Source organism: Drosophila miranda (assembly GCF_003369915.1).
Source record: "Drosophila miranda strain MSH22 chromosome Y unlocalized genomic scaffold, D.miranda_PacBio2.1 Contig_Y2_pilon, whole genome shotgun sequence".
Classification (NCBI taxonomy): domain Eukaryota; kingdom Metazoa; phylum Arthropoda; class Insecta; order Diptera; family Drosophilidae; genus Drosophila; species Drosophila miranda.
The window spans coordinates 33,516,809-33,588,192 of NW_022881614.1; the positions used below are offsets into that span (position 1 = coordinate 33,516,809).

A 71,384-nucleotide genomic window follows, 5' to 3' on the forward strand; every position below is an offset into this window, starting at 1 on the left:
CCGGAGGAGAGCCATACTGACTAAGTATCGGGTATAAATGTAGAGTTGCGGTGTCCGCAGCAACTCACAACGTTCCCTCTCGTTCTTATCTAATATCTCACAGTCACTCCGCGTTTTTATATTGAAGGATTTATTCCATTAATTAATTGTCCTTCGGGTTTCGGCACGACGCAACACTTTTATTATTCGGTGCTTTTTATACAACGTCGCCCCACGTTGGGCGCCAATTAAATAACTGCGGTACCGGATTGCGTTTTTAAAAAGTTGTTATTTAACTTCTAAGTTTACAGATATAGATTTAAGTTGAGGGTCACAAAGGATTCCGGACAAAGGGTTTGCGCGATCTTAGTTTTTAGTTCGACTTTTCGGTGTCGCTTCTGGATCAAGACTGACTTGATCTTTTTGATCTTTGCATCGTCGATCCCTTTCGGGAATAGTTTTTCTATAAACATCTCAATTGATTTCGCCATCCCGAGTATTGGATTTCGTCATCCAAAGAGAGAACTGTAAAATGCTCAAAGTGCAGGATCTGCAGAAAGCCGGGTGTGAGATTGTTTATGAGAAGCCGGGTGTGGGCAAACATTGGTTTTCCATTTAGGCGAGTGTCAAAGATTGGGATTGTGGCGGGAGCCATTGAGATTGTACATCTTAGAAATCAATTAGGCGGAGGACCAAGATTGAAATTGACCTAATGTTATAAGGGGACTTAAAATATTAACATTATCAAAAGAAAATTGTTTATCATTCGTTTGTATATAATCAACTAATTCAAAATCGCTATATCTATGATGCGATATGTATTTTAGAATTGTACCCTTATCATTTATGTGGGTTATATTATTTATTATAATCGAACCTAACAAAGTAGTATTGTCTACGTTATTTTTGCCTGAAACTAATATGGCACCATCCTGAATGATGTCTATTTCTTTGTTTTTTTTCCTTTTTTTTTAGTGCAGTTGGCTTTAAAGCCATTAAGTAAATTGGTGAAACAGGTCTTCTTTAAATTTATTTGTGCGTAATTGTTAAAAGTTTCAGTTTTAAAATTATTCATTAAATAGTATTTCTCCTTACATTCACAAACTTTTTCACTTATAACTAACATTCCATCATTTTGTGAGATGGCTCTTGCATGGTAAAACTTGCAAATATCTTTAATTTGAGGATATTTTATATAAATGATTATTAAATCTGCATTTCGAATTATTTTAACCGTTGCAATGTCCAGTAGATCAGACAGTTCAACAGGATGTTTTTCATGCTTATAAATGTCCTCTATTTCATTTTTATTTAAAATTTTGTATTGAAAATGTTTACTTTTAAGAGGGTTATGGTATCAACTAAATTTAGTAGGTCAAAAAATATTAATTTTAAACGATGCTTTCTCAGTATCGTTTCTTCATTGAAGATGACATTTTTTAATGAATTTGATAGCAATTCAATTTCTTTGAAAAATTAGGAATTTATTATAAATGGTTTATTATTATTTTCAGTTAATTCATTTACTTTATTTTGTATTTTCAAAAAGTCGTCATGATCAGGGCTGCCTGCTATCCATTTCCAAATGGTACCTTATTCATTAATTCCCCTTTCATTCCGTTTTGGAACTAATTATGAAATCATTAATTTTAATAGACTTAAGTCCATTGATATTTCCCACTCATCGTCTGAATTAATTGATTTGTTGACATATTTGGATTCTATATCAATTATCTCTCTATAAAAACTCAAATTAGTAATATGGAAAGGTTCGGCGTATGTTTCATAAGTGTAAACGTCTCTGTAGTCTTTGAGCAATAGATAGCCACTATGCGTATAGTCAATTACTTCCGAAGTCGTCAATATAACAAAAGTCAGTATAAATATATTCGCATATATTTTCTGGAAAAAATGGAAAGCATTTCCTTAATATTTAATGTTATCTTTATGTATAATTCTGTTTCTATTGTTGATTATAATTTTATTCGGTCGATTTTCCTTAACTACCTGCTTTTTGTATCGGGATTGAAGTTTATTTCTTTCCCCGAATTTATTTTCATAAACTGCTTCTCCTATTTTATATTCTTTTTCTCTTCTATCTTTGTTATGTAGCTTAAGCATTTTGGTCTGAGCTTCCTTAAGTAATATTGGATTATTTTTGTGCTCTATTTTGTTATACAATATGTCATATGGCATTTGATTGGTCGTTGAATGTGTCGTCAGGTTATATTTCAGTGCCGCCCTTATTATTATTTCCGAATAATCTGTTAGATTTAGTTCATCCTTGATGCACCGCGCTATTTCTGTTAGTGTGGAATGTACCCTTTCTACCTGAACATTTGAGGTGCTGTTTCTGGGATCAGCATAATAAATATTTAAGTTACTTCTTTGTATGAATGATCTAAATTGTGCTGAAGTAAAGCTTGGTTCGTTGTCAGTCATTAATGATGTTGCTAACGGAAAGTGTTGCAAAATGTCCATTACCTTATTTTCAATGTTTAATTTACTTTGGATTTCCTTGACCACCAGTATTTGGAATAAGAATTTATACAAGTTATAAATGTTAGGTTTTGGGCATAGTATATGTCTAAGTGTAATTGATCTCCTTCTTTTGCTGGAATGGGAGCTTCCCCAATTGGAATTTTTACAGGGTGTCTGTGATATTTGTTTTTGTTACAGATCTCACAATTTTTTATATATTCTTTTAATTTTTTGTGTAGGTTTGGCCAATAATACAACTTAGTTATTTGTTTGTAATTTTCGTCTAGTCCTCTATGGGCTCTGCAATGTGTTTCTTCTATAATTATAGCATTATCTTCTGAATTTACTACATCTTGGAGGAACTTTCTCGTGAAGAGAAATTTATTTATGAAGTTTTCCTTTAGCTTATTTTGGATAAAGTATAAATCTTCTAAAGTGCAGTGTATTCCTGTGGTTAAGTTAGGCTGAATAAATTATTTTAAAATGATTAGCAGATTGTCAACCGTATCAAATTCAATAATATGTCGGGTATTTTCATAAACTCTTACTAACTCATGAACTGTGAATCTCCCTTGCGATAATAGTAGCTGCTGTTTAAATTGGTTTAAAGGCTTGCTAGTCTCTTGAATGATGTTTTCAAAACTACTTTCTGCTGAATGCTGAGTATTTATGTCTGATTCTGATTCTGTCTGGTCGACATCACTATCTGTCATATGATTTATTTGAATCCGAGATAAAGCGTCCGCTACTACGTTAGTTGAGCTGGGTTTATAAATGATTTTTGGTGTGAAACTTTCTATGAAGTAATACCAACGTTTCATTTCAACATTTGGATTTTTTTGCGACATTGCAAAGGACAAAGGTTGGTGATCTGTATGTATTTCAATTACACTCACTCCGTATAAATAATTTCGCAAATTTTTTAATGCCCATACAATAGCTAATAATTCTTTTTTATTAGTAGCATATAATTGCTCGGTTTTACTTAAAGTTTTAGAAATAAATGTTATGGGATTCCCATCTTGTGACAAAACTGCACCTATTGCTATGTCCGATGCATCTGTGGTTAATGTGAATTTTTTATTGTAATCTGGTTGTACTAATTCAATATGTGCTATTAAACTGTCCTTTAAATTATTAAATGCTCCAATTGCTGGTTCATCCAGCTGTATTAATGTTTTCGGGGATGCCCTTCGTGAAACTTTCCCATTTACTCCACTCAGATATTTTGTTAATGGTTTGGCAGTTGTGGCATAATTTCGGACAAATTTTCTGTAATACCCTGTTAGTCCTAAGAAGCTACGTAGCTCTCTGATATTTTTAGGAATTGTATAGTTTTGTATTGTGGAGATTTTGTCTGGATCTGTTTTAATGATATTATGGGAAACAATGTATCCCAGAAATTTGGTTTCCAATTGAAAGAATTTAGACTTCTCTAGGGAAATTTTCATATTAGCATTTTGCAAAATCTGTATTATATGAATAAGATCTTTATAATGTTTTTCTATAGTTTTTGAAAATATTATTATATCGTCCATATAGACGTGACAAGTTTTCCCAACTTGTTCTCTAAGTATATCGTCCATTGCCCTTTGGAAAATTCTGGGAGCGTTCGTCAATCCCATAGGCATTCTTAGAAATTCATATTTACCGTTATTTATGAGAAAAGATGTTTTTTCAATATCTGATTCCCTCATTAAAATCTGATAGAAACCTGACTCTAAATCAATGGCCGAGAAATACTTTGCCTTACCTAAATTGGCAAGGATTACTGAAGGATATTGCATAAGGTATATATCCGGTATGGTGTTTTCATTAAGTTTCTTAAAGTCTATTACTAATCTATGTTTAGGAGTTCCGTCCTCATTTACTCCCTTCTTTGGTACTACTATTACCGGTATTACTATTATAATTACTAGGTCTGATTATACCTTCATCTAACATTTTACTTATTTCGTTATTAACGAAATCGTTAACCGAATAAGCGTATGGATACTGTTTGCCATATACCGGTCTATCATGTTCAGTGTTAATCTCTCCTTTTATATCCGTTCTGAACGGTAACTGTAAATCTATATTGGCATGGTCTTCTTCGATGATAGATACAATTTTCTCTCTGAGATTTTCTAAATTGTCTTCTTTGTAGGTTATTGTGTTATACAATTTCATTTTTTTCAATTCAGAATTTGCATAATTTTGTATGTCGGATATTTCTACGACGGCGCGTTCAGGATTTTTGCATCCCAAACTTTTAAATTGTTCATTGTCGGATAATTCAACGACGGCGTGTTCAGGATTCTTTAATCCCAAACTATTCAAATTTTTAGTGTCGGATAATTCAACGACGGAGTGCTCAGGATATTTTAATCCCAAACTATTAAAACTTTGGATGTCGGATAATTCTCTTCCTCTTATTAAATTATTAATCCTTACACACCTTTCTATTAATTAGTAACTGTAGTGGTATTTGTATTTTGATTGCATGCTTAGTTTCTTAGTAAGTTTAGTACTAATTTTCCTCGAATGTTAGTCTAATAGATATCTTTCTTGCATGTTCGCGTTTGGTTCGGCTACGCACCGCGAGTCATGCGGCAGTGCCACTCGGTCGGTTGGGCGGGAGGAGGGCTGCGTTCCGCACGTAACAGCCTTCTGCTGGTATCACACGGGCCACTTGACGGTGCAGTAACTGTATCGCCTCTTGAATTCAACGACGGCGGGTTCAGGATATTTGAATCCCAAACTATTGACGGATAATTCATCGTCGGCGTGCTCAGGATTTTTTGATCCCAAGCTTTATAAACTTCCTTCTACCTTTACTGAATAACTTTTCATTTCTTTTTCTTCTTCAAAATATTTTTATACCCGATACTCAAAATGAGTATTGGGGTATATTAGATTTGTGGTAAAAGTGGATGTGTGTAACGTCCAGAAGGAATCGTTTCCGACCCCATAAAGTATATATATTCTTGATCAGCATCAATAGCCGAGTCGATTGAGCCCTGTCTGTCTGTCCGTCCGTCCGTCCGTCCGTCCGTCCGTCTGTCCGTCCGTCCGTCCGTCCGTCCGTCCGTCCGACGGTCCGTCCGTCCGTCCGTCCGTCCGTCCGTCCGTCCCCTTCAGCGCCTATTGCTCAAAGACTATAAGAGCTAGAGCAACGATGTTTTGGATCCAGACATCTGTGAAATGTCACTGCTACAAAAATATTTCAAAACTTTGCCCCGCCCACTTCCGCCCCCACAAAGGACGAAAATCTGTGGCATCCACATTTTTAAGGATACGATAAAACCAAAAATTCAGAATCGTAGAAGAAGACTATATGTTCTAGAGTGTAAAATCTCAACCAGATCGTATAATTATTATAGCCAGAATCAAGAAAACAATTTCATTCTTTCTCGCTCTGTCTCTCTCTAACACACAGGTTTCATGGTCGGCTTTGCCAATTGCAAAATATGAGTTCAAGGATCTCAGAACCTATAAGAGCCAGAGCAACCAAATTTGGTATGCACACTCCCGTGATATCTGACCTTGACCGTTTCGTGTCCAAATTTCGCCACACCCCGTTCCGCCCCCGCAAAGGACGAAAATCTGGGGCATCCACAAATCTCAGAGACTATTAAGGCTAGAGTAACCAAATTTGGTATCCGCACTCCTGTTAGATCTCACTATAAAACGTATATCTCAGAATTTCGCCCCACCCCCTTCCGCCCACACAAAGAACGAAAATCTGTTGCATCCACAATATTGCAGATTCGAGACAACTAAAAACGCAGAATCATAGATAACAACCATATCTATCAGATTGCTGAACGTGTATCAGATCAGATAATTTTTATAGCCAATAGGAACAAATCAATTTGCAGTGGCCACGCAGCGCCCGACGTCACGCTCAGACTGATTTTCTGTCTCTCTCGCACGCACTCTTTGTCGTGTGGTTCAATATTAGCGGCGTCTGCCGCAGGAGAGCCATACTGACTTAGTATCGGGTATAACTGTAGAGTTGCGGTGTACGCAGCAACTCACAACGTTCCCCCTCGTTCCTTCTATAAAGGTTAATTTGTTTAAAGAAAGAACCTCATCATATATTATTTTCTCTTCATTGTCTTTATAGCTTAAAGTCCCCTTTCCTGTATCAATAACAGCTCCGATTTTCTTTAATAGGTTAAATCCTATTAGTAAATATGCCCCCATTCCATCTATTTCGTAAAACACTTGTTTTGTGTTAAAAATAGTTATATTATGGAAATATTTAATTACCGAAAACCCATTTACTGTAGCAACTTTCTTATAAATTGATAATTCTTTTTATACCCGATACTCAAAATGAGTATTGGGGTATATTAGATTTGTGGTAAAAGTGGATGTGTGTAACGTCCAGAAGGAATCGTTTCCGACCCCATAAAGTATATATATTCTTGATCAGCATCAATAGCCGAGTCGATTGAGCACTGTCTGTCTGTCCGTCTGTCCGTCCGTCCGTCCGTCCGTCCGTCCGTCCGTCCCCTTCAGCGCCTAGTGCTCAAAGACTATAAGAGCTAGAGCAACGATGTTTTGGATCCAGACTTCTGTGATATGTCACTGCTACAAAAATATTTCAAAACTTCGCCCCGCCCACTTCCGCCCCCACAAAGGACGAAAATCTGTGGCATCCACATTTTTAAAGATACGATAAAACCAAAAATGCAGAATCGGTGAGGATGACCATATCTTCTACAGTGCAAAATCTGAACCAGATCGTATAATGATTATAGCCAGAATCAAGAAAACAATTTCATTCTTTCTCGCTCTGTCTCTCTCTAACACACAGGTTTCATGGTCGGTTTTGTCAATTGCAAAATATGAGTTCAAGGATCTCAGAACCTATAAGAGCCAGAGCAACCAAATTTGGTATCCACACTCCTGTGATATCGGACCTTGACCGTTTCGTGTCCAAATTTCGCCACACCCCCTTCCACCCCCGCAAAGGACGAAAATCTGGGGCATCCACAAATCTCAGAGACTATTAAGGCTAGAGTAACCAAATTTGGTATCCGCACTTCTGTTAGATCTCACTATAAAACGTATATCTCAGAATTTCGCCCCACCCTTTTCCGCCCCCACAAAAGACGAAAATCTGTTGCATCCACAATATTGCACATTCGAAAAAACTAAAAACGCAGAATCATAGATAATGACCATATCTATCAGACTGCTGAATCTGGATCAGATCGGATCATTTTTGTAGCCAAAAGCAAGAAATCAATTTTCAGTGGCTACGCAGCGCCCGACGTCACGCTCAGACTGATTTTCTGTCTCTCTCGCACGCACTCTTTGTCGTGTGGTTCAATACTAGCGGCGTCTGCCGCAGGAGAGCCATACTGATTTAGTATCGGGTATAACTGTAGAGTTGCGGTGTCCGCAGCAACTCACAACGTTCCACCTCGTTTATTTTCGTAAATTCCCTTTTTTATATAACAGGAAGTTGCTCCCGTATCTATCAAAACTTTTAATTCTTTGTTTATTTTTATACCCGATACTCAAAATGAGTATTGGGGTATATTAGATTTGTGGTAAAAGTGGATGTGTGTAACGTCCAGAAGAAATCGTTTCCGACCCCATAAAGTATATATATTCTTGATCAGCATCAATAGCCGAGTCGATTGAGCCCTGTCTGTCTGTCCGTCTGTCCGTCCGTCCGTCCGTCCGTCCGTCCCCTTCAGCGCCTAGTGCTCAAGGACTATAAGAGCTAGAGCAACGATGTTTTGGATCCAGACTTCTGTGATATGTCACTGCTACAAAAATATTTCTAAACTTCGCCCCGCCTACTTCCGCCCCCACAAAGAACGAAAATCTGTGGCATCCACATTTTTAAAGATACGATAAAACCAAAAACGCAGAATCGGTGAGGATGACCATATCTTCTACAGTGCTAAATCTGAACCAGATCGTATAATGATTATAGCCAGAATCAAGAAAACAATTTCATTCTATCTCGCTCTGTCTCTCTCTAACACACAGGTTTCATGGTCGGTTTTGTCAATTGCAAAATATGAGTTCAAGGATCTCAGAACCTATAAGAGCCAGAGCAACCAAATTTGGTATCCACACTCCTGTGATATCGAACATTGACCGTTTGGTGTCCAAATTTCGCCACACCCCCTTCCGCCCCCGCAAAGGACGAAAATCTGGGGCATCCACAAATCTCAGAGACTATTAAGGCTAGAGTAACCAAATTTGGTATCCGCACTTCTGTTAGATCTCACTATAAACCGTATATCTCAGAATTTCGCCCCACCCCCTTCCGCCCCCACAAAGAACGAAAATCTGTTGCATCCACAATATTGCAGATTTGAGAAAACTAAAAGCGCAGAATCATAGATAATGACTATATCTATCAGATTGCTGAATCTGGATCAGATCGGATCATTTTTGTAGCCAAAAGCAAGAAATCAATTTTCAGTGGCTACGCAGCGCCCGACGTCACGCTCAGACTGATTTTCTGTCTCTCTCGCACGCACTCCTTGTCGTGTGGTTCAATATTAGCGGCGTCTGCCGCAGGAGAGCCATACTGACTTTGTATCGGGTATAACTGTAGAGTTGCGGTGTCCGCAGCAACTCACAACGTTCCACCTCGTTTTATCTACTCTTTTTAAATAGGGCAGACCTACTTCGGGGGCTGATCTAAAAAATGGTCCTTTTTTTTTTTTTTTTTTTTTCTTTTTTAAGTGTAATTTAGCATATAAACTTAGACTAATAAGGGTGGGGAGAAACTAGCATCTAGTCAGATTGATCCTGCAAGGACTTGCAGGGCTTTAAACAAGTGTGTGCAGGGAGAGGTAGCCTATGGAGTGGAGAAGCATGTATGACGTCTAGTATCGCTGCGGAAGGATCTCGCTCTTGATACCCCGGAGCGCGTGCTTTTTCTTTCGGTGCGTGGACAAGTTGCATGATTGCTTGAAGGAGGCACTGCATAGCTCGCAATTGAAGCGCCGCTCTTTGCTGTGCACTACACGGTGCAGCTCCATGCGCGACTTGTACTTAAACTTCAGGCCGCACGTCTCGTAGTCGCAGATGTACCAACGCTCCCCGTCGTCCGAGGAGACAGCGCTCCCGGCGCTGGCCGTGGTACTGTTCGAGTCCTTGGGCAGCTCATGGGTGGAAAGCAGCGCCGCTGCCATAGCTGTTGAGGGGCCCACTGACATGCTGAGTGTGGAGAGACCACTTCCCGTCAGTACCCCCGCCTGCTGCTGCATGACCGAATGACTGCCAGTCACATTTCAATGTTATTTATTCGCATTGCTTTATTAGTCGGTTGTTCCGACGTTTCATTTGGTTTTCGTTTCTGCGCTGGATTTGCGTTAGATTGATTATTTGGTACTACGTTTTCTCTAAATTGCTGAGCTTGGTTATAATTATTATTATTTCTCCGATAATAACCATTAGTATTCTCCCGATAATATCTATTATTATTATTATTATTTTTATATCCCCTGTATTGAGTGCTGTTCTGTCGGTTCTGGATTTGTATTGATTCGTCTACATCCATTGGTTCTGTGGCCTGATTTTGTTGTCTATTACCCAAGAAATAGGGTTGTCCCCATGACATGTTATTCCTCTGAAAATCCCTTTTTTGGTCGAATGGTGAACTATTAGTCCTTGGTTGAATCTTATTGTATTGTAATTATTATTCCCTGAATTTCTGGGGCCACTGAATTGGTAGGCAAATTGGGCCCGTATGTTATTTGATTGCAATTCCTGTACCTTTGCCAAGGCATTCGGTAAATCTGGGGGATTCAATGAGAATAGGATTTCTGCAATACCGCCGTTTAGGCCAGTGACAAAAATGCGTAAGGCATTATACCCGATACTCAAAATGAGTATTGGGGTATATTAGATTTGTGGTGAAAATGGATGTGTGTAACGTCCAGAAGGAATCGTTTCCGACCCCATAAAGTATATATATTCTTGATCAGCATCAATAGCCGAGTCGATTGAGCCCTGTCTGTCTGTCCGTCTGTCCGTCCGTCCGTCTGTCCGTCTGTCCGTCCATATTAGCGCCTAGTGCTCAAAGACTATAAGAGCTAGAGCAACGATGTTTTGGATCCAGACTTCTGTGATATGTCACTGCTACAAAAATATTTCAAAACATCGCCCCGCCCACTTCCGCCCCCACAAAGGACGAAAATCTGTGGCATCCGCAGAATCGTAGAGAATGACCATATCTTTTAGACTGCAGAATCTGAATTGGATCGTATTATTATTATAGCCAGCATCAAGAAAACAATTTCATTTTTCTCGCCCTGTCTCTCATTAACACACACGTAGCATAGGTGGCTTTGCTTAGAGTAAAACATTAGCGCCTAGATCTCAGAGACTATAAAAGCTAGACCAACCAAATTTGGTACCCACACTCCTAACAAATCGGACCGAGACGAGTTTGTTTCAAAATTTCGCCACAACCCCTTACGCCCCCGCAAAGGACGAAAATCTGGGGATATTCACAAATCTCAGAGTCTATTAACGCTAGGGTAACCAAATTTGGTATCTGCACTCCTGTTAGATCTCACTATAAAACGTGCATCTCAAAATTTCGCCCCACCCCCTTCCGCCCACACAAAGAACGAAAATCTGTTGCATCCACAATATTGCAGATTCGAGACAACTAAAAACGCAGAATCATAGATAACAACCATATCTATCAGATTGCTGAACGTGTATCAGATCAGATAATTTTTATAGCCAATAGGAACAAATCAATTTGCAGTGGCTACGCAGCGCCCGACGTCACGCTCAGACTGATTTTCTGTCTCTCTCGCACGCACTCTTTGTCGTGTCGTTTAATATTAGCGGCGTCTGCCGGAGGAGAGCCATACTGACTAAGTATCGGGTATAAATGTAGAGTTGCGGTGTCCGCAGCAACTCACAACGTTCCCTCTCGTTCTTATCTAATATCTCACAGTCACTCCGCGTTTTTATATTGAAGGATTTATTCCATTAATTAATTGTCCTTCGGGTTTCGGCACGACGCAACACTTTTATTATTCGGTGCTTTTTATACAACGTCGCCCCACGTTGGGCGCCAATTAAATAACTGCGGTACCGGATTGCGTTTTTAAAAAGTTTTTATTTAACTTCTAAGTTTACAGATATAGATTTAAGTTGAGGGTCACAAAGGATTCCGGACAAAGGGTTTGCGCGATCTTAGTTTTTAGTTCGACTTTTCGGTGTCGCTTCTGGATCAAGACTGACTTGATCTTTTTGATCTTTGCATCGTCGATCCCTTTCGGGAATAGTTTTTCTATAAACATCTCAATTGATTTCGCCATCACAAATATTGGATTTCGTCATCCAAAGAGAGAACTGTAAAATGCTCAAAGTGCAGGATCTGCAGAAAGCCGGGTGTGAGATTGTTTATGAGAAGCCGGGTGTGGGCAAACATTGGTTTTCCATTTAGGCGAGTGTCAAAGATTGGGATTGTGGCGGGAGCCATTGAGATTGTACATCTTTGAAATCAATTAGGCGGAGGCCCAAGATTGAAATTGTTTTCGTTTTAGGAAGCCAAAGATTGTTTACAACTCGTATAAGAGCTCAATAGAATTGGGTACGTTAACTTGCACGTGTGTGTGTAATTCTTGGACTGTGGGTGAACAATCCGAACGATCATTCACGTTTCTAAAGGGCCTGGGCTCCCATAGGGCATCGGAATAACATGGTTATGCCTGCGTTTGACAGACCTCTCGCTGCAATTAGCCAGTGTGTGCGAGTGTGTGCCTGCAACATTAGTGGTTTGCCGTTTTTATACCCGATACTCAAAATGAGTATTGGGGTATATTAGATTTGTGGTAAAAGTGGATGTGTGTAACGTCCAGAAGGAATCGTTTCCGACCCAATAAAGTATATATATTCTTGATCAGCATCAATAGCCGAGTCGATTGAGCCCTGTCTGTCTGTCCGTCTGTCCATCCGTCCGTCCGTCCGTCTGTCCGTCTGTCCGTCCCTATTAGCGCCTAGTGCTCAAAGACTATAAGAGCTAGAGCAACGATGTTTTGGATCCAGACTTCTGTGATATGTCACTGCTACAAAAATATTTCAAAACTTTGCCCCGCCCACTTCCGCCCCCACAAAGGGCGAAAATCTGTGGCATCCACAAATCTCAGAGACTATTAAGCTAGAGTAACCAAATTTGGTATCCGCACTTCTGATAGATCTCACTATAAAACGTATATCTGAGAATTTCGCCCCACCCCCTTCCGTCCATACAAAGGACGAAAATCTGTTGCATCCACAATATTGCACATTCGAGAAAACTAAAAACGCAGAGTCATAGATAATGACCATATCTATCAGATTGCTGAATCTGGATCAGATCAGATCATTTTTATAGCCAAAAGGAACAAATCAATTTGCACTGGCTACGCAGCGCCCGACGTCACGCTCAGACTGATTTTCTGTCTCTCTCGCACGCACTCTTTGTCGTGTCGTTCAATATTCGCGGCGTCTGCCGGAGGAGAGCCATACTGACTAAGTATCGGGTATAACTGTAGAGTTGCGGTCTCCGCAGCAACTCACAACGTTCCCCCTCGTTTACATATACAGATGACCGAATGGAGGAACGATGGACGGGGGAGGGCGGCTGCCACTTGCAGCTGTTTCTATTTCCGCTGGTCGGCCACAGACATGCAACAACCCCATTTCCTCTCTGCATAATGCCCAGAGAGGAGGAGTACAGAGATATATAGAGAGAGAGAGAGAGGGGCAGCTCACTGTGCCTCAAAGTATGCCACACAATTGCACAATAATGCCCCATTATAATTGCAAGCACACAAACATATGTACATACATATATACTGAAACACAATCGCTCAGGCATACACACAGAGCTGGAGTTACATGGGTACATTTGCATCTGCACCAATCAGCCACATTTTGCAATCTGCATTTTTCTTTATGCTTCGTTGTAATTAAATAATAATCAATTAGGCAAATATTTGCTTTCAACAAGCTTGCGAAATGGAAACTCAATCCATATTCAGCATAAATGAGGCTGGGACCAGGCAAACAAATGGTTAAAATGGTCATCTCCGGGCTCAAAGGCATAGGTCAAGTAGGGTAGCCGGAAATCGGAAAGCCCGAATCGATAACCTATCAGTTAAATATTTAAAATTATGAGTGTAATTTCTGCTGTCGAGAGATTAGGAGCCAAGAACCCCTATAAAAGCAGCGGCTGGTGCAGATGCCCCATATTAGTTGATTGATCAACATGCAGCTGTTTGTTTTCCTTGCTTTGGCTGTGGCCGTGGCCAGCGCCGTGCCTACCGAGGTGGCCAACAAGCCCGTTCCCGTGAGGGACATGCCAAGTGCGGCGAAGATCCAGGGTCGGATCACCAACGGCTATCCGGCATACGAGGGCAAGGTGCCGTATATCGTGGGCCTGAGCTTCAACGACAACTACTGGTGCGGTGGCTCCATCATTGGCCACAACTGGATCCTCACCGCCGCCCACTGCACGAGAGAGGCCAACCACGTGCTGATCTACTACGGCGCCAGCTTCCGTCACGAGGCCCAGTTCACCCACTGGGTGAGCCGCGATGACATGATCTCGCATCCCGACTTCAACGACCATCTGAACAACGACATCGGCCTGATCCGCACTCCTCACGTTGACTTCTGGTCGCTAGTGAACCGCGTGGAGCTGCCCAGCTACAACGATCGCTACAACAGCTTCGCCGGCTGGTGGGCATGACAATGACAGCGGCATGTCCAACTACCTGAACTGCGTCGACGTCCAGCTTATGGACAACAACGACTGCCGCAACGTCTACGGCGATAGCTACATCACCGACAACACCATCTGCATCCAGACCCAAGGCGCCCACTCCACCTGCAACGGCGACTCCGGCGGTCCGCTGGTCCTCCACGAGGGCAACCGCATCGTGGGCATCACCTCCTTCGGCCACTGGAACGGCTGCACGGCCGGCGAGCCCGCAGGCTTTACCCGCGTCACCGGCTACCTCGACTGGATCCGCGACCACACTGGCATTTCCTACTAGTCGCATACGACTCGCATACGAGTAACTGCAATAAATCAATGAGTATCAGCAATAATAGCCCTACTCTTCCTGTTTCGATTGATTAAAACTCACTTAAATCGCATCCAAAGGGGCAGCGATAACAGGGCCGCAAAATGCAGGCGATAAGAGAAGTATTGGGGTCTGATAATGAAATTCAAAAACTATGGGGACTCTTCAATGAATGAAAAGGGAAAACACAAGATAAGACTGATGGAAGATTATAGACCAAACGATGGTAGAATCGTTTCCAGAATGCCCCATCCATTCGATGAAATAATCGAACAAAATCAGTACGAAGGAAAGGCGAGTGGCCTGAAAATTGCCAAAATACTCGCAGCGAAAATGAAAAACAAAGCAACGGAAAGTGCTCAAACCATTTACTTGAGAAATGAGTTTTTAGAGCAACCTCCAGGCCAATGAAATAGACCAAGTCGAGGGGGAAAAGCCATAGAAGGAAAAGTCGTTGTCTGGCGGCGGAGGAAGAGCGTGCGAGCACGAGCGTGGCAATTCGTACAGCCATTGGCACAGCGAGTAATTTCTCAATCTGTGCCCTGCCGCGCAGGCCTCCACTCCTCCAATCCCCTCCATCGAGATGGTTCCGTTGTTTCATTTTCCCCGGTCGCGTCTTGCCTGTGTCCTACTTAATTGCATGTCCTAAAGAGAGGGGGGAAGGTGGGTGGGGTTCTTAAAAGGAGGTTCTTTACCCGTTGAGTATTTATAAGCTCCGGCATGAAGATGCTTTGCACCTCCATTATTTCTGCTCTAATATTTCAATAAATCAGTCGACTGGGAGGTACGTCTCCCATCTAAGGAACCCAAAGATTGTATGATAGCCATGGATCTATGATCTCAGTTCAATATCTATGCATCGCCTTCCATTTCTTTATTCGAATCCTGAAGGTTAAGATTAAACCTAAGAAAAGTATTATCCTTATGGCGCCGCCACCTGGAGGCCGAGACCATTGATTTTCTCATCGATCCAGGCGCGTAGATAGGGCACATTCGCATACACTGACGGAATATCCGCCTCGGCGCACTCAATGCCCCAGGAGACGATGCCGGCCAGCTGGTAGCGGTCGGTCTGGCCGGGCAGAAGAGCGGCGATCCGCCGTCGCCCTTGCATGTGTCCTTGCCCTCGATGCCGCCGGCACAGAGGAACCTCGGGCGCAGCCGGAAGCGCTGCTCCAGGCGGGTATTCCGCAGCATAGCCTGGCACTCGTCGTGATCCACTATCGGCAGGTCGAAGCGCTTCAGCGTCCGCTCCAGCTTGTCGCTGTTGGGGTCCTTGGCTCCCCAGCCCGTGGCAAAGCAGGTGGCCGATAGCAGATCGTCTATGACCTGCGGCGACTCTGGGGGCGGCAGGCAGAGGGGCAGGATGTGGGGGCCAGTTGGACGGGCTCGTCAAGGACCAGTATGGCAATGTCGTTGAAAAGTGCCTCCGGATCGAACTTCGGATGCAAGATAATCTGCTTGAAGCGCCGTCCTTGATGCTCGTACGGCTCGTCGATACTGTTCAGATCCCAGTCGCCCGCCCGGGCCATCAAAGTGTCCACCGGTCTCGTTCACGATGTTGTGGGAGCTGGTGATGACCAGCTGGGGGTGGATGAGCGTGCCCCCGAACAGGTACTGCTGGCGACCGGTGAAAATGGCCACCATCCAGGGGAACTGGCCGAAGATGGACACGTCCTCCGTGTAGTTGTACTTGTCCTTGTCGGGGATGAGGCCCTGGGGGTTGCTCCAGCCGCAGTTGTTTTACTTGAATCCGTTCAGTTGATGCAGGGACCGACTGCACTGTCCAACGCCGATCCTGGGATTGATGATGCTCCGTCCGTCGTCGATGATGATATTGTCGCGGCACAGTTTCCGCGGCACGCACTCCATGTTCATGCCGCAGCTCTCGTTCGCTTCCGGTTCCAGCACGTTGCCGTTCTTGTCCCTGATCGAAGAACCCGCTGGCCTCTTGTTCGTCCTCTGCTGACGCTCTACCCGATCGACCAGCGAGGCATTCCAGCTCTCCAGCTGGGCGCGTTCGCAGCACACCCTCCCCGTGCCGCAGAAGCGGGAAATGCGCGGTCCAATCCTCTTTCGCCCAGAGTCGTCCGTCCCCGTAGAGTGGGTCACTGTGGTGCAGAGCTCGTCATCCCGGCACATCGGCGACGGCATGTCCTGGGCGTTCACCATGACAAGAGATGCAATGGCCAATGCCATCCACAGCAAGCGGCATCTGCTCGTTGCGCCTGTGGCTGTGTGTGCGGTTGTGCCGCTCATCTTGGCAGGGCTGCAAGAGTAACAGGTCGAAACAGAATAACGATTACACACAACGATTACAGATACCACAGACGAGGCTGCAGCAGGGGTTATCAGCAATCAATCACTTCATGAAAACGATTATAATGGATTATCAAGCGCACACAGACAGCAAGTCGCACTATTGGGAGTTCTATAATCAAAACAAACCTGCACTATATGTATCTCTTTTTCTTTGTTTGTTAATAGAATTTTGAAAAGGGAGCCCAACAGTCGGTATTCAAATAGAATTCGTTGGAACTGATTTATCTCCACAACTTGAACGAACATTACTATATAGTATATATCCAGCAATCGATGCACTTATGGCTAAGTAAACACTTTTGCATACTTACATATATCTCAATGTATATGTATGTATGTATGGGAGTATATAGAGATAGATCTGCCGCGGATCTCAAAGTAGAACTCGTTGCTGGTCGCACGCAAAAAGTCGACTGAAATATTTGAGTAAAACGTTAGACACTTTATAGAACCGGCATGGAATGACGAGTATTCTGAGAAAGCGAGAGAGAAAGAGAGACAGAGATCGTAGATAAGCTGCTGGGTGATTAAGAGAACGATCAGAAGTTCAGATGAGAGCTCCACTTTGTCTGAATCAGTTTGTTGAGCCGTCGATTGTTCCGTCCCAACATTCAGTTGTACTCGCGCCGTGCCCTCAAAACGATCTCAACTGGAGCGTAATTGCGCATCGAACTGATTGAAATTGGATTACAAAAATATAATAAGGTGTGTAAGTGGGAAATACGGATTCGTCGTAGTCTGTGACTGTATTGGGGACTCCTCTCCTCCTCTTGATTGCTTGGCTGCTTGGCTGCAAGCCAACTTGGGGCACCACATGGTGTATAAGCAACGCAGTTTGAAGTGAATGAAATATCTGCGACTGGTTTTTCCCCACTACAGACAGCCTCTCTTTTTCTCCCTCTCGCCCTGTACAGCATATCGCGATGTGTGCCGAGCGATTGGTACTGCTGCTCTCTTTGTTATCACTGCTCCGATCTGGAGATATGCATCGCCAAAAAGCTCTGCGACCAGACGGATGACTCCGGCCGGGGCCTGCTCGGTACTAGCATTCTGTACCGCAGCTGTGGCCGTGAATTGGTTTGCTGCGAGAAGGAGCAGCTGGAGAATTTTTACGCCGAGGAGGCTGAGGTCGAGTACCGCAGCCAGCGAAAGGGAAATCCATGGGTGGGGACAACGGCAGCAACCTCAACCAAACCAGAAACAACCACAACAGAGATCGCTGTGGCAGACCCCAGTGAGCCGGAGGACTACAAATGCTGTGGCGAGCAACGGCTGTGCGTGCCCCGGCACTTGTGCACCACTGGGTCCGTGAACATGGACGGCCGCTACGTGATCACGGCGCGCATCAACGAGGCGAGCAACTTCGGCTGTCGTTCGGTGGAGATATGCTGTCCCGAGAACGAGCAGGTGAGAGATGCGAAGGCACTGGGGTTACGAGAATAAAGTACAGCCCATTTCCAGATAGAGGAGGGCCAGAGTCGCATGCAGCAAAACATGAAGGACTTCGAGTACAGGGGCTGCGGGTACAGCAATTCCAAGGGTCTCTACTACCAGCTGGAAGGCTACAACGACGGCGAGTCCACCTTTGCCGAGTTCCCCTGGATGGTGGCTCTGATGGACATGGAGGGCAACTATATCTGCGGCGGCACTCCGATCCATCTCCAGATGGTGCTGACCAGCGCCCATAATGTGGCCAACTACAGCGAGGACTCGCTGCTGGCGCCCGCGCCGGCGACTGGGACCTGAACAGCCAGCGGGAGCCACATCCCTACCAGATGCGTCGTATTGGACAGCTGTACCGCCACGAGGCGTTCAACAAGCTGACCCATAGCCACAACATGGCTCTGCTGGTCCTGGAGCGGCCGTTCCAGCTGGTCCCCAACATCCAGCCCATCTGCCTGCCGCCCGCGGAGACGACGCAGGTGCAGGAGGACATGCGGCGGGCCCACTGCCTGGCCACCGGCTGGGGCCAAAGCAACAGCTCGGCCAAGACCATTAAGCACCTCTTGAAGCGCATCGAGCTGCCGGTGGTGGAGCACGAGAACTGCCAGCGTCTGCTGCGTCGCACGATCCTGGGCCGACGCTTCCGTCTCCATGACAGCTTCCTCTGTGCCGGCGGCTTCGAGGGCAAGGACACCTGCACGGGTGACGGCGGTTCGCCGCTCTTCTGCTCGATGCCTGGCCATACGGATCGCTTCCAGCTGGCCAGCATCGTCTCCTGGGGCATTGAGTGCGCCGAGAAGGACATTCCGGCGGCCTACACGAACGTGGCCTACCTGAGGGACTGGATCAACCAAATGGTAGTCCAAGCGGGCTTCTCACTGAGCGACCTCGTCTAGTGCTAGCCTTTCGAGTGTCAACCAATTTTATATACGTAATAAAGTGTAAGCAGCAGGGGCAGGGGATAACAGCAACTTTCCTCTACTCGTATTTGCAAGGAACACAATTCATTGTATAATTTTCAATGGCTTCGCTGAAACAAGCCAGAGAGTGGTTTTCCAGGCACTGGCTGACGGCGCAACCAGTCCTTCAATCCCTCAGACCATTTTGATCCTCCCCCGCCTGGCCAGAGTCGTTGTCGGGGGGCATTTAAGCCGAATTGACTGGCTGCAGTGGAAAAAGGAAAACGGGAAATGGAAATTTATGGCGGAACAGGTGAAGGTTCTCCGTGCCATTCCACTTAACCCATTTAATGCACGATTTATGTGCAGCTTAAGCCGACGATTCCAACTCCAAAGCGAGGGTTTCTGAGTGGCTTAAGCTGAAACTCGGAAGCGAGCGAGATTCACTTACTTGCCGTCTTTCCAACCGCCCGTGCCATTCATTTGAAATGCAGAAACCTAATTTGCGATTCGCTTTTTCTTCGACTAGTAAGCAAATTTAATCGCAGTAAACAAACAGCCCTAAAAAGGAACTTCTCATAATGATAATTAATCCCTCAGGAACACAGCTCAGTCGAGGAATAGAATGCTGAGACAAGAAAAACCTGGAAAATGCTCACAAAACCATTCACGTTTCGCACTTTTTAAGGCATGCTTCCGAATGCTACGGGAAATTTACACTAGGCCAAGCATAAATGCAGATATCACTAGCTAACTGACTCACTGACTGGTTGACTGATTGCTCATACGCACCGTTGACTGCCAGTGCCACTACTCCTGCTGTTCCTTCCTCTGCTGGTGCACTGTCAAGCTATCTGTTGGATTTCAATAACCATGCCTGGTATTTCGACTCTTACATGGCGTTTTTTGTTGGATTTTCTGTGCCAGCCAAAACATTTTATGGCGCTACAATTCAAAATTTGTGCAGCCCCAGTCACATGAATCAGACTTGTCCGTACATGAATCTCTTTGATCCTAAAAATACGACGACGAACCCAAAAATGCAATTATTGTCCATATTTTTCCTTCGTGCATGAAAACCATTTGATAATTTGTTGAAAAGAAATTGTATTATCTAAACATTTTGACCAGGCCAAAATATTTCGCTCCCCTTCCCACCCGTGTGTGCAATAATTAAGAATTCAATTTAAACTTTTGAAACTTTAGGCGTATGTAAGTCAGGTACGCATGCGACAAGCGAGGGGCCAGGGCGAGGCATCGCATCAGGTGGCTCAGTGCTGCGGCTTTGTCTGTGACGGTATAAAGTCAAAAAGCCGCAACATCATTACGCTTTCGCATTTGCATGCTGCTGGCATGCCACAAACTTCGGCTCGCACACACCCCAGCAAAAACAAGGAAGAAGAACGGCTATGTTCAGCCTTCCGACTACTGAATACCCCATAATCAAAAACAGTGTCTGGAAAACAATGCACACTCCACACTCCACAAAGAATACCAGTCGAAAAAGGCAATTCCTTAAACTATTACGAGTGTCTGCCAATGTTTTCGCACCTTTTTACTTTGGAACAAATAGGTAGGTACGTAAATACATTTATGGACAGTACAGCACACCCATGGACGTGTACGGGGTATTAAAAGAGTGAGCCCACATGCCGCACGACCAGCAATAAAATGCATTTGTGCAGAGGCGCCCCAGATGCTGCTGTTGCTGTTGGTGGCACTTCCAAAGGGTCTCAGTAGTTTTAAGGGGGAATTCATTTAATTAGCGGCACAATGGAAAGACTCAGACATTTAAATTTAATCACAAAAATATTTGCACTGGAATATAAACAATATAAACAAATTTGGTTTGGATTTTGAGCTCTAGTGCGGTTTTCCTTTACAGGGGTTTCGTTCAAAGTTTTCCAGACCATGTGCTGCGAGTACTTATGAATTATAAAATAATATTAATTGATTCCAAAAGCCAGAATTATTTGCTGGACACACAGCTATGTTTGCGTAGGTCCTCCTTCATTTCAATATATTTTTGGTAATAACCGGTAGAGTCCTTTAGAACGGTTAATAGTTGTGCAATTATCTTTGGCAATTTGCAATTAGTGAGTTAGTGATTTTCGACACGCGGACGAAGAATCGATCGGACATCCTTGGTAAAGCGCAAGGCGTCCAGGAATGGCAGCAGCTTCAGCAGCTCCGTGTCGTTGGGATCGTAGATGAACGACTTGATCGGGATGGCGTTGGTACGCATTGGGCGTGTTGTCGATGATGAGCGTTCTGCTCAGGTCCCGATTGACAAGAGTGAGATCCTTGCTAACAATGGAGGTGTTGGAGCGGCAGTGCTGTCGGTAGAAGCGCCGCTGCAGTATGCCCCGTCCGGCGTCCAGCAAGTCCACCACGACTCCACGACTGCGGCGTACGACTCCACACTGGCCGTATAGATGGCCAGGTCATACCATTGGGCCACATGATCGAGGAACTTGTCGACATGGGGCCGCTTGAAGACACTGAACAGAATCGGCTCTATGCCATCGATCTTCAGATGGATCTGGTAATCGGGAACTGCGTAGGCCGGCACTTGGCTGCCGCCCACGTTCTCCTTGGTCTCCGGATCAATGTAGCACGAGTGAAGCAGTGTCTCGTCCAGGTCCAGTATCAACGTCTTTCGCGGCACACGTTCATGTTGAATGGCGCACATGCTCGACGGAGCCACCTCCTTGTAGATAATGTATCGATCCGGTCGAATGAACTCAAGGGTCCTGGCCGCCAAAAAGGCCAGCAAACCAACATCGATGGCGTTGGGGCCACAGACGGCTCCACAGACGGGTCCACAGACGAGTCCACGTCTAAGGCTGAAGCCGAAGAACTCTGTAGATTGATGTTTTTAGCCAAGACTGACGATATTGGCGGCACCAGACTGACCATTATAGCGAATAGGAATTGCCCCCAAATCATTAACTTATTATCTTCCAAGCGGTACCAAAATTTGTTGACTTTTGACTCCTATTTACACATTGTTTATTGGATTCATTGACATTTGAATTTAATTTTTGCTGCTCAGAAAACTGAATGAAATCGTTCTATAAAGTCCTATGTTCTATGAGGAAAAGAACGTAGATCCTCGTAGGCCATGGCTATCTATTTTCGATGAATGTCAGTTGGAGCATTGTTTTATGTTCGAGCACACTTCCCTGAGCGGAGCTGAGGGCACACTTGCACACTTTTTACAATGGCAGAGTCGCAAGATGTGGAGCACAATGTAATGGACGAGGAGTTCGACGAGTTCTGGGACAAGGTCAGCTGCTACGTGGTGGCAAACTTTCCCTACGACGAGAGATGCGACTTTGTGTTGAATGCCACGGATTGCATTACCGAAACCATATTCGTGCCCTACATGCGGATGCTGGCATGCGACCTGAAGTGCAGGAACCAGTTCCAGGAGATAGTCTACCTCACGATGTTCGTGGCATTCTGCCTGCAGCTGCTGATGTGCCTGACCCACGTGGTGGACATGTAGTAAGTGCCCTCCCGCTCCCACTCCCACTCCCACTTGCAGTTTGAGTTGCAATGAATGTACCCGATACCTGATCGATATCCGAAACTCGTCTCCCTTTAGCTACAGTCCAGCCCTGAAGGTCGTCTCCCACATGCTGCATATGAACGAGCATTTGGCGGGCGTAACCCTACTGCCGTTTGGCAACACCTCTCCGGATCTGGCAGCCAATCTGGCGGCCATCAAGGAGGAGGTGCCAGTGTTTGCCAACTCTCTGGGAATGGCTCTGTTTGTCTCGATGTTCACAGGGGCATGATCTGCTATATAAGTCCCTTCAAGATGAATACGCACGGCACTGTACGCGACATACTGTTCTTTATTTTGGGAGTGACCCTGCTGGAATATGTAATGGCTTCCCACGGAGAAGTAGACATGAACGAATGCTTTGGTAGGCCTCACAACATTATCTGATTCGCTCACTATCCGATGTCTGTCTCTTTTCCGGCAGTGTTGGTTCTGGTGTACATATCCTACATTGTAGTGAACATTCTGGACGTGTATCTAATGCGGAAAGCCATGATCAGTGTGTGCTGAAGGCGGTGCAAGTTCATGGCAGATTCGGCGTAAATCCCTCTATTCTATTTGTAGTACTGGAACGCCAAATAGGGCTTCGGGACCAGCAACAGACTGTGGAGATCAGAAAGAAACTGGGAAGACTGGAAGAGCAATACGCAGAATATGCCGAGGACGCGATGGTGGAGATATTGGAGAGACCCGGCACTAGGGTCTCGGTTGTCAATCCCGTACACGATAAATTCACCTACACAACAAAGCGCGCCTCGCGGGTTCGCCAAAGCGAGAACCCACTGGCCACACGGAGTGTATTTTATAACCTTACGACTAGCAGGAACAGCGGACTCTGGAGGGATTTCGCTACGACCCTCAATCCCATCGATATCGATGAATGGCGGGAGTCCAGCTGCCGTTGCTACGGAACAGAATACTTTACAGAGTTCATCCTTTCTCTTAGACGTCCTCCTGGGCACGGGTGCTGTTATGTACTTCAAATTAAATATTGACATGAAGGTCACCATAGAGGAGCAGGCCGGAGAGTATGGCTCCAACGCTGGACTTTTTTGCGCGCCGCTCCATGGGAATATTCTCAATAATGATATACCTTCTATTCCTATTATTTGCATTCCTTATTCATCAGAACACCATTCACTCGTTTGCCAGCGATCCAACGGTTAAGCCTTCGCTTGAGTTGGATTGATAGGAAAGGAATATCTATGGAAATTCAATCGGATGTACGTATTTAATTATATAAGACATCACTCAAAGACCAAAACGAAGTGAATAAATGAAACACAGCTCTGTTTGTATCCCTTTTATGTCAATTGCTTTTCAGACTGTCGCTGGCAGCCTGCCACATCGAGATACAGTATGTAGAACTTAAGAGTACGTATCCTTTTGGCAATGGAAACCAAATAAATATCATAACGAAGCAACTCCAGTGGGGCCTCAAGTGAGGACAGTTCAATGTATAACTAAAAGGTTTCCTGTCGAGTGGAGGAGGTCCTTGCAAATCCTTGCACAGCGACTGCCGGAAGCAGGCAAGCACTCCTTGCAAAAGAATAAAATGGCAACGGATGTTGCCTGACGTTGCGTTCTCTCAGCCCCTCTGCTGTGAGGGGAGGGAAGCCTTACCCTTGCTCACACTGGTTTTTCCAAAAATCTTCTAGTTTTTATGCTTCTTCCATTGAAGGGAAGTAGTAGTTACAGCAGACTTTGAAACTCTTCAACACTAAAGCATTCGTACGGGGGCTTCAGGTCTTAGACATCCTCGAAGGCGGAGCCAATGCAAGAGAAATACATTTCAATACCTCATCCACACACGAAAGGTCACAAGCCGATTCCTGGCAGGCGATTCCTGGCAGCCACACAACAAACACACGGACAGGGGGACACCGCAATGACCACCAAGAACAGCCACAACCAGAGCCAGAGCCGGAGCCTATGTAAGTAGAGGAGTGGCAGTGCCCCAGTTTCAGGGCCACAGTCGCACTGATATTAATTAGGGATTGCATAATGTACAGTTGTACAGTTGTAAGTGTAACTGCTGCTGCTGTTCCTGACACCGCGCTGCACTGGCCAACTTCCGGCAGTGCAACCTGGCGTATACGCAACGAGCCAGCCGGCTAATTGAGTTATAATGCTAAGCGGCAATTTATGGCGAGAAGCAGGAGCACCAGCAGCAGCCAGGACCGACCGTCTTCAGACATAAATCACCACGCAATACAGCGCCGGGAAGGCCGCCCCCCTGGCTTATTTAATATATCCCAATATAATATATGTTTCTGTCCAATATTCCCCTCCCTGTCTTTCGGACTGCAAAGTTTCTCGGCGGAAATGGCAAACAGCAAACTGAAAGTTGTGAGATATTTTCAGTATTTCCTTGGTAGATTTTCGCGTTTATTAAGAAAAAAGAGGAAGTTGCCCTCGCTACCAGAACGAAGCCACGCCACCGCCACTACCACCGCCATACCCCGACCCGCCCATATCCCTTGTAATTTTTATACAACTTGTTATGAATAGTTTGTCGTGGCAAGGGTCCTGCCAGAAAGTTGGTTCGAAAACTTTGCAAGTCTCCCAAAATCCCGAAACCACGGGAACCATTTGATCCAATTGGAGTCAATGATTGCGCTGGAAAAATAACCAAGCTCTGTCCACCAAATTCCTTCTGCAGTTCAGTATGTGGTATATAATCGGATGTATATTGTAATACAGGCTTAAAATATGAATGCTAATATTGGCGGAACTTTGTGAGACGCGGCAAGGGCCGAAGATCTACTTCATCTAATAAATATTCAAGCAACATATCAATGGAGTATGGGATATTTCGATGAATGATTTTCATTATTTCAAAATCGTACCCACACGTGTGCTCAGGCCACCAGAAATTTATGATAGACGCCGACAAAAGTCCCATTTAGATAAGGAACCACCAATCATTCATTCGTTAGGTGATAAGTTGTATCTACCATCTACCGAGATACCTAAGCAAAACATTCGAGTTGAAACTGGATCAGCTGATCGAGCGAGGAGGAAGCGGCAGCCAACTTCTGTAAGGACTCTTCAAGCCATTTGCATCGGTGGTCCAATCTGAATGGCTCCGTGGAACTCCCAACGGTCTGATCCATCCAAATAAATTTTGGCTCATGCATAAGCAAGCAGCTGCCAATTGGAATGCGATTTCGCACTTGTGCATTAAATATTTGATGACTTTCACACCGAATCACCGAAAGCGTGGAGAGAATGGGAAATGCAAAACAATTTAGTAAAAAGCAAAATGCATCAAATCTCATGGACGTCGAAGCTGGGCCCGGACCCGGGCTGGGACTGAGATTGCGATTGGGGGACACTCGGAAAGACTGGAGTGGCGAAAAGAGAAACCAAAGCTGTTGCAAAAACATGTCCCATTAAGTGCACGGATAGAGGGAGCCGCCAGATAGACAGGCAGATGGACAGGCGGCAGACAGGAACTCTGCGGGTCTTGAGTGCTTTTATTGCTGCCGGAACTCTGTGTTGCATTTGCCTTTGAAGCTGACACTGATGTTGATACTGATGCTGATGCTGAAGCTGATGCTGGAGATGGTTTCCGCATCGTTTTTTGTCGCTCTACGAGTACGAGATTGTGCCTCCCCTTCTTGGTTATGCAATTGTACTTAAATGTAATGGTTGTGCTTCAGCTGCAGCCGGAATAAGAGCCGGAATCAAGTGAAATTTACATGTAAGAGTCAATATTAATGGTGCCCCAACTAGTGGTCCAGATATGAACTGTGAAAGAAAGTTCCCCTCAGTAAGACGCTGGAACTGGTTTGACCTACTTGTGGCCCTTGGTCTGTCTCTGTCTCTATCTCTAGCTCCATCTTTGCATCCACACTGTCGCACAAATCGCACCCTTAACCGCTGACAGCACACCAACCCCGGCCCACTTTAACCCTAATTAACGCGACGCTTTCGTCGTCGGTGCACTCAGTTTTCCTTCATTATGTAGGGCGCTTTTTTCTGAAATAGAGATGATGCTGGCGCTGATTGCTGGTTGCTGGTGCTCAAGTCTCAGGACAGAACTTGGCAGTTGTTGCTCCACTGAATTTCAATGGACCGTCAGTTCTTGTGGTTTGCATTTCACTGGGGGCTTAATTATGATACTTCATTAGTTTAATTAGTCTGTGTGTCGATTCAGTCTTGTTATACTGAAGGCGGAAGCACATCTATATACATATGTACATAGCTAGGTACAATGAATGAAGAAGGACGCCTAAGTACGAATACTTCGTTACATTGGATTGAAGAACTGGTCCCTTGAGAACTCGTGCACAATGTCCATCTCCACGCCAGTACAATAAATAATGAATATTACAAATATCAGCCACATAAAGATGCCTGCCGATCGGCGGGCGTTGAAATTGAAGATCATGCACCACCACAATGTGGCCCAGATGGTGATCATGAGGAATATGTAGCAGTTTTCGCCGTGCTCGCCATACAGCCAGAATGCAGCACCAGCCGTGCGAACTTTTGTATTAAAGGCAAAGTGAATGGCCATGGTAACCACAAGAGCTGGGGGCAAAGAAGAGGTATGTTATTTTGAGACCATACGAAATCCTGCCCATTTACCAAACACGGGGCCGCCTATAATGGCCGCAAAGGCCATTTTCTCGTAGCCCTGCAGGGCCAGGTTGGAGTTGGCTATTATGTCCGCCATCGCATAGGACACTGCCCCAAAGGGGATTGCCATGAAGTTGCCGGATAGATTGAAGACAATGTCCACAATGGAAGTTAGCATCTCTATTTCGCTGGACCACACCCAGATGACAACGACTGAGCTGCTAAAACTGAATATGATGAACACCTACGGGGCAAAGAAGGGAGAGAGTGAGGAGGAGCATTTGCAGATCTTTAGAAATGGATGTCTTACAATGTGATAGAAGGGCGGCACATCTGTGCGACTGTGAATGAGGACAGCAGTGGCCAGAGGCAGTGTCACACAGGGAGTCCACATGGAGATGTCCAAATTGGGGACTATGTACCAAGCGTAGTACTTACTGGTGGCCGAAGCTAGAGGAAAGAGGACGAGGAATGGCGATTAAGATGATATTATGGACCCCTGTGGAATACCGACAATGCACCAGGGTGATCATGAGGAAAGGGTTCGTGATGATCTGCGTACAGTTGAGCAGCTTGCTCCAGCCGTGCTTGTCCTTCTCAAAGTCCACAACGGGGATAAATAAAATGAGGAAAAAGTTGAGTGGGCTTTTGACGATCAGAAGAATGCGCTGACACCAGCCAGCCAACTTCCAGTCCTCCTTGTCAATGGGATTGAGAGACTCAAAGAACTCGGTGAGTAGAAAAAGGTTCTTCGGATTTCCCACATTATAGAAGATAGTTCGGTTGGCTATATAGTCAACAACTGTGTTGAAGAAGAATACCTTCTCGACTGATTCAGTCATTTCTCGATTGATCTGTTTAGTGTCATTGATATTTAATTCGTCATCCCGTTCCAGCTCATTCAATAAGCGCGTTTTCTCAGCGACTACGCGTGCGTTGCCAGGTGAAGTTTGCAATTGGTTAACTTCCCTTCAAAGTTCTACGATGATCAAATAGAAAGATGGGAATGTTGGTCACGATTTCTACATATGTTCAGGCCTTACTCCTTATGGTGTAGCGCAGCAGCAACAGATCCAGTATATTGATAATCAGATAGGAAAAATAAATGCCCATCAACACTAATCCAAGCCATAGGAAATGGTTATTTTCCAGTAGAATATTGAATATGCAACGGAATGAACATACCAATAGACTCTGTGGCGGTCACGTTGCCCTCACTGAATATTATGGAACGGAGCATTATCAGACTGAGGAGCAGGAACAGAAGATCCCGGACGGTGCTGGGGCCATTCATCTTGAAAGGCTTCAAAAAGCAGACCATACCCCCACTGAGCAGTATTATGGCGAGGGAATTTCCCACAGTTATCGTGAATATCGGTGCGTCGGCCCGAATGGGCATTAGATTGGCTATCAGATCGGGACATGTATTGCCAAAGGCCAAAAGTGTAACGCCCCCCAGGTACTCATTCATGTGCAGCTTCATGGAAATTATCTTCATGGTAGGCGCGAAGCTGCGGAATTGGATTGGGTAGCAGCCAGCACTGAGAGGAGAGCACCATATCATTCCCCACTTACAACACGTCAATGGTTAGAGTCATGAGAAAGAGAAAGGCAATCACAACCAGGCAAAACAGCACCATCACCCCGATCTCCGTTATCATATCGGATATATGGAACGCAGAGTACATCATCTTGAAGTAGTTGAACATATTGATGATGTTCTGACAGTCCAGCACTTGTTGGGACATCATGCAGCGTCTATCATATGGCAGTTTCATCACAGTCATGCAGCTCATCTGCTTCGACGCGGGAAATGCTAATGATGCCTAGGAAGCCTTAGAGGATTCAACATGACTTACGTTCTTGAGATAGGCATAGAACTCATGGTCCAAGAATGTCCAGTTCAATTTATCATCTTGATCAGTCATTATGCGGGTAGGGATTCGTTCGGGATTTGATGTAAGCACCAATATTACAACTATTTTTTTTAAAGTACAAAGCTTTGAAGGAAATCGAAGAAACACCTATATTCATATTCGTAGAGTCTTTCAACCAAAATAGACATATTTCCCTGGAGGAAAATAGCAGAAACCAGAAATAGCACTGTGAAGCCAGCCAAGATGTCGACCCCGGCGATTTGATAGGGAGCCATCGTATAAATCAATATCACAGAATTGTTTACTCCTAGGTGCTTCCCCAAATCATAACCCATAATATGAATGGGAGAAAAGTGGCATTGTAAATCAGTTTTATATGCCTCGATAAGGCCCCCGTTCCAGTGGATCGGTTTGGTATAAAAGCACCGCAGCGGCGAAGGACTTCTTCATCAGAACCATTACAGTCTATAGTCGTGGTGTCCAAAGTTGCTCTTCTTCTCGCCGTGCTGGTGTGCAGCCAGTACACGGCGCAAGGCGTCTACGACGTCTCCAAGGCGGAGTGGGGCGGCCGTGCACCCAGATGGACTGTAGCCTTGGGCAACTATCTCGGCTACGCCATCATCCATCACACGGCCGGCTCCTACTGCGAGACACGCGCCGCGTGCAGAGCTGTCCTGCGCAGCGTCCAGAACTACCACATGGACTCCCTGGGCTGGCCCGACATCGGCTACAACTTTCTCATTGGCGGCGATGGCAGTGTGTACGAGGGCCGTGGCTGGAACCGCATGGGTGCCCATGCCGCCGAGTGGAACCTCTACAGCATTGGCATCAGCTTCCTGGGCAACTACAACTGGGACACCCTGGAGCCAAACATGATCGCCGCTGCCAAGAAACTGCTCAACGACGCCGTCAACCGTGGCCAGATCAGCTCCGGATACGTTCTCTACGGCCATCGCCAGGTCAGCGCCACCGAGTGCGCCGGCACCCACATCTGGAACGAGATCCGCGGCTGGTCCCACTGGTCCGGCTAGGTTCTTCCGATAGAGACATATAAATAAACGATCCCGAGCACAAACATTTGTCATTAGAGCGTTTTCATATAACCCACACAAAACTCCCCCATTTTTATTAGGTACAATAGGAATAAATACCGCATTGCAAGGAATCAGAAGTCAGAATTACATGGGAGCCTTTTGGGAATCATGGTTGAAGCCGTGCACGAAGCCCCTCTCCATGCCAGCTGTGTAAATAAAAACGAGGGGGAACGTTGTGAGTTGCTGCGGAGACCGCAACTCTACATTTATACCCGATACTTAGTCAGTATGGCTCTCCTCCGGCAGACGCCGCTAATATTAAACGACACGACAAAGAGTGCGTGCGAGAGAGACAGAAAATCAGTCTGAGCGTGACGTCGCCGCTGCGTGGCCACTGCAAATTGATTTCTTGCTTTTGGCTACAAAAATGATCCGATCTCTCCAGATTCAGCAATCTGATAGATATGGTCATTATCTATGATTCTGCGTTTTTAGTTTTCTCGAATGTGCAATATTGTGGATGCAACAGATTTTTGTCCTTTGGGGGGGCGGAAGGGGGTTGGGCGAAATTCTGAGATATACGTTTTATAGTGAGATCTAACAGAAATTCGGATACCAAATTTGGTTACTCTAGCCTTAATAGTCTCTGAGATTTGTGGATGCCCCAGATTTTCGTCCTTTGCGGGGGCGGAAGGGGGTGTGGCGAAATTTTGACACGAAACGGTCAAGGTCCGATATCACAGGAGTGTGGATACCAAATTTAATTGCTCTGGCTCTTATAGGTTCTGAACTCATATTTTGCAATTGGCAAAACCGACCATGAAACCTGTGTGTTAGAGAGAGACAGAGCGAGAAAGAATGAAATTGTTTTCTTGATTCTGGCTATAAAAATTATACGATTTGAATGAGATTTTACATTCTAGAACATATAGTCATCCTCTACGATTCTGCGTTTTTGGTTTTATCGTATCTTTAAAAATGTGGATGCCACAGATTTTCGTCCTTTGTGGGGGCGGAAGTGGGCGGGGCGAAGTTTTGAAATATTTTTGTAGCAGTGACATATCACAGAAGTCTGGATCCAAAACATCGTTGCTCTAGCTCTTATAGTCTTTGAGCACTAAGCGCTGAAGGGGACGGACGGACAGACGGACAGACGGACGGACGGACAGACGGACAGACAGACAGGGCTCAATCGACTCGGCTATTGATGCTGATCAGGAATATATATACTGTATGGGGTCGGAAACGATTCCTTCTGGACGTTACACACATCCACTTTTACCACAAATCTAATATACCCCAATACTCATTTTGAGTATCGGGTATAAAAAACAGCAAAAATATGAACCACAATAAAATGCCAGCGGAACGTCGCATAAGGAAGTTATAGAAGAAGCACCAGCACAATGTGCTTATGATAGTTATCATGATGAATACGTAACAGTTCTCCCCGTGGGAGCCGTATAGAGACGCCGTGCCATCTTGGCGAACACCCTCATTATACAATAGGGATATGCCGATGCTCATTATGTTGTCTGCAAACAAGAAGCAGATGTCAGATGTTAGCGGTTCGCTAGAAAGTCTAGACCCCCCACTTACTGAAAAGTGGTCCACCTATTATGGCCGCAAATACCATCTTCTCGTAGCCCTGCAGGACGAGGGTGGCGTTTGCTATTATATCCGCAGCTGCAATCGCCACTGAGCCAAAGGTGATGGGCATGAAGTTTGAGGATATGTTGAAGACAATGGCAATAACAGTAGTTAGCACCTCAATTTCGCAGGTGCAAATCCAGATATTCACAATGGCAATGGTGAAGCTCAGGCCGACAAAGACCTAGGGGCGAGGAAGTGGGTGTAGCGTGGTGTGGTATGTAAATTATTGCCATTTCTTTCGATATGGTAGAAGGGCGGCCGATCTGTGCGACTATAAGCGAAGACAGCTATGGCCAAAGGCAGTCAGAAGGAAGGTCCACTTTGCGTAGGAAAATTGGAGTACGATGTACCAGCCGCTGAATTCGGAAACGATCATTGCTTAAATGAAAACAATCTAAGGTAGGAATAATAAAGATTCACCGCATTCCTCCAATACATACAATGCACAAGGATTATGTAGATGAACGGAGCAGTAATGATCTGCGTGCAGTTGAGCAACTTGCTCCATCCGTGCTTTCCCTTCTCATAATCCACATAGGGAATGACCAAAAGCATTAGGAAAACCAGTGGACATCCAATGATCTGATATAACCGAGATAACCTGCCACCCAGCTCCCAATCCTCCATATCAATGGGATTCAGTGACTCGAGGAAATCGCTGAACAGATACAAGTTCTTCGGATTTCGGTCATCATGGAGCATTTTTCCAGTAGCAGTAAAGTCAACTGGCACATGATGGTCCAGCACCTTGGATGTGGTAAAGAAAGCCGTATTGGTATTCTTAAAGGACCGATGTTTAGCCCTACGCCGGTAATCGGCAGTGTCTGTGATAACCATGTCGTCGTAAATTTTTAATTCATATATTGCTTGTCGTTTTTCTGCGATCTCTTGGTCTTGTTGCACGCCAGGAGGATGACCCATTAGTTCATGAATTTCCCTTCGAAGTTCTTGAAGATGCAGATCGAAAACCCAGAAATTCGATTAATTCGAAATTGGTTAAAAATTACATTCACTTACTTCTGATGCTATGGCGCTGAATGACGAGATCGAGTATATTGACAGATAAATAAACAAAACGAGGTGGAACGTTGTGAGTTGCTGCGGACACCGCAACTCTACAGTTATACCCGATACTAAGTCAGTATGGCTCTCCTCCGGCAGACGCCGCTAATATTGAACCACACGACAAAGAGTGCGTGCGAGAGAGACAGAAAATCAGTCTGAGCGTGACGTCGGGCGCTGCGTAGCCACTGAAAATTGATTTCTTGCTTTTGGCTACAAAAATGATCCGATCTGATCCAGATTCAGCAATCTGATAGATATGGTCATTATCTATGATTCTGCGTTTTTAGTTTTCTCGAATGTGCAATATTGTGGATGCAACAGATTTTCGTCTTTTGTGGGGGCGGAAGGGGGTGGGGCGAAATTCTGAGATATACGTTTTATAGTGAGATCTAACAGAAGTGCGGATACCAAATTTGGTTACTCTAGCCTTAATAGTCTCTGAGATTTGTGGATGCCCCAGATTTTCGTCCTTTGCGGGGGCGGAAGGGGGTGTGGCGAAATTTGGACACAAAACGGTCAAGGTCCGATATCACAGGAGTGTGGATACCAAATTTGGTTGCTCTGGCTCTTATAGGTTCTGAGATCCTTGAACTCATATTTTGCAATTGACAAAACCGACCATGAAACCTGTGTGTAAGAGAGAGACAGAGCGAGAAAGAATGAAATTGTTTTCTTGATTCTGGCTATAATCATTATACGATCTGGTTCAGATTTTGCACTGTAGAAGATATGGTCATCCTCACCGATTCTGCGTTTTTGGTTTTATCGTATCTTTAAAAATGGGGATGCCACAGATTTTCGTCTTTTGTGGGGGCGGAAGTGGGCGGGGCGAAGTTTTGAAATATTTTTGTAGCAGTGACATATCACAGAAGTCTGGATCCAAAACATCGTTGCTCTAGCTCTTATAGTCTTTGAGCACTAGGCGCTGAAGGGGACGGACGGACGGACGGACAGACGGACAGACGGACAGACAGACAGGGCTCAATGGACTCGGCTATTGATGCTGATCAAGAATATATATACTTTATGGGGTCGGAAACGATTCCTTCTGGACGTTACACACATCCACTTTTACCACAAATCTAATATACCCCAATATTCATTTTGAGTATCGGGTATAATAAATAGAAATCACCACTGAGAATGAGAATGGGAATAACTTGAGAACAGTGCGACCGTAAGATATTGAAAGGAAGCATACCAACACATTTCAGAATGGTCACCTTTCCGCCGTATTATATATCGTGAAAGCTCCACAGAAAGCAGTAGAAACAGAAGGTCTCTGGTGGCGCTGGATCCGCTCAGCTTGAATGGCTTCAGAAAGCAGACAATACCCCCACTTAGAAGTATGATGACCAGTGCGTTGCCAATGACGATAGAAAATATCGACGCATTGCCCCTAACTGGCGCTAGATTGCCTATAATGTCCGGTATTGCATTGCCAAAGGACAGTAGGGTAACACCCGTCAGGTACTCGTTCATATGCAGCCATACAGAGACAAATTTCAAGGCAGGAGTAAAGCTATCAAAAGGAAGAAATGGAAGAAGGGAAATGCATCAAAGTCAAATGCATCATCCACTTACAATAGCCTAATGCTCGATGACATCAGCTCCAGAAATGCGAGGCATATCAGAACGAATAAAAACATCACGCGAATCTCCATAAATTGATCTGTAATTTTAAACGAGCAGTACATCATCCTAAAGTAGTTGAAGATATTCACGATTTTCTCGCAATTCTGCACTTCGGTGGCCATCTTGCAACGCTTGCTGTAAGGGAGTCTCATCACCATCAAACAGCTCATCTGCAACAGGAATATGGAAAATGTGCTGTGCGTACTCGTTGCAGGAATTAACAGCAGGCTACTTACATCCAATAGAAAGTGACCGAATTCATAGGAAACTCTAGAATCACTTCCATTAAATTTCTTAACAGACATTGTGCAGTTTCTTTCTTTACTTGAACTCGAGCGTAAACTAGAATTGAGTTTCGAATTAGTCAACAGACTGACGGGAACTGTACGACTAACTTTGTCTCTGTAAAAATCCGAAAAGCTCGAAACTCTGCTAATGAAAATAAACAATATCTGATGGCCTGTAATCTCGTAATGATGGAGTAGCACCTGCCGTTGCAATACCTCTGGAGTTACGATAGACTGTATTTAGTCGAGAAATTCATAATGGAGCGCTACGGAAAGAGTCGAATGTTGAAATACGAGTATAAGAATATTTGGCTTTTCTGTTTCAATCACAGCTGCAATAAACTATATTTCAATCTACATACACATCTACAATCTGTATAAACATCGCTTGGCAATGAATAATTCACAAGGAACCCATAATGATGACCCGTTCGCCATTCGATATGATCAGTGATTTCCGATTTGTACAAGAAAGTGGACTTAACTTTTTGTTCACTTATGTACACCGTAGATGAGCTGCTTTGCCATAATGGAGTATGCTTTTGAGGAACGATGCGCGTTGGCCCACAATGTGAAATTATTTATCCCTTCTGTACTGCGAGCTGAAAATACGACGCAGGATAGAAGAGTTGATCGCGCTATTCTTTACCTTGGTGATGATCCTTGCCCTGATGGTCATTATTTCCAGTGTCGTGGACTCTCAGTGAGTGAGTTTATCTGGGGGAAGTTCTTTTGCTTATGTCCAGCTATCCCTCAGTTTCAGTCCCATGCTGAAGATTATAGCGATGAAGATGGGCATGAGTCAGTACATAGCCGGGACTACGCTGGTCGCCTTGGGCAATACCCTTCCGGAGGCATTGGCATACATGATGCCAGTGAGGTCCGAGGCCCCTATGTACTCCATATCCATTAGCAATTCGTTGACTCTCATCCTGGTAGGCGGCGGTATGGTCTGGTACCTCAAACCCTTCAAGATGAATCCCCACACCATGAGGGATCTCCTCTATCTGATACTGTCGTGTGAAGTCCTGACTTTCTTATTGTTACGTCCCAAAACAATTACACCGAGAGATGGAATTTGTAAGGAGCTCTATTCTTTAATTCAAAAGAACACTTAGCCCTAAGCCAAGCCATTTACAATAGATCTGATCATTTTGTACGTCCTTTACTTGATTCTAATCTTTACCGATCTAATCGGGCTGCGATTGACCATTAATTGTGAGTATTCTTTGCACAAAACTTTTCGAATTTATTTTCGTCAGTCGGAATGCCTCCAGCGCTACGAAGACAGATTGATGAAGCATATCAGATGTCAGCATCAGAGGAACGAAATGACCAGATAGGGAAAATGGAGAACACTCTTAAGGAATTGGAAAAAGATCATCGCATAAGAATTCATCAACACGGGAATAGACGACGAAGTGTCCCTTGGAGAAGCTCCAGCGAGAATCCATTGAAAGCTAGCCGGAGGATTTCATTGGGATTCGCCACATCCTATCCAAAAGGACCAAAACCAGAAGTGGATTTTGAGGCAACACGCACGGTACTGTATTCGAGGAGTAATTCGAGGAACCGATTTCTCTTCTCAGATTTTTTAGAGAACCTGATGCCCATAGATTTGGAGCAATGGGAATTTGTCGGATATTTGCGGCGGCTCTTGATGATATTAAAATCACCTTTAAAACTCATCTGTACATTATTTCTGCCTATTGTGGACTACGAGATCTACAGGCACGGCTGGTGCAAGCTGCTCAACTGCATCCAGATAATCACTACCCCCTTAATTGGGATCACTCTAATTCACTGTAAGTGCATATCATATATAGTATTGCTCTCGGCACACACTCCACTCTCACATATGTAACTTGATTCTCCTTTACCTCAGCAATCATGTCGAATGAATTCACTGGATTTGTTATTATACCTCAATTCGCATATGCCCAGTGGAGTCTTTGCATGACAGTTCCCCTGGCTATCATTGTATTTGTGCATTCCCGAACCGATATACCACCCGTGTACCATTCGGTGAGTACTGAACTTAAAACCCATAGCGAAGCGCCTGGAATTAGCCTAATACTCGTACTCCTACTCGCGCATCCCTCGATAGATGTTCCTTGGTTTGAATGCCGGCGGTTGTCTGCTAATATTGGGGATTTGTGCTGCCGAGCTGGAGATCCTGTGCTGCATTGCGGGACTGATCGTCTACCTTTCCGAGGGCTTCGTCGCAGTCACCTTCCGATCGATGGCCGGTTCCATCGATGACACGATTGTGGTTGTATCTCTGGCCTTGGAGGGGTACGAACAACTGGCCCTGGGCGCTATACTTGGTGCCCCCATCTTTAGTAAGTCATGACATGGTGTAGCCCGTACCGTATCTATTGCGCTAACTTCCCAATCCCCTAATGAAGATACATTGGTTAGCATGGGATTGGCTATTCTGCTTCAGGAGACGGTCCGCCACGGCACTGCTTGGATCTTTATGTGGATCCAAAATAAAATCAAAAGGACCTATTTCCTAGCAGAAAACCCACCAAAAAACCAAACAACTAGGCAGTCAATGTGCCGCCCATGTGATCTGATAGCTCGGAGGTTCTTCCCCCAACGCCAATTAATGATTAGTGGTATTGTAAATCAGTTTTATATGCCTCGATAAGACCCCGTTCCAGTGGATCGGTTTGGTATAAAAGCACCGCAGCGGCGAAGGGCTTCTTCATCAGAACCATCACAGTCTACAGTCATGGTGTCCAAAGTTGCTCTTCTCGCCGTGCTGGTTTGCAGCCAGTAAATGGCGCAAGGCGTCTACGTCGTCTCCAAGGCGGAGTGGGGCGGCCGTGCACCCAAATGGACTGTAGCCTTGGGCAACTATCTCGGCTACGCCATCATCCATCACACGGCCGTCTCCTACTGCGAGACACGCGCCGCGAGCGGAGCTGTCCTGCGCAGCGTCCAGAACTACCACATGGACTCCCTGGGCTGGCCCGACATCGGCTACAACTTCCTCATTGGCGGCGATGGCAGTGTGTACGAGGGCCGTGGCTGGAACCGCATGGGTGCCCATGCCGCCGAGTGGAACCTCTACAGCATTGGCATCAGCTTCCTGGGCAACTACAACTGGGACACCCTGGAGCCAAACATGATCGCCGCTGCCAAGGAACTGCTCAACGACGCCGTCAACCGTGGCCAGATCAGCTCCGGATACGTTCTCTACGGCCTTCGCCAGGTCAGCGCCACCGAGTGCCCCGGCACCCACATCTTGAACGAGATCCGCGGCTCGTCCCACTAATCTGGCTAGACTTGCCCACTGAAATATCAATAAAATTAATAGGAAACTGTATTTCTTCAATGAAGAGCATTCTCATTAACAAAATCGTCGTTAACAATGTAGTTCTGAAAAGTTTGCAGATCTTTGTATATTCAGGGTTTCAGTTTCTAGATGAATCTCGGTTCCGTTTTGCCCCGTGGTTCCTTGTGCATTCGGGAATACGTAAAGTGGCTTCCCCTCAAGCGAGAGTCAAGCCCCGCACCCCAAAGACATAACTGTGGTTTGCACCTCTCCCCCGCCTTATAATCGTACTATTTGTTACATTTCGGCTTGGTTCCCTATGGTCAACGCCGGCTAGCTCTCGATCCTAGGGCTGGGTAGTTCCCCTTGCCCACCAAATGTAAACAAAGGTAGAGACATACGACTTCTCGCGACATCAGAACTAACAAAGAACCTACAATAGCTCCACATATCAGCTGCAAAAATAACATCAACGACAAAGAGAAGTATAGGTGTATAGGTATAGGCCAAACACAACGGTCATTTTGGCCACACTCTGCTGGAACGGTTGCGGCTGGCTCAATCCGCGTCCTCCATCTATTTTAATTTAGCTCATCACGTTTAATATATAATAATCGACAATCTCATCTTTCGCTAAATCTAGAATTTAACTTCACTGCGTGTAGATAAATAAATAGATAAATATAAGAAAAATTACCACTAACCAAAAACACCAAAACGTTTTTGCAAATCTGGATAAATAAATAAACATAACTCTTTGTGTAAATACATGATTATGCTGAGACGATGACGGGGATACCCTTACTCATGCGGGATTGATGTTATATGCATGTTTGGAGGTAAATATTTACTTTTTCAGGGCTAGAATCGCCACCAACATCCGTCCTCATGCACACTGTCTCACGTCACGCACTTTTCGCAAATGGAACAGGAACAGGCGTTCAGGTGTAGTCTTCTATAATATACTGACGACACCGGTTCCGGTGTCTGTATTCCGGGCAGGCTATGAGCAAAATATACTGCGTCAAACCCAATTTGAGTGGCCCGCGTTTTTTTTTTGGTACTCACATTAATATTTTGGTCTTAACCGCACAATCCTTGGTCCTGGGTCGACTTTATCCTCGCGTCCACGCTCTATGATTTCAATAACTAATCCTATCGTATTCCTTCTATCCCCAGTAACGCATCCCCGCTCCCCTTGATATCACCATACACCATCTAGCCACCCTGGAATTCCGATAGATGGCGCGTCGCCCTCAGTCCTGGGCCAACTATCGCTCAGGTGGAACTGGAACATATTAATGATTACCTCTCGATATGGTCGATCAATCCCAAAAAAAACCTTCATTAATCCGAGTCCACTATTAGAGATTCTGATTGATTCTAATTGCAATACTTATTAATTTAAATATTAGTCCCTCCTTGGGTCATAATTCGCTTCTAGCTCTTGCTTAAGCCGGTTGTGTTTTTTTCTTTCTCCCGCATTCTCCCCCTTTGCCTAAATATCATACAACATTGTTGTGTCTTTGTTTTGATTTATTATCGCATCTCTTTAATTTGATTCTACTTTGTGTTAACCACCAGTGTTTTGTTTGTAACAAGTGTTTAATATAAATTCAATATTGCAACGTAACACATCGGACTCGTGCAGGCTTATTGTTTTTTGCCCAGTCTGCTTTTCGTTATCGCTTCTTTGGTGTGCACTGTTCTCGCGCATCAGCGTTTCCATCGCCCACACTCTCTCGTGAGCATAAGCGGGCTGCTCGCATTGTTGCTCTCACTCTCTCTGGATTGCCTATCCTCTCCCTCTCTGTGGACTTTTCTTTTGTGTCTCTGCTTTGGTGAGTTTACTGCTCGTTTTCTGCACTTCGTTGGATCATCTGCTTTGATTTATTGCCGCTGCAGCTGATTGTCTGGCTCGCTCTGCTGTCTGCTCTCCTACTTTACCTGCGATCTCACTCCGTTCTCTTATTATTCGTGCACAGTGATTCTACTGCTGTCAATAATGGCAATCGTTTGTAGTGCAAAGAAATGTGAATTCGGTGGTGTTATCATTGGTGATTCATTTCTTAGCTGCTGGCTGTGCGACAATTTTGCCCACATAAAATGTGCTGGTGGTGGAAATTTTTGCCGGCTGAATGATCTGATCTCGAAACGCATGGGCCTGTCTTGGTCATGTCTGGCTTGTCGGGAGATTGAGGCCGAAATGCGCACATTTATGAGACAGACTCGAACTGGGTTTCTGGATGCCCGGAAACAATTTGTGGCTCTCAACGAGAAATTTCTTGCCCTTGAATCACAGTTTCTTGGGCTCAAACTCTTGAGCGAATCGCCTAGACGGAAAATTCCGCATAATGATACCAATCTCTTGCAACCTAATCCGATTGGTACGCCTGCCTCCCACCATCATCCATCGGAAGCATTTCCGTGTAGTCATGCCACGCCGTTGTCTGTAAATCCGCCAACGGTGGCTCCAGAGTTCTTTACACCGAGCAATATTTGTTTCTCGTCTTATTCCTGAGGCTACAACGGAGGATGTTAAACAACATCTTGCCGCTAAACTTAACACTTCGCCTGTTGATATAGTTGTGACTAAATTTACATTTAAACATAAGCGCAACATATCATCCTTTAAAATTCTTCTCCCTGATTCTTTACTATCCTGTTCTCTAGAACCGTCAATATGGCCTGAGCATACAATTGTGCATGAGTTCCTTCTCAAAGATTCGAACTCGAATCCAAGAATTACCGAACATGCTCCAAAGAACTGATGTACTATTTTTCCATGCACTATCAGAACGTTCGCAGTTTGCTGGGAAAATTGCGTCAAATTCATACTAATAGCGCGTCCTTTGATTTCGATGCCATTGCGTTTACCGAAACCTGGCTTAACTCCTCTGTCAATGATCACGAAATTTTCATTGATAGTTACACTATTTATAGAATGGACCGCCCATCTTTTGCAGGTGGGGTTCTGATTGCAGTTAAATCTGTTTTCTCATCTGAGTTATTCCCATTCAATAACATTCATGGAATTGAATTTGTTGCAGTCAAAGTTCGTGTTGGCTCCGCATTTTTCTATTTAACCTGCTCTTACATTCCTCCCAGGTCTGATGCTGAGCTTTACTTACACCACCTTTCAGCAATTAATAATGTTGTTTCTACATTAGGGTGCAATGATCGAATTATTGTAATGGGGGGCTTTAACCTCCCATTTCTTTCTTGGCTGCCTTGTTATGACGCTAACCTGTTGTTTCCCAATTGCCATAATGACTTTATCAATGGGCTAACGGATATTTCCCTTGTCCAAATTAATGCCGTTAAAAACATTAGGGACAGACTTCTTGACCTCGTTTTTGTTAACGATGGTTCTCTTGCTACTGTATTTAGAGCAAGCCCAATATCTCTCCCTGAAGATCCTTACCATCCAACTTTGTTGATATCACTGGAGTGTACACAATCTGGAGGTGCTGACAGTTCCATGGCTCCTTGTCACATAAAGTGTTTTCGCAAAACAAACTTTATTGATTTAGATCTACATCTCTCGCGTGTTGATTGGTCGTTTCTTTATTCATTACCGAACATAGATGCAACTGTTAACTCGTTTTATAGTTCTATTTACTCCGCCCTTAATACGTTTGTTCCAGATATCACTGTACCTGTATCGTCCAAGCCTCCCTGGTTCTCCAAGTATTTGTCATACTTAAAAAATAATAAATCCCGGCTCTATAAAAAGTACCAGAAGTCGGGCTCCACGTTGGCCTTAGCTCTATACTCCTCCGCTCGCTTTCTGTTCCTTGCCGTCAATAGTCAGTGTTATAATCATTACCTTTCACAATGTAGTAGTAACTTTCGTAGTGATCCTAAAAAATTATATTCGTTCGTTAATTCTAAGCGCAAGTCAAACGTTTTTCCTCCGTCCCTTCATTACCAGAACAAAACAGAAGCTTCTGCTGTTGGTATTGCAAATTTATTCGCTAACTTTTTCCAAACAACGTACTCGTCTCATATTTACAACGCATCCACTCCGTATCCGTACCAGCTACCTCAAGCTAACAGCATTTTTCTGCCCTTTTTCGAGGAAAGCGTTGTTCTGGAAGGTTTGTCATCTATGGACATATCGTTTTCTGCGGGTCCAGATAAGGTACCAAGTTGCATCTTAAAACACTGTGCCCAGTCCCTTTGCAAACCCTTGACCTTTCTCTTCAACCTCTCCTTGGAACAGTCTTGTCTCCCAGTAATTTGGAATGAGTCCTACATCATTCCGCTTCACAAAAAAGGTTCAAGATCAAACATTGAAAACTATCGTGGTATCGCAAAGCTTTCCGCCATCCCGAAGCTTCTTGAGTTCCTGGTCACCCGGCAACTGCAACATCTTTGTTGCAGCTTGATATCTCCGTCGCAACACGGTTTCTTCAGACATCGTTCAACATCGACTAACCTTCTTGAGTTTTCTAACCTAATCCACCGGGGTTTTCAAATTGGTTTGCAGACGGATGTAGTTTTTACGGACTTCAGCAAGGCATTCGATTCTGTAAACCATGCTCTGCTTATTCAAAAGCTCTCTTTATTAGGGTTCCCAACGAATCTTCTAGATTGGATTTTGTCCTATCTCTCTAACCGTACTCAACGTGTTTTGTTTTCTAACGTGTTGTCAAATACTGTTAATGTTACTTCAGGTGTGCCACAGGGAAGTCATCTGGGCCCGCTTCTGTTTATTTTATTTGTGAACGACCTTCCTCAAGTTATAACATACTCTACTACACTAATGTATGCTGATGATGTCAAAATCTGTCTTTCTTACTCTGATTGGTATTTGCACACACGCCTTCAACTTGATCTAAGTGAACTACAATTGTGGTGTTCAACTAATCTACTTTTCCTGAACCTTTCCAAATGCAAACTTATGACATTTTACCGTCGCGCTCCTCATTTTGTCTCATATGTTCTAGGAAATCATGTCCTTGAGCGAATTTCGAGTTCAAATGACCTCGGAGTCCTTTTTGATCATAAGATGTGTTTCAATACCCATACAGCTGCAACTGTAAATAAAGCTAAGGGTGTTTTAGCGTTCATCAAGCGTTGGTGCAAGGAGTTTGACGACCCGTACGTTACGAAACAACTGTACATCTCGTTAGTACGTCCTATATTGGAGTAATGTTCTTGTGTGTGGAGCCCGCAGTATAAAGAGCAGCAGGCTGTTATTGAATCCGTGCAAAAGCAATTTTTAATTTTTGCCCTTCGGAACTTTAACTGGGACTCGGGTAGAATCTTGCCACCCTACCGGTCTAGGCTAAATCTTATTGACCTGCCGTCGTTGCACCATCGCAGAATATGCAATGGCGTAATGTTCGTGCACAAGCTCCTTCTTGGGACTGTTGACTCCCAAACTCTTTTGGGTCAGATTGATTTGGCCGTTCCATCCAGACCTACCCGTACTTTTAAGCCTATCCGTCTACCCATATGTAGGTCTAATTATGCTGATCATGAACCTTTTAGGGTTTTATGCCATAATTATAACTCCCTCTGTCAAACCCTATCCCCTGAACTGTCTCTTAAACTAATTGCATGCAATATTTATAATCATTTAAATTTAGCTAACTTTTAACTTATCTTTTTTCGCCTATAGTAACTAAGTACCATTATTAACAGGTAATTTGTTAATTTAATAATAAATAAAACGAGGGGGAACGTTGTGAGTTGCTGCGTACACCGCAACTCTACAGTTATACCCGATACTAAGTCAGTATGGCTCTCCTGCGGCAGACGCCGCTAATATTGAACCACACGACAAAGAGTGCGTGGGAGAGAGACAGAAAATCAGTCTGAGCGTGACGTCGGGCGCTGCGTGGCCACTGCAAATTGATTTCTTGCTTTTGGCTACAAAAATGATCCGATCTGATCTGATCTGATCTGATCAGCAATCTGATAGATATAGTCATCGTCTATGATTCTGCGTTTTTAGTTTTCTCGAATGTGCAATATTGTGGATGCAACAGATTTTCGTCCTTTGTGGGGGCGGAAGGGGGTGGGGCGGAATTCTGAGATATACGTTTTATAGTGAGATCTAACAGAAGTACGGATAACAAATTTGGTTACTCTAGCCTTAATAGTCTCTGAGATTTGTGGATGCCCCAGATTTCAGTTCTTTGCGGGGGCGGAAGGGGGCGTGGCGAAATTTGGACACGAAACGGTCAAGGTCCGATATCACAGGAGTGTGGATGCCAAATTTGGTTGCTCTGGCTTTTATAGGTTCTGAGATCCTTGAACTCATATTTTGCAATTGGCAAAGCCGACCCTGAAACCTGTGTGTTAGAGAGAGACAGAGCGAGAAAGAATGAAATTGTTTTCTTGATTCTGGCTATAATAATTATACGATCTGGTTGAGATTTTACACTCTAAAACATATAGTCATCTTCTACGATTATGCGTTTTTGGCTTTATCGTATCTTTAAAAATGTGGATGCCACAGATTTTCGTCCTTTGTGGGGGCGGAAGTGGGCGGGGCGAAGTTTTGAAATATTTTTGTAGCAGTGACATATCACAGAAGTCTGGATACAAAACATCGTTGCTCTAGCTCTTATAGTCTTTGAGCACTAGGCGCTGAAGGGGGAGGACGGACGGACGGACGGACAGACGGACAGACAGACAGGGTTCAATCGACTCGGCTATTGATGCTGATCAAGAATATATATACTTTATGGGGTCGGAAACGATTCCTTCTGGACGTTACACACATCCACTTTTACCACAAATCTAATATCCCCCAATACTCATTTTGAGTATCGGGTATAAAAATGGCGACGAGTAAATAGTTTTGCCAGATAACAAAACAGTAATAAATAAATCCACTACGATCGTAGGCCATTGCATGTAAGTACTACATATGAATAATCTTCTCTATGCTGACATGTAGTTCCCCCTGCAAAGTGCAGGCTTTCTTTTTTCTATACCTTTCGTGGCTTTAACTTGATTAGAAATATGTCCGAAATATAAATATTGGTGAAGCGTGGGTTGTGTGCCGAGTCTCCTATAGATGATTTTCTGTATCTGTTTGTTAACACCGCAATTTAGCTACGCTTAACCGAATCCTTAACACACTACAATACTATACTCTTAATCAAGCCGAGACTTCTTGTGAGACTACTGTCATCTCTCTCTCTCTCTGACGGCTAAAGTTGGATACGCTCACATGTTGCTGAATACGCTCACTAAGGTGGTTCTTGTGCTGGCAATTTCTAACGGTGTATTGTATGCTGACTAGAGTTGACCAGCTTGGTTCTCGCGGAACCAGTGACGCGCAAATGAGTCGTTCGCCTGGTCTGGCCGAATCTGGCACACCGTCAAACAGTCCTGTGGTACGAGTATCAGTTTCTACGTCATCCAAATATAAATGAGAATGAAATAAATCAGTTATCTTGCGATTGTTCCCATCAGAGGCGTGTGCATCAAAGGGTAAGTATGTACAGAGTCTGCCCCCTACTAACCATTGTACAAAATAATGATGGAGGACAGAAATCTAATCAAAATTCCAAATGAAATCCTCTCATCTACGCCCCTATATGTGTATATTTGGTGTGAGAATTTGATTTAAATCTTATCAGCCACTTCATCGTTTTCAAGACGCTCATAAATTAGTATAAAACCCATAATATCACATTGATAACAAAAAAAAAACAAAATAAATACAATTTATAGCTTGAAGCAGATTTGAAAATCGTATGATGTCCACATATCTTACACCCAGGGAATGTGCAAATCGTAAATTGTAGTCTGTCTGTGCAGAAAATTACACGATAATTATACCATTACGCTGCCATGGCACTGCGACTGCGTAATCTTTTATAAAGCTTTCAGTCGAGCTTCAAGGCCCAATGTCCTGTAGACTTCTACTTCGAAAAACAACAGATTTATCCGGATTACATCTGTTCCTATAAAAGGTCATTGAATATTGAGCTTTTATAGTGAAGGTCTTGTCTTCGAAGGTCCGCTCGGTATAAGACATACTGCAGGGAATTTCTAGACAAATTAATTAGTACCACTTGTGCTGATTAGAAGTCCGATTTGGTCGTCATTACGGCCATATCAGGATGTGCTCCAGATAGCCGCCATATCAGATTTAAGCTCGCGCGAACTCAACTGACTCGCGCGCCTGTTCATCGCTGGCGATAAGCCTGCTCGGGTTCGATTTGATGGGGTATATAAGGCGGCATTGAGTGGAACAACGCACAATCGATCTTCAACAATGGCAAATAAAGCTCTCGTCCTTCTAGCTGTGTTCTTCCTCGCCCAGGCCGCTCTGGGTGTGACCATCATCAGCAAGTCGCAGTGGGGAGGCCGTTCGGCCACCAGCAAGAATACCCTGGCGTCGTCCCTGAGCTACGCTGTGATCCACCATACCGCTGGCAGCTACTGCACAACCCAAGCCGCTTGCCAGACCCAGCTGAAGAACATCCAGGCCTATCACATGCACTCCCTCGGCTGGGCTGATATTGGCTACAACTTCCTGATCGGCGGCGATGGCAACGTGTACGAGGCTGGAACGTGGTGAAATGGTGGTGCCCATGCCACCAACTAATATTAAACGACACGACAAAGAGTGCGTGCGAGAGAGACAGAAAATCAGTCTGAGCGTGACGTCGGGCGCTGCGTAGCCACTGCAAATTGATTTGTTCCTATTGGCTATAAAAATGATCTGATTTGATCCAGATTCAGCAATCTGATAGATATGGTCATTATCTATGATTCTGCGTTTTAGTTTTCTCGAATGTGCAATATTGTGGATGCAACAGATTTTCGTCTTTTGTGTGGGCGGAAGGGGGTGGGGCGAAATTTTGAAACAAACTCGTCTTGGTCCGATATATTAGGAGTGTGGATACCAAATTTGGTTGCTCTAGCTTTTATAGTCTCTGAGATCTAGGTGCTAATGTTTTACTCTAAGCAAAGCCGCCTATGCTACGTGTGTGTTAGAGAGAGACAGGGCGAGAAAAAATGAAATTGTTTTCTTGATGCTGGCTATAATAATAATACGATCCAATTCAGATTCCGCAGTCTTAAAGACATGGTCATTCTCTACAATTCTACGTTTTTGGTTTTCTCATATCTTTAAAATTGTGGATGCCACAGATTTTCGTCCTTTGTGGGGGCGGAAGTGGGCAGGGCGAAGTTTTGAAATATTTTTGTAGCAGTGACATATCACAGAAGTCTGGATCCAAAACATCGTTGCTCTAGCTCTTATATTCTTTGAGCACTAGGCGCTGAAGGGGACGGACAGACGGACAGACGGACGGACGGACGGACGGACGGACGGACAGACGGACAGACAGACAGGGCTCAATCGACTCGGCTATTGATGCTGATCAAGCATATATATACTTTATGGGGTCGGAAACGATTCCTTCTGGACGTTACACACATCCACTTTTACCACAAATCTAATATACCCCAATACTCATTTTGAGTATCGGGTATAACAACATCGGGTATTTTTAGCTGCGGGACTTCCCTCGAATTCTACGATCGCTTGGTGTTGGCCAGGAGAAGAGCTCAGAATCGTTATCAAGTCATGGAAAGCCTGATTGACTCACCGTAGAACTCCGTCACCTACACGACCACGGCCTCAGACGAGCTTGAAGCGTCCGATTGCCGTGATCGATCGGACTTAGCGCACCCACGAAAGGGATGAGATTCATTTAATGATTCCTTCCATATTCCCTAGAAGTCACACAATTTCTCGCATGTGAAATCGTTTCCACGATCCACAATTGATAATGCACGGAATTACATTTTGAATTAAATACAAAAATATATTTATTCGAATATCCTTGCATATTTAGTATACAGTATACATAGACAGATATCGTACACACATAAAACGATTCGTTTGCTGTTAATTGATACACAATAGTAAAATCCGGGTGATATATAGCATCGTAAGTGATGGGGTTATGTACGCCATGTGTGCCGTATCAAGTATCTAGTATATAATATGCATAAGAGTCTTACGAGATAGCTTAACACAAAGAACATCCATATTCATACCCAGAGACAGGGCTTTCGGTCTGTGGGCTGCGGGCGCCAATTGAATTTATCTGGTAACGAACTACTTGGGCTTAATCTAATTGAAATTCTCATGGTTAAACGAATGAAAACGTTTATAACAGGTTGTTGTTGCATCTACTTTCGAATATCGGACGTGGCCGAAAAGGAATTGAAGCTTTTCTGGGCCACACCAAAATCCTTGCTACGGTCCTTTTTTTGGTTTTGGAAATTTAAAGACAAGCAACCATATATATATATATAACATATATGCATTCATAAAGACAATCTGCTTGCGTTTTCATTTTACCTTCAACAACAATATGGGCGGCGGCTATAAATGGGAATTACTTAAAATTTTTCATTTGCTAAAACACTTTTCAACACATTTGTGCATAAATACATACTATATATGTATAGAGAGAGCATATATGTATAAACGCAAGAGTGCACCTGATTGATGGAGGAAACGGAATGAGCCAAGTAATGATAACCAAAAAAACGTTGTGCGGCTGGGCAAGACGATGGATGGTAGTAATGCGAGCACGCGCTCACATCACGGTTACATAGTGAGAAAAAAACTTAAAGAAATCACAACTTAGGCCTGGCTCTCATTGCGCCCAGGTGTTATGTTGACCTGACGATCTACCGCAGACGGGGATGGCACCTGCACTTCGGCATCGGCCACATCGTTGTACGGCGGCGGCGGTGGAATGCTCTCCATCGCATCTAGGCCTGCGTCGATCACCTCCAGATCATCATCGTCATCGGAAATGGGGCCAAGGGCGACATCACTGCGTCGCATTGGAGGCGTGTTGGCATTCACGTGCATCGTGTTGTTGTTGTTCGGCATTTCGTTGTTGTTATCCATGTTATCATTATCATCCATAATGGAGGCGACGTTTGCAGTGGCCACTGCATCCAGAGCCACGAACAGGGGGGGCACACCAGGATTTGCTTCAGCACCGCCAGCTTCTCCGGCCTGATCCTCTTGGTAGTTGGACATGGCCACCTGATAGGATGGCGGCGGTGCCTGCTTCAAGTACTGGGCAATGGCCTCATCATAGTTGGGCAACAGAGTGGTGTAGGCACGCTCCTCAGCCCCAAAGGTGCCGCTCACACCATTGATCCCGGATCCCGTCTCGAGGAAGGGAAACAATGTGCGGATATGTTGCTGACGCAGAGTCAGGTACTTGTAACAGCGCCAGACGATGCCAATGCAGTAGGCCTTCAGGAATACAATGCACACGAAAACGACGAGAACCACCACGACGAGCTCCTCAGGCGGCAGCTCCAGCAGCTTCTCGCGCCAGGGCAAGCGGTGAGACTCGGCAATGATTCGATGGATGGCCTGTAGGTAGCACAGATAGCCAGCGGCGGTGAGGCTGCAACCGGAAAGAAAGAGCTGGGGAGGTTGCCCACAAAACGATTTAAAATGATCTTACGTCGTTATGGCGAAGTCAAACAGCTGCAGACAGAAGAAGGGCAACAGATGCGACGGTTTCCCCTTGATGGTTCCATAGATCATCATCAGTGTTATGGCTATCATGCAGGTGCACACCAGTCCGCCCATGTCAAAGTTCTCTACAAGCATAGAATGAAACCGAAAACGATAATTAGTAATCCATCCACGGATCCACTCTGTGTCACTGCTTACGCTCACGCTTACGATAGTTGAGGGAATGGTCGCGGTAGGCGTAGGGCGGGTCCACTTTGCTCAGGGGCGTCGGCAAGGCCGGTGCATTGAGATCCACAGTGTTGTCAATGCTGCCGCTTTCCAACTCGTCCATCATCTCGGGGTTGCGCCAGATGACCGCCAGAACCGCTCAGGGCCAAAATGTTGAGGAACTGCAAGTGAAGCGGAGACGGATACATGAATACTACGCTGTATTATACCATCGTATAAGCTTATGTGGGAACAATGAGCTAAGACAGGATCAATTCAATGGAATGGGTATCAAGATATATATTAAAAATTTTCACAACAAATGAATACAACGGAAACGGGTTTAGCGATGGTCAGCTGGGGCCAAGGGCTGCAACCTTTGGGTTAAGTGGTGGCAGCTGAGGCACTCGACGCCGCTCGGAGCCACTGCCGACTCCAGCGATTTCCAGTAGTGCTTGGGCTGTACCTGCAGGCGGTTGAGCTATCCAATGAACGCTTGGTAGGAAAAGTCCAGTGCTAACTTGCAGTTAATGCGATGGTGATGGCTGCAGGCGGGGTCGAAGATCCAAGATCTTGGCTCTGGTATGCTCATGGCAGATTTGAGGAGGTGATTTTTTAACCCCTCTTGATCGGCGCCGTAGTAGATTCGCGTGGTTGTGTAGGCAATGCCATCGTGGATCAGCTGACGCACAGTCGGGTCAGTGACAACCCTCAGCACTTCCAAGGAAGATAATTCCGGATTTTGGAGTCGTACTAAATGCCACGGCGCGATCAAAGCAAAACGTACACAAGATGAGACCTCTTTTACCTTGTCCTGGAGCTGAGGCCACCGGCAATTCAACCAGCGCACTGCAGACATTAGGACCTCCAGCTCCGAGTTGACACCGAGCATACTCGAGCATAAAGAAGAAGGAGCGGCTTCAGCGGCAGAAGGAGAAACTCCTCAGAGGCGCCTCGCCTCCACGTACAGCAATGCAGCTGCGTTCTCTTTGCAACCATGATCTTCAAGAACTTTGCCTCAACTCAAGCATCCATTCGTAGATAAGACCGAAACTCCTTGCGGTCACATACTCCTCTGGTAGCTCCAATTCAATATCGTGGGCGGTATCGCGAAACGACTGTGAGTAGCTCTGCAGAACCATGAGATGCAGTGGGAACTGACATTCGCCGATTCTGACAAGGAGTAGCTTCCAGTGTCGACCACTTGTCGGATGCGGCATATCCCAAGGAGTACAGGGTGCGCTCCTTAGGCTCGCCAGCATTCGTGCGCCAGGACGGGGACGAAGGACAATTAAAAGCTGGGTTCTTGTACAGCAAGACTAGGCCATTCTCCTCGCTCTCCACGTCCCCAGAGCTGCTACTCTCATCCGTCTGCTCCTGCTCCTCTTCCACCAGGCTCTCTTCTTCGTCATAGCTCAGGGGGGTGCTCGCTGAATAGGAATCAGATTCTTCGTAATCGCTCTCTGCTCCGTGGTACATTGCACTCGAATCTTGCACAAGCTGTGTCGAATGCTTCTTCTGGAAGCGATCTCATTGGAAAGGAGCAATCATTTCAAATTGCTCTTGTGCGAAAAATGTAGATTCGAATGTTAGTTTTAATATTATTTCAAATTGACTGGGAAGGCAAATGCCAGCTCATATCGTAGGGGATAGATACAGATTCATTAAAAACATTTTTTGAACATCTCGCAGGTGTTTGGGTATTCTATGGCTTATCATGACGATGAGCTGGCAGCCGAGCTGGCAAGAGAAAAAAAACCACAACAGATAAGGAAACTTCAGTAGATTTGATTTGCGATTTGTGTGCTAATAAGTGACAGTTGAATTAACAATTCTCCAATTTATGGCGGCCTTCTATCGCGCTGTTGAAACTGTTGACCGAACAGAAAGATGTTGTATGCATATCTGAGGGGAAATGTTTGCATATCATCTGGCGAGTACGTGGATTTTTAAAAATAAATGGAACAGCTCATAGATTCGGATATCCTGGTATCTGGCGGTGACTGTTTGCACATATGGCCCGTGCTTAGACATCACATCAGGTTCAAGGCTCTGTTTTGACGGCAAATTGACCTTTAATGCGACACTTAAATGGAGGCGCATGGTTTGTTTGTTATAATTCTAATTTGGATACCTAAACGAAGTTGGATCAGTCAGATGGTCGCAAGATGACTGTATCACTATATGATGACTCAATCGGAATATTCAATTCGCGGCTATACGCTACACAAATAAATAAATAAATAAGAGCGTTTGAGCAGCCGATACTCGACTCGAATTGGAGGGGTAAACAAAGAAAAGGGGAAACTGGGACCCGAAGTGGGATTAAATTGCACTTGAAGTTGATAAGAAGTGAAACGGAACACCATCGACAAGGTTTCAGAGCCCCACAGTCGCTGATGCTGCTCAAACTGTAATCATTTTCGCAACGCATGTGACGATTTGTTACTGCAAAACGCGAGTCGGTGTGGTGCGGTGCGGCGAGCGACTATGAAAGCGTGTCGCAGTGGACCCCAATCATAAGAGGCGGAACAAGCACTGAAATACACAAATTATGCCAATTGCTTATGCCAAGTCATGTGTAGGCGACACCTCTCCACAATGGGCTGTAGTAGGGGCTACTTTCAGCCGGGGGCTGGACAAAAGGCCCACCTTAGGGCTTGTGTAATCGCACTATACCGTTTGCCAGTCACGGATCCGGACCGACACTTCCGTATTGGGATGCAAAGTGATGCTAAGTCCCATCTTCGCTGGCACTGTTGCCGATCAGATGACGCACGGATTGACGTCACAGGGGGAGGAAAACCCACGCAGGGAAAGTTAGACGTGTGCAGTGCGAAAGTTTTAGAGCTGCTGGATGCGTGCAGTTTTGGAGGAACTGCGCAGGCATGGTCGATTGATTTTGCCCTTCCTTGACACTGAAAAGGGTCAAAAATGAAGCGGCAACAACTTGCATGCGTGGGAATGCAGCTGTGCATACACATTTTGAGAAGCCTGCTTCAGCTGTGTGTGTGGGTGGGGTAAAGGTCAGAGGGTGGTAATTGAGTTTCTTACCAAATGCCACAATCCAATCATCAGGGTGGCCGTATGGACATGCAGACCAAAACAGCACGTAAACTCCTTCTGCTGGCGATTGCCATTGCTGCTGGTGGCGGTGCCATTGCTGTTGTTGTTGTTGCTGGCATGATGACTACGTTGCGGTTCCATTTTGACGTGAATCCTTAACATTTCACGCCCCGCAGACAGAGGTGGGTGCCACAAGCTGCAACAAAAACAAATCACCAGGCATTAATTATGTTTATAATTTCACAATATACTCGTATAAGTGTATACATAAGTACACATATGCATATATAGTACATATGGCTGCGGTTACAGTCAATGTCAATGTGTGTGCCTGGGTTTATGTTGTGTGCCACTTTATTTGATGTCTGCTTAGAAATTTGCACAATTGTTTTTCATGGTTTTCTGCTTTCACTATAATTTTCGTTTAAGCACTTATTATTAAATGTACCTTTGGAGTGTTAGATGTATAAATCTAATCTAGTTGTTAATGCAACTTGCACTGAATTCGAAATCTATCTTTTTAATGAACTGCGCAGCAGTGTGATAAAAATATACCGTGCGACCCTCAGAAATATACCAAAATATACCGTCTCATTTTAAAAATATACCGCAAATATACTGACGAATTCAAGTTCTATTATACATATTACTCGTTTCTGATATTCCGTAGAATATTTCTAGCTAGATAGATCGTTTAGCCCTGCCCACATAATTTTATATGGTTACTGATTCAACTTTCTACTTGACTGGCTTATTTTAAATACTTGCTTTTATTAGATTTTGCCTAAAAAAAAGGTTTTAGTGAAAAAGGTCAAACAAAAAAAAGTTAGGGCGTAATTGTTCCTATTGCTCATAGTTTTATCCCATTGATAAATACATTTTCTACAAGATTAACGAATTTTAAGTACTCCCATTTATTGTATTTTGACTAAAACAAGGTTTAAACAAAAAAAACAGTCACAATGTTGTAACGTCAATGTTGCTGGTATTTAAAGTCGTGTTGCTTGTCAGCCTATGGCCATTTGTATACACTATTTGGTTTATTTTATATAAAGATACTGTTTTCCAAGCTGCTTTAAAGCGTAATTTAGAAAGACCATTTCTGAAAATGATATGTCTTAGTCGTTACTCATTCCTGGTCTTTGTAAGGAGACCACTACCTGCAAAATATCGTTGAAATACCTTTCAAACAGAGATTAACAACAGCCCAAGGATGACCCAAGCCCAAGGATGATTTCCATGTTTTTCACAAATAGAAAAGTTCTCAGAATACACACTACTTGAATTCATAAGTGATTTTATTTAGACTATAACAAACCCTTAAAAATACAAGATGGCAAATATAACATGTAAAGTCTGCTTAAAGTTTTGTTCGCAAGCCAATTGTTCAGCTGTATATACAGCCTTCGACTTCTCTGGGACCTGTTCCAATTCCCAAAAGCGCTCCACCAGAGAGTCGAGAGAACAATGATCGCTACCAACAGCGATATTGCATACAGCATCCTGTGCTGATGCCTTATATTTTCCTGATACAATCCATCCCAACAATGTTTTCTGGATTGTTGGATGTTCGGAACTTGCCTTTAATTGGCCTACACACATTAACTCAAAAAAGGTTTCTGCCCCTATCAATAAGTCAACCTTAGCAGGCTTGTAAAACTGCGGGTCTGCCATCTGCAGGTTTGCTGGTATCTTCCATTGGGCGAAATTGACAACATGATCGGGTTGGTATGTGGAAATCGACCTTAACACCCAAAAATCGGAATCAAAGTTGTGATCGTTGATACGAGATTGGACAGAAGTATGAATCTTGTGCTTTATGACGGACGAGTTTTTTCCAACAGTTGTGATATTAAGGCACTACTCATCACGGCGCAATCGTAAGCGCTGGGCTAGATCCTCGGATATAAAATTAATTTGGGAGCCGGAATCTAGAAGTGCCCGTGCATACTGAAATTGTCCGGACCGATCTTGCACCTTTACAACAGCGGTAGCAAGAATAACCTGGTCAGCATTAGCAACGTGACTAGAATAAGCTGTCTGAGGCTCAGACGATGACGAATGTTCTACTGGCACAGAACTAGCTACATTTCGAATCAGCTCGCCTATCCGTCTTTGCACATGAAAATGACGATTTAGTGGGTCCTTTACTTGTCTCTTGTTTAGTTTTACCCTTATTCCGTGTTGACTCTTCGGCAGCTAGATGCTGATAGCGCCGATTCAGCTGGGCTGCGCACTCGGACCAAGACGGTATCGGAAATCAAGATCAACGTTTAAGGAGACATTATAAGTTTATTCATTAATAGCTAAAATTTAAATACATTACTAGCACTTAGTTTACCCTCTCCAAATATTTTCAATTTCCCTTAACTTAACTTCGCTGCGCTTAAACTTGGTTTTATTTTTATACCCGATACTCAAAATGAGTATCGGGGTATATTAGATTTGTGGTAAAAGTGGATGTGTGTAACGTCCAGAAGGAATCGTTTCCGACCCCATAAAGTATATATATTCTTGATCAGCATCAATAGCCGAGTCGATTGAGCCCTGTCTGTCTGTCCGTCCGTCCGTCTGTCCGTCTGTTCGTCCCCTTCAGCGTCTAGTGCTCAAAGACTATAAGAGCTAGAGCAACGATGTTTTGGATCCAGACTTCTGTGATATGTCACTGCTACAAAAATATTTCAAAACTTCGCCCCGCCCACTTCCGCCCCCACAAAGAACGAAAATCTGTGGCATCCACAATTTTAAAGATATGAGAAAACCAAAAACGTAGAATTGTAGAGAATGACCATATCTTTAAGACTGCGGAATCTGAGTTGGATCGTATTATTATTATAGCCAGCATCAAGAAAACAATTTCATTTTTTCTCGCCCTGTCTCTCTCTAACACACACGTAGCATAGGCGGTTTTGCTTAGAGTAAAAAACGAGGGGGAACGTTGTGAGTTGCTGCGGACACCGCAACTCTACAGTTATACCCGATACTTAGTCAGTATGGCTCTCCTCCGGCAGACGCCGCTAATATTGAACGACACGACAAAGAGTGCGTGCGAGAGAGACAGAAAATCAGTCTGAGCGTGACGTCGGGCGCTGCGTAGCCACTGCAAATTGATTTGTTCCTTTTGGCTATAAAAATTATCTGATCTAAACCAGATTCAGCAATCTGATAGATATGGTCGTTATCTATGATTCTGCTTTTTTAGTTTTCTCGAATCTGCAATATTGTGGATGCAACAGATTTTCGTCCTTTGCGGGGGCGGAAGGGGGTGTGGCGAAATTTGGACACGAAACGCTCAAGGTCCGATATCACAGGAGTGTGGATACCAAATTTGGTTGCTCTGGCTCTTATAGGTTCTGAGATCCTTGAACTCATATTTTGCAATTGGCAAAACCGACCATGAAACCTGTGTTAGAGAGAGACAGAACGAGAAAGAATGAAATTGTTTTCTTGATTTTGGCTATAATAATTATACGATCTGGTTGAGATTTTACACTCTAGAACATATAGTCATCTTCTACGATTCTGCGTTTTTGGTTTTATCGTATCTTTAAAAATATGGATGCCACAGATTTTCGTCCTTTGTGGGGGCGGAAGTGGGCGGGACGAAGTTTTGAAATATTTTTGTAGCAGTGACATATCACAGAAGTCTGGGTCCAAAACATCGTTGCTCTAGCTCTTATAGTCTTTGAGCACTAGGCGCTGAAGGGGACGGACAGACGGACGGACGGACAGACGGACAGACAGACAGGGCTCAATCGACTCGGCTATTGATGCTGATCAAGAATATATATACTTTATGGGTCGGAAACGATTCCTTGTGGACGTTACACACGCACAAATCTAATATACCCCAATACTCATTTTGAGTATCGGGTATAATTAGCGCCTAGATCTCAGAGACTACAAAAGCTAGAGCAACCAAATTTGGTATCCACACATTCCACGCCCGACGTCACGCTCAGACTGATTTTCTGTCTCTCTCGCACGAACTCTTTGTCGTGTCGTTTAATATTAGCGGCGTCTGCCGGAGGAGAGCCATACTGACTTAGTATCGGGTATAACCGTAGAGTTGCTGTGTCCGCAGCAACTCAAAACGTTCCCCCTCGTTTTTGTTGTACCTGTATGTGTAAACTGGCACTTGCACTCACACTCGCCCTAGGAGAGCACAACGAAATTCCCCTTACCCCTTTGCAGTGGAATTAATAGGTTTTTATACCCGATACTCAAAATGAGTATTGGGGTATATTAGATTTGTGGTAAAAGTGGATGTGTGTAACGTCCAGAACCCTATAAAGTATATATATTCTTGATCAGCATCAATAGCCGAGTCGATTGAGCCCTGTCTGTCTGTCCGTCCGTCCGTCTGTCCGTCCCCTTCAGCACCTAGTGCTCAAAGACTATAAGAGCTAGAGCAACGATGTTTTGGATCCAGACTTCTGTGATATGTCACTGCTACAAAAATATTTCAAAACTGCGCACCGCCCACTTCCGCCCCCCCCTGTCTCACTCTAACACACACGTAGCATAGGCGGCTTCGCTTAGAGTAAAACATTAGCGCCTAGATCTCAGAGACTACAAAAGCTAGAGCACCCAAATTTGGTATCCACACTCCTAATATTTTGGACCGAGACGAGTTTGTTTCAAAATTTCGCCACACCCCCTTCCGCCCCCGCAAAGGACGAAAATCTGGGGATATTCAAAAATCTCAGAGACTATTAAGGCTAGAGTAACCAAATTTGGTATCCGCACTCATGTTGGATCTTACTATAAAACGTGTATCTCAAAATTTCGCCCCACCCCCTTCCGCCCACACAAAGGACGAAAATCTGTTGCATCCACAAATAATTCAAAAGTCCGTCCGTCCGTCCGTCCGTCCGTCTGTCCGTCCCCTTCAGAGCCTAGTGCTCAAAGACTATAAGAGCTAGAGCAACGATGTTTTGGATCCAGACTTCTGTGATATGTCACTGCTAAAAAAATATTTCAAAACTTCGCCCCGCCCACTTCCGCCCCCACAAAGGACGAAAATCTGTGGCATCCACAATTTTAAAGATATGAGAAAACCAAAAACGTAGAATTGTAGAGAATGACCATATCTTTAAGACTGCTGAATTTGAATTGGATCGTATTATTATTATAGCCAGCATCAAGAAAACAATTTCATTTTTTCTCGCCCTGTCTCTCTCTAACACACACGTAGCATAGGCGGCTTCGCTTAGAGTAAAACATTAGCGCCTAGATCTCAGAGACTACAAAAGCTAGAGCAACCAAATTTGGTATCCACACTCCTAATATATCGGACCGAGACGAGGTTGTTTCAAAATTTCGCCACACCCCCTTCCGCCCCCGCAAAGGACGAAATTCTGGGGATATTCAAAAATCTCAGAGACTATTAAGGCTAGAGTAACCAAATTTGGTATCCGCACTCCTGTTACATCTTACTATAAAACGTGTATCTCAAAATTTCGCCCCACCCCCTTCCGCCCACACAAAGGACGAAAATCTGTTGCATCCACAATATTGCAGATTCGAGAAAACTAAAAACGCAGAATCATAGATAATGACCATATCTATCAGATTGCTGAATCTGGTTTAGATCAGATAATTTTTATAGCCAATAGGAACAAATCAATTTTCAGTGGCTACGCAGCGCCCGACGTCACGCTCAGACTGATTTTCTGTCTCTCTCGCACGCACTCTTTGTCGTGTCGTTTAATATTAGCGGCGTCTGCCGGAGGAGAGCCATACTGACTTAGTATCGGGTATAACCGTAGAGTTGCGGTGTCCGCAGCAACTCACAACGTTCCCCCTCTTTTTTGTTGTACCTGTATGTGTAAACTGGCACTTGCACTCACACTCGCCCTAGGAGAGCACAACGAAATTCCCCTTACCCCTTTGCAGTGGAATTAATAGGTTTTTATACCCGATACTCAAAATGAGTATTGGGGTATATTAGATTTGGGGTAAAAGTGGATGTGTGTAACGTCCAGAACCCTATAAAGTATATATATTCTTGATCAGCATCAATAGCCGAGTCGATTGAGCCCTGTCTGTCTGTCCGTCCGTCCGTCTGTCCGTCTGTCCGTCCCCTTCAGCGCCTAGTGCTCAAAGACTATAAGAGCTAGAGCAACGATGTTTTGGATCCAGACTTCTGTGATATGTCACTGCTACAAAAATATTTCAAAACTTCGCCCCGCCCACTTCCGCCCCCAAAAGGGACGAAAATCTGTGGCATTTACAATTTTAAAGATATGAGAAAACCAAAAACGTAGAATTGTAGAGAATGACCATATCTTTAAGACTGCGGAATCTGAATTGGATCGTATTATTATTATAGCCAGCATAAAGAAAACAATTTCATTTTTTCTCGCCCTGTCTCTCTCTAACACACACGTAGCATTGGCGGCTTCGCTTAGAGTAAAACATTAGCGCCTAGATCTCAGAGACTACAAAAGCTAGAGCACCCAAATTTGGTATCCACACTCCTAATATATCGGACCGAGACGAGTTTGTTTCAAAATTTCACCACACCCCCTTCCGCCCCCGCAAAGGACGAAAATCTGGGGATATTCAAAAATCTCAGAGACTATTAAGGCTAGAGTACCAAATTTGGTATCCGCACTCCTGTTAGATCTTACTATAAAACGTGTATCTCAAAATTTCGCCCCACTCCCTTCCGCCCACACAAAGGACGAAAATCTGTTGCATCCACAATATTGCACATTCGAGAAAACTAAAAACGCAGAATCATAGATAATGACCATATCTATCAGATTGCTGAATCTGGTTTAGATCAGATAATTTTTATAGCCAATAGGAACAAATCAATTTGCAGTGGCTACGCAGCGCCCGACGTCACGCTTAGAATGATTTTCTGTCTCTCTCGCACGCACTCTTTGTCGTGTCGTTTAATATTAGCGGCGTCTGCCGGAGGAGAGCCATACTGACTTAGTATCGGGTATAACCGTAGAGTTGCGGTGTCCGCAGCAACTCACAACGTTCCCCCTCGTTTTTGTTGTACCTGTATGTGTAAACTGGCACTTGCACTCACACTCGCCCTAGGAGAGCACAACGAAATTCCCCTTACCCCTTTGCAGTGGAATTAATAGGTTTTTATACCCGATACTCAAAATGAGTATTGGGGTATATTAGATTTGTGGTAAAAGTGGATGTGTGTAACGTCCAGAAGGAATCGTTTCCGACCCCATAACGTATATATATTCTTGATCAGCATCAATAGCCGAGTCGATTGAGCCCTGTCTGTCTGTCCGTCCGTCCGTCTGTCCGTCTGTCCGTCCCCTTCAGCGCCTAGTGCTCAAAGACTATAAGAGCTAGAGCAACGATGTTTTGGATCCAGACTTCTGTGATATGTCACTGCTACAAAAATATTTCAAAACTGCGCCCCGCCCACTTCCGCCCCCACAAAGGACGAAAATCTGTGGCATCCACAATTTTAAAGATATGAGAAAACCAAAAACGTAGAATTGTAGAGAATGACCATATCTTTAAGACTGCGGAATCTGAATTGGATCGTATTATTATTATAGCCAGCATCAAGAAAACAATTTCATTTTTTCTCGGCCTGTCTCTCTCTAACACACACGTAGCATAGGCGGCTTTGCTTAGAGTAAAACATTAGCGCCTAGATCTCAGAGACTACAAAAGCTAGAGCAACCAAATTTGGTATCCACACTCCTAATATATCGGACCGAGACGAGTTTGTTTCAAAATTTCGCCACACCCCCTTCTGCCACCGCAAAGGACGAAATTCTGGGGATATTCAAAAATCTCAGAGACTATTAAGGCTAGAGTAACCAAATTTGGTATCCGCACTCCTGTTAGATCTTACTATAAAACGTGTATCTCAAAATTTCGCCCCACCCGCTTCCGCCCACACAAAGGACGAAAATCTGTTGCATCCACAATATTGCACATTCGAGAAAACTAAAAACGCAGAATTATAGATAATGACCATATCTATCAGATTGCTGAATCTGGATCAGATCAGATCATTTTTATAGCCAATAGGAACAAATCAATTTGCAGTGGCTACGCAGCGCCCGACGTCACGCTCAGACTGATTTTCTGTGTCTCTCGCAGGCACTCTTTGTCGTGTCGTTTAATATTAGCGGCGTCTGCCGGAGGAAAGCCATACTGACTTAGTATCGTGTATAACCGTAGAGTTGCGGTGTCCGCAGCAACTCACAACGTTCCCCCTCGTTATACCCGATACTCAAAATGAGTATTGGGGTATATTAGATTTGTGGTAAAAGTGGATGTGTGTAACGTCCAGAACCCTATAAAGTATATATATTCTTGATCAGCATCAATAGCCGAGTCGATTGAGCCCTGTCTGTCTGTCCGTCCGTCCGTCTGTCCGTCTGTCCGTCCCCTTCAGCGCCTAGTGCTCAAAGACTATAAGAGCTAGAGCAACGATGTTTTGGATCCAGACTTCTGTGATATGTCACTGCTACAAAAATATTTCAAAACTGCGCCCCGCCCACTTCCGCCCCCACAAAGGACGAAAATCTGTGGCATCCACAATTTTAAAGATATGAGAAAACCAAAAACGTAGAATTGTAGAGAATGACCATATCTTTAAGACTGCGGAATCTGAATTGGATCGTATTATTATTATAGCCAGCATCAAGAAAACAATTTCATTTTTTCTCGCCCTGTCTCTCTCTAACACACACGTAGCATAGGCGGCTTCGCTTAGAGTAAAACATTAGCGCCTAGATCTCAGAGACTACAAAAGCTAGAGCACCCAAATTTGGTATCCACACTCCTAATATATCGGACCGAGACGAGTTTGTTTCAAAATTTCGCCACACCCCTTCCGCCCCCGCAAAGGACGAAAATCTGGGGATATTCAAAAATCTCAGAGACTATTAAGGCTAGAGTAACCAAATTTGGTATCCGCACTCCTGTTAGATCTTACTATAAAACGTGTATCTCAAAATTTCGCCCCACCCCCTTCCGCCCACACAAAAGACGAAAATCTGTTGCATCCACAATATTGCACATTCGAGAAAACTAAAAACGCAGAATCATAGATAATGACCATATCTATCAGGTTGCTGAATCTGGATCAGATCAGATCATTTTTATAGCCAATAGGAACAAATCAATTTGCAGTGGCTACGCAGCGCCCGACGTCACGCTCAGACTGACTTTCTGTCTCTCTCGCACGCACTCTTTGTCGTGTCGTTTAATATTAGCGGCGTCTGCCGGAGGAGAGCCATACTGACTTAGTGTCGGGTATAACTGTAGAGTTGCGGTGTCCGCAGCAACTCACAACGTTCCCCCTCGTTATACCCGATACTCAAAATGAGTATTGGGGTATATTAGATTTGTGGTAAAAGTGGATGTGTGTAACGTCCAGAAGGAATCGTTTCCGACCCCATAAAGTATATATATGCTTGATCAGCATCAACAGCCGAGTCGATTGAGCCCTGTCTGTCTGTCCGTCCGTCCGTCCGTCCGTCTGTCCGTCTGTCCGTCCCCTTCAGAGCCTAGTGCTCAAAGACTATTAGAGCTAGAGCAACGATGTTTTGGATCCAGACTTCTGTGATATGTCACTGCTACAAAAATATTTTAAAACTTCGCGCCGCCCACTTCCGCCCCCACAAAGGACGAAAATCTGTGGCATCCACAATTTTAAAGATATGAGAAAATTAAAAACGTAGAATTGTAGAGAATGACCATATCTTTTAGACTGCAGAGTTTGAATAAGATCGTATTATTATTATAGCCAGCATCAAGAAAACAATTTCATTTTTTCTCGCCCTGTCTCTCTCTAACACACACGTAGCATAGGCGGCTTTGCTTAGAGTAAAACATTAGCGCCTAGATCTCAGAGACTACAAAAGCTAGAGCAACCAAATTTGGTATCCACACTCCTAATATATCGGACCGAGACGAGTTTGTTTCAAAATTTCGCCACACCCCCTTCCGCCCCCGCAAAGGACGAAAATCTGGGGATATTCAAAAATCTCAGAGACTATTAAGGCTAGAGTAACCAAATTTGGTATCCGCACTCCTGTTAGATCTTACTATAAAACGTGTATCTCAAAATTTCGCCCCACCCCCTTCCGCCCACACAAAAGACGAAAATCTGTTGCATCCACAATATTGCACATTCGAGAAAACTAAAAACGCAGAATCATAGATAATGACCATATCTATCAGGTTGCTGAATCTGGATCAGATCAGATCATTTTTATAGCCAATAGGAACAAATCAATTTGCAGTGGCTACGCAGCGCCCGACGTCACGCTCAGACTGATTTTCTGTCTCTCTCGCACGCACTCTTTGTAGTGTCGTTTAATATTAGCGGCGTCTGCCGGAGGAGAGCCATACTGACTTAGTATCGGATATAACCGTAGTGTTGCGGTGTCCGCAGCAACTCACAACGTTCCCCCTCGTTTTATAATAAAGATGTAAGATGTAAGGATATAGTTTTTATACCCGATACTCAAAATGAGTATTGGGGTATATTAGATTTGTGGTAAAAGTGGATGTGTGTAACGTCCAGAGAGAATCGTTTCCGACCCCATAAAGTATATATATTCTTGATCAGCATCAATAGCCGTGTCGATTGAGCCATGTCTGTCTGTCCGTCTGTCCGTCTGTCCGTCTGTCCGTCCGTCCGTCCCCTTCAGCGCCTAGTGCTCAAAGACTATAAGAGCTAGAGCAACGATGTTTTGGATCCAGACTTCTGTGATATGTCACTGCTACAAAAACATTTCAAAACTTCGCCCCGCCCACTTCCGCCCCCACAAAGGACGAAAATCTGTGGCATCCACAATTTTAAAGATACGAGAAAACCAAAAACGCAGAAACGTAGAGAATGACCATATCTTTTAGACTGCAGAGTTTGAATAAGATCGTATTATTATTATAGCCAGCATCAAGAAAACAATTTCATTTTTTCTCGCCCTGTCTCTCTCTAACACACACGTAGCATAGGCGGCTTTGCTTAGAGTAAAACATTAGCGCCTAGATCTCAGAGACTATAAAAGCTAGAGCAACCAAATTTGGTATCCACACTCCTTATATATCGGACCGAGACGAGTTTGTTTCAAAATTTCGCCCCACCCCCTTCCGCCCCCACAAAGAACGAAAATCTGTTGCATCCACAATATTGAGGATACGAGAAAACTAAAAACGCAGAATCATAGATAATGATCATATCTATCAGATTGCTGAATCTGGATCAGATCTGATTATTTTTGTAGCCAAAAGGAACAAATCAATTTGCACTGGCTACGCAGCCCCCGACGTCACGCTCAGACTGATTTTTGTCTCTCTCGCACGCACTCTTTGTCTTGTCGTTCAATATTAGCGGCGTCTGCCGTAGGAGAGCCATACTGATTTAGTATCGGGTATAACTGTAGAGTTCCGGTGTCCGCTGCAACTCACAACGTTCCCCCTCGTTATACCCGATACTCAAAATGAGTATTGGGGTATATTAGATTTGTGGTAAAAGTGGATGTGTGTAACGTCCAGAAGGAATCGTTTCCGACCCCATAAAGTATATATATTCTTGATCAGCATCAATAGCCGAGTCGATTGAGCCCTGTCTGTCTGTCCGTCCGTCCGTCTGTCCGTCCCCTTCAGCGCCTAGTGCTCAAAGACTATAAGAGCTAGAGCAACGATGTTTTGGATCCAGACTTCTGTGATATGTCACTGCTACAAAAATATTTCAAAACTTCGCCCCGCCAGCATCAAGAAAACAATTTCATTTCTTCTCGCCCTGTCTCTCTCTAACACACACGTAGCATAGGCGGCTTTGCTTAGAGTAAAACATTAGCGCCTAGATCTCAGAGACTACAAAAGCTAGAGCAACCAAATTTGGTATCTACCCCCCTAATATATCGGACCGAGACGAGTTTGTTTCAAAATTTCGCCCGCCCACTTCCGCCCCCACAAAGGACGAAAATCTGTGGCATCCACAATTTTAAAGATATGAGAAAACCAAAAACGTAGAATTGTAGAGAATGACCATATCTTTTAGACTGCAGAATTTGAATTGGATCGTATTATTATTATAGCCAGCATCAAGAAAACAATTTCATTTTTTCCGCCCTGTCTCTCTCTAACACACACGTAGCATAGGCGGCTTTGCTTACAGTAAAACATTAGCGCCTAGATCTCAGAGACTACAAAAGCTAGAGCAACCAAATTTGGTATCCACACTCCTAATATATCGGACCGAGACGAGTTTGTTTCAAAATTTCGCCACACCCCCTTCCGCCCCCGCAAAGGACGAAAATCTGGGGATATTCAAAAATCTCAGAGACTATTAAGGCTAGAGTAACCAAATTTGGTATCCGCACTTCTGTTAGATCTTACTATAAAACGTGTATCTCAAAATTTCGCCCCACCCCCTTCCGCCCACACAAAGGACGAAAATCTGTTGCATCCACAATATTGCACATTCGAGAAAACTAAAAACGCAGAATCATAGATAATGACCATATCTATCAGATTGCTGAATCTGGATCAGATCAGATCATTTTTATAGCCAATAGGAACAAATCAATTTGCAGTGGCTACGCAGCGCCCGACGTCACGCTCAGACTGATTTTCTGTCTCTCTCGCACGCACTCTTTGTCGTGTCGTTTAATATTAGCGGCGTCTGCCGGAGGAGAGCCATACTGACTTAGTATCGGGTATAACCGTAGAGTTGCGGTGTCCGCAGCAACTCACAACGTTCCCCCTCGTTTTTTTTTTATACCCGATACTCAAAATGAGTATTGGGGTATATTAGATTTGTGGTAAAAGTGGATGCGTGTAACGTCCAGAAGGAATCGTTTCCGACCCCATAAAGTATATATATTCTTGATCAGCATCAATAGCCGAGTCGATTGAGCCCTGTCTGTCTGTCCGTCCGTCCGTCTGTCCGTCTGTCCGTCCCCTTCAGCGCCTAGTGCTCAAAGACTATAAGAGCTAGAGCAACGATGTTTTGGATCCAGACTTCTGTGATATGTCACTGCTACAAAAATATTTCAAAACTTCGCCCCGCCCACTTCCGCCCTCACAAAGGACGAAAATCTGTGGCATCCACAATTTTAAAGATATGAGAAAACCAAAAACGTAGAATTGTAGAGAATGACCATAACTTTAAGACTGCGGAATCTGAATTGGATCGTATTATTATTATAGCCAGCATCAAGAAAACAATTTCATTTCTTCTCGCCCTGTCTCTCTCTAACACACACGTAGCAGAGGCGGCTTTGCTTAGAGTAAAACATTAGCGCCTAGATCTCAGAGACTACAAAAGCTAGAGCAACCAAATTTGGTATCTACACTCCTAATATATCGGACCGAGACGAGTTTGTTTCAAAATTTCGCCCGCCCACTTCTGCCCCCACAAAGGACTAAAATCTGTGGCATCCACAATTTTAAAGATATGAGAAAACCAAAAACGTAGAATTGTAGAGAATGACCATATCTTTTAGACTGCAGAATTTGAATTGGATCGTATTATTATTATAGCCAGCATCAAGAAAACAATTTCATTTCTTCCGCCCTGTCTCTCTCTAACACACACGTAGCATAGGCGGCTTTGCTTAGAGTAAAACATTAGCGTCTAGATCTCAGAGACTACAAAAGCTAGAGCAACCAAATTTGGTATCCACACTCCTAATATATCGGACCGAGACGAGTTTGTTTCAAAATTTCGCCACACCCCCTTCCGCCCCCGCAAAGGACGAAAATCTGGGGATATTCAAAAATCTCAGAGACTATTAAGGCTAGAGTAACCAAATTTGGTATCCGCACTTCTGTTAGATCTTACTATAAAACGTGTATCTCAAAATTTCGCCCCACCCCCTTCCGCCCACACAAAGGACGAAAATCTGTTGCATCCACAATATTGCACATTCGAGAAAACTAAAAACGCAGAATCATAGATAATGACCGTATCTATCAGATTGCTGAATCTGGATCAGATCATATCATTTTTATAGCCAATAGGAACAAATCAATTTGCAGTGGCTATGCAGCGCCCGACGTCACGCTCAGACTGATTTTCTGTCTCTCTCGCACGCACTCTTTGTCGGGTCGTTCAATATTAGCGGCGTCTGCCGGAGGAGAGCCATACTGACTAAGTATCGGGTATAACTGTAGAGTTGCGGTGTCCGCAGCAACTCACAACGTTCCCCCTCGTTATACCCGATACTCAAAATGAGTATTGGGGTATATTAGATTTGTGGTAAAAGTGGATGCGTGTAACGTCCAGAAGGAATCGTTTCCGACCCCATAAAGTATATATATTCTTGATCAGCATCAATAGCCGAGTCGATTGAGCCCTGTCTGTCTGTCCGTCCGTCCGTCTGTCCGTCTGTCCGTCCCCTTCAGCGCCTAGTGCTCAAAGACTATAAGAGCTAGAGCAACGATGTTTTGGATCCAGACTTCTGTGATATGTCACTGCTACAAAAATATTTCAAAACTTCGCCCCGCCCACTTCCGACCCTCACAAAGGACGAAAATCTGTGGCATCCACAATTTTAAAGATATGAGAAAACCAAAAACGTAGAATTGTAGAGAATGACCATAACTTTAAGACTGCGGAATCTGAATTGGATCGTATTATTATTATAGCCAGCATCAAGAAAACAATTTCATTTCTTCTCGCCCTGTCTCTCTCTAACACACACGTAGCATAGGCGGCTTTGCTTAGAGTAAAACATTAGCGCCTAGATCTCAGAGACTACAAAAGCTAGAGCAACCAAATTTGGTATCTACACTCCTAATATATCGGACCGAGACGAGTTTGTTTCAAAATTTCGCCCGCCCACTTCCGCCCCCACAAAGGACGAAAATCTGTGGCATCCACAATTTTAAAGATATGAGAAAACCAAAAACGTAGAATTGTAGAGAATGACCATATCTTTTAGACTGCAGAATTTGAATTGGATCGTATTATTATTATAGCCAGCATCAAGAAAACAATTTCATTTCTTCCGCCCTGTCTCTCTCTAACACACACGTAGCATAGGCGGCTTTGCTTAGAGTAAAACATTAGCGCCTAGATCTCAGAGACTACAAAAGCTAGAGCAACCAAATTTGGTATCCACACTCCTAATATATCGGACCGAGACGAGTTTGTTTCAAAATTTCGCCACACCCCCTTCCGCCCCCGCAAAGGACGAAAATCTGGGGATATTCAAAAATCTCAGAGACTATTAAGGCTAGAGTAACCAAATTTGGTATCCGCACTTCTGTTAGATCTTACTATAAAACGTGTATCTCAAAATTTCGCCCCACCCCCTTCCGCCCACACAAAAGACGAAAATCTGTTGCATCCACAATATTGCACATTCGAGAAAACTAAAAACGCAGAATCATAGATAATGACCGTATCTATCAGATTGCTGAATCTGGATCAGATCATATCATTTTTATAGCCAATAGGAACAAATCAATTTGCAGTGGCTACGCAGCGCCCGACGTCACGCTCAGACTGATTTTCTGTCTCTCTCGCACGCACTCTTTGTCGGGTCGTTCAATATTAGCGGCGTCTGCCGGAGGAGAGCCATACTGACTAAGTATCGGGTATAACTGTAGAGTTGCGGTGTCCGCAGCAACTCACAACGTTCCCCCTCGTTATACCCGATACTCAAAATGAGTATTGGGGTATATTAGATTTGTGGTAAAAGTGGATGTGTGTAACGTCCAGAAGGAATCGTTTCCGACCCCATAAAGTATATATATGCTTGATCAGCATCAATAGCCGAGTCGATTGAGACCTGTCTGTCTGTCCGTCCGTCCGTCCGTCCTTCCGTCTGTCCGTCTGTCCGTCCCCTTCAGCGCCTAGTGCTCAAAGACTATAAGAGCTAGAGCAACGATGTTTTGGATCCAGACTTCTGTGATATGTCACTGCTACAAAAATATTTCAAAACTTCGCCCCGCCCACTTCCGCCCCCACAAAGGACGAAAATCTGTGGCATCCACAATTTTAAAGATATGAGAAAACCAAAAACGTCGAATTGTAGAGAATGACCATAACTTTAAGACTGCGGAATCTGAATTGGATCGTATTATTATTATAGCCAGCATCAAGAAAACAATTTCATTTCTTCTCGCCCTGTCTCTCTCTAACACACACGTAGCATAGGCGGCTTTGCTTAGAGTAAAACATTAGCGCCTAGATCTCAGAGACTACAAAAGCTAGAGCAACCAAATTTGGTATCCACACTCCTAATATATCGGACCGAGACGAGTTTGTTTCAAAATTTCGCCACACCCCCTTCCGCCCCCGCAAAGGACGAAAATCTGGGGATATTCAAAAATCTCAGAGACTATTAAGGCTAGAGTAACCAAATTTGGTATCCGCACTCCTGTTAGATCTTACTATAAAACGTGTATCTCAAAATTTCGCCCCACCCCCTTCCGCCCACACAAAGCACGAAAATCTGTTGCATCCACAATATTGCACATTCGAGAAAACTAAAAACGCAGAATCATAGATAATGACCATATCTATCAGATTGCTGAATCTGGATCAGATCAGATCATTTTTATAGCCAATAGGAACAAATCAATTTGCAGTGGCTACGCAGCGCCCGACGTCACGCTCAGACTGATTTTCTGTGTCTCTCGCACGCACTCTTTGTCGTGTCGTTTAATATAAGCGGCGTCTGCCGGAGGAAAGCCATACTGACTTAGTATCGGGTATAACCGTAGAGTTGCGGTGTCCGCAGCAACTCACAACGTTCCCCCTCGTTATACCCGATACTCAAAATGAGTATTGGGGTATATTAGATTTGTGGTAAAAGTGGATGTGTTAACGTCCAGAAGGAATCGTTTCCGACCCCATAAAGTATATATATTCTTGATCAGCATCAATAGCCGAGTCGATTGAGCCCTGTCTGTCTGTCCGTACGTCCGTCTGTCCGTCCCCTTCAGCGCCTAGTGCTCAAAGACTATAAGAGCTAGAGCAACGATGTTTTGGATCCAGACTTCTGTGATATGTCACTGCTACAAAAATATTTCAAAACTTCGCCCCGCCCACTTCCGCCCCCACAAAGGACGAAAATCTGTGGCATCCACAATTTTAAAGATATGAGAAAACCAAAAACGTTGCTTAGAGTAAAACATTAGCGCCTAGATCTCAGAGACTATAAAAGCTAGAGCAACCAAATTTGGTATCCACACTCCTTATATATCGGACCGAGACGAGTTTGTTTCAAAATTTCGCCACACCCCCTTCCGCCCCCGCAAAAGATGAAAATCTGGGGATATTCACAAATCTCAGAGACTATTAAGGCTAGAGTAACCAAATTTGGTATCCGCACTCCTGTGAGATCTCACTTTAAAACGTATATCTCAAAATTTCGCCCCACCCCCTCCCGCCCCCACAAAGGACGAAAATCTGTTGCATCCACAATATTGAGGATACGAGAAAACTAAAAACGCAGAATCATAGATAATGATCATATCTATCAGATTGCTGAATCGGATCAGATCAGATCATTTTTATAGCCAAAAGGAACAAATCAATTTGCACTGGCTACGCAGCCCCCGACGTCACGCTCAGACTGATTTTCTGTCTCTCTCGCACGCACTCTTTGTCTTGTCGTTCAATATTAGCGGCGTCTGCCGGAGGAGAGCCATACTGACTTAGTATCGGGTATAACTGTAGAGTTCCGGTGTCCGCTGCAACTCACAACGTTCCCCCTCGTTATACCCGATACTCAAAATGAGTATTGGGGTATATTAGATTTGTGGTAAAAGTGGATGTGTGTAACGTCCAGAAGGAATCGTTTCCGACCCCATAAAGTACATATATTCTTGATCAGCATCAATAGCCGAGTCGATTGAGCCATGTCTGTCTGTCCGTCCGTCCGTCTGTCCGTCCCCTTCAGCGCATAGTGCTCAAAGACTATAAGAGCTAGCGCAACGATGTTTTGGATCCAGACTTCTGTGATATGTCACTGCTACAAAAATATTTCAAAACTTCGCCCCGCCCACTTCCGCCCCCACAAAGGACGAAAATCTGTGGCATCCACAATTTTAAAGATATGAGAAAACCAAAAACGTAGAATTGTAGAGAATGACCATAACTTTAAGACTGCGGAATCTGAATTGGATCGTATTATTATTATAGCCAATGTTCGGAGCAGAACCCAGCCGATTAGCTGCTTGCCAAATAGCACCTAATTCTTGGCCCTCAGCCGCTTATTTTGTTTGTTACTTATGTCTATGTCACTCATTTGTTTGTTAAAGCTCTGCGCTTGCTTGCCCTGCTAAACGCTCTCTGCCAGCTCGCTCTTCGCTATCTCCGCTTTGCGTCTGCCTACCGACGTCGGCCGAGCGAAGCTGCGCTTAGCGATCGGAGCGGCAATGTAAAGGGCAGGCAAGCCACACTTGCAATTTGGATGTCACGCATTAAAGAACATATCGTAATTTTATTTCTGCGCCGAGTTTTGTTTAA

The 71,384-nt window shown here is 44.3% G+C and overlaps 6 protein-coding genes and 7 pseudogenes across 9 annotated transcripts; 7 read left to right on the top strand and 6 right to left on the bottom strand.

Annotated features, from left to right (window-relative positions):
- Positions 1-9,305: 9,305 nt before the first annotated feature.
- Positions 9,306-9,689, bottom strand: LOC117193952 (AT-rich binding protein-like). Its single transcript, XM_033398608.1, has one exon. It carries the CDS (start codon positions 9,687-9,689, stop codon positions 9,306-9,308), a length of 384 nt encoding a protein of 127 aa, XP_033254499.1.
- A 3,992-nt stretch (positions 9,690-13,681) lies between these two features.
- LOC108158175 (serine protease 1) lies at positions 13,682-14,543 on the top strand. The gene is given in 2 exon segments (XM_017290393.2): positions 13,682-14,175; positions 14,177-14,543. Coding segments are annotated over 2 exon segments (789 nt in total). The 5' UTR covers positions 13,682-13,696; the 3' UTR covers positions 14,487-14,543.
- Positions 14,544-15,349: 806 nt separating this feature from the next.
- LOC117194059 lies at positions 15,350-17,246 on the bottom strand (annotated as a pseudogene).
- Positions 17,247-17,652: 406 nt separating this feature from the next.
- Positions 17,653-19,267, top strand: LOC117193953 (annotated as a pseudogene).
- Positions 19,268-20,977: 1,710 nt separating this feature from the next.
- On the bottom strand, positions 20,978-22,056 carry LOC117194082 (annotated as a pseudogene).
- A 251-nt stretch (positions 22,057-22,307) lies between these two features.
- On the top strand, positions 22,308-24,049 carry LOC117194081 (annotated as a pseudogene).
- A 1,360-nt stretch (positions 24,050-25,409) lies between these two features.
- LOC117194042 lies at positions 25,410-29,594 on the bottom strand (annotated as a pseudogene).
- On the top strand, positions 29,268-30,299 carry LOC117193954 (peptidoglycan-recognition protein SC1a-like). Its single transcript, XM_033398609.1, has 3 exons — positions 29,268-29,273; positions 29,332-29,381; positions 29,586-30,299. The coding sequence occupies exons 1-3, from the start codon at positions 29,268-29,270 to the stop codon at positions 30,244-30,246; spliced, it is 717 nt and encodes a 238-aa protein (XP_033254500.1). The 3' UTR covers positions 30,247-30,299.
- Positions 30,300-31,524: 1,225 nt separating this feature from the next.
- Positions 31,525-34,961, bottom strand: LOC117193955 (annotated as a pseudogene).
- Positions 34,962-35,222: 261 nt separating this feature from the next.
- LOC117194038 (mitochondrial sodium/calcium exchanger protein-like) lies at positions 35,223-37,640 on the top strand. Of its 4 annotated transcripts, XM_033398679.1 has the most exons (7): positions 35,223-35,592; positions 35,647-35,969; positions 36,033-36,107; positions 36,167-36,694; positions 36,775-36,914; positions 36,997-37,231; positions 37,298-37,640. In XM_033398679.1, the coding sequence occupies exons 1-7, from the start codon at positions 35,546-35,548 to the stop codon at positions 37,540-37,542; spliced, it is 1,593 nt and encodes a 530-aa protein (XP_033254570.1). In that variant the 5' UTR covers positions 35,223-35,545; the 3' UTR covers positions 37,543-37,640. The 4 variants fall into 4 exon arrangements, with proteins under 4 accessions (XP_033254570.1, XP_033254572.1, XP_033254574.1 ...); XM_033398681.1 differs by lacking the exon at positions 37,298-37,640 and having other exon boundaries at positions 36,997-37,289; XM_033398683.1 differs by lacking the exons at positions 36,775-36,914; positions 36,997-37,231; positions 37,298-37,640 and having other exon boundaries at positions 36,167-36,432; positions 36,506-36,596.
- Positions 37,631-38,223, top strand: LOC117194039 (peptidoglycan-recognition protein SC1a-like). Its single transcript, XM_033398684.1, has one exon. The coding sequence runs from the start codon at positions 37,675-37,677 to the stop codon at positions 38,170-38,172; it is 498 nt and encodes a 165-aa protein (XP_033254575.1). The 5' UTR covers positions 37,631-37,674; the 3' UTR covers positions 38,173-38,223.
- Positions 38,224-46,389: 8,166 nt separating this feature from the next.
- Positions 46,390-46,823, top strand: LOC117193637 (peptidoglycan-recognition protein SC2-like). Its single transcript, XM_033398382.1, has one exon. The coding sequence runs from the start codon at positions 46,418-46,420 to the stop codon at positions 46,721-46,723; it is 306 nt and encodes a 101-aa protein (XP_033254273.1). The 5' UTR covers positions 46,390-46,417; the 3' UTR covers positions 46,724-46,823.
- A 1,339-nt stretch (positions 46,824-48,162) lies between these two features.
- Positions 48,163-53,499, bottom strand: LOC117185963 (annotated as a pseudogene).
- Positions 53,500-71,384: the final 17,885 nt, after the last annotated feature.

Coding starts and splice junctions, on each gene's coding strand:
- LOC117193952 (XM_033398608.1), bottom strand. CDS start 9,689: ATGCAGCAGCAGGCGGGGGTACTGACGGGAAGTGGTCTCTCCACACTC.
- LOC117193954 (XM_033398609.1), top strand. Junction 29,382..29,585: donor CCTATATTCATATTCGTAGA/GTCTTTCAACCA, acceptor ATTGTAAATCAG/TTTTATATGCCTCGATAAGG.
- LOC117194038 (XM_033398679.1), top strand. CDS start 35,546: ATGATCCTTGCCCTGATGGTCATTATTTCCAGTGTCGTGGACTCTCA. Junction 36,695..36,774: donor TGGGATCACTCTAATTCACT/GTAAGTGCATAT, acceptor CCTTTACCTCAG/CAATCATGTCGAATGAATTC. Junction 36,915..36,996: donor TACCACCCGTGTACCATTCG/GTGAGTACTGAA, acceptor ATCCCTCGATAG/ATGTTCCTTGGTTTGAATGC.
- LOC117194039 (XM_033398684.1), top strand. CDS start 37,675: ATGGCGCAAGGCGTCTACGTCGTCTCCAAGGCGGAGTGGGGCGGCCGT.
- LOC117193637 (XM_033398382.1), top strand. CDS start 46,418: ATGGCAAATAAAGCTCTCGTCCTTCTAGCTGTGTTCTTCCTCGCCCAG.